Below are 72,089 nucleotides of genomic sequence, written 5' to 3'. Positions count from 1 at the left end.
GTAACATCGGGTGTACCTCAAGGTTCTCACCTTGGCCCTTTACTTTTTAACATTTTTATTAATGACGTAACTAATTGTTTCAAAAATTCTCAAGTTTTATTATACGCTGATGACACTAAAATTTTTAAGATAATAAAAAATAATCAAGACTGTTTTCATTTACAAGAGGATTTAAATAAATTAGGACAATATTGCATTGCTAATAATTTGCAGCTTAATGTTGACAAGTGTTGTGTAATTACATTTTCGAGAAAAAAAGAACAAATAATTTTTGACTATTCCATATTTAATACTAAATTAAAAAGGGTAACCGAGGTGAGAGACCTTGGGGTACAACTAGACAACAAACTCATATTCGATAAGCATATTGAGAAAATAGTGATGAAGTCGTATAAAATGCTTGGATTTATCTTTCGGCAAGGGGCTGATTTTAAAAATATTCATACCTTTGTAATTTTGTACAATGCTTTCGTTAGATCACATTTAGAGTATGCGTCAACTGTTTGGAATCCACAATATGCAAAATATGTCAACTTAATTGAAAATATACAAAACAAATTTATCAGGAGGTTGGGATACAAATTTATTTTTCCTGACTCTGTCTTTTTGCCACTTGAAGAACGTAGAGAACAAAGAGACCAAATGTTTCTTTACAAAATATTAAATAATTTAATTGATTCTCCATATCTACTCAGTAAGATTTTATTTAAATGTCCTCGTTTTAACACTCGCTCTCAGGATACTTTTTCAATACCTATTTGTAAAACTAATTATTTCAAAAAATCTTTTATTCTAAGATCTTGTAATAGTCATAATAGAAAATACAACCACATTGATCTGTTTAAAAATAGTTTAAGTAAATTTCATAATCTTGTGAAAAATACTTATTAGTAATTAACCATAACCATATTACGTTAAAATTTTACTTTGTCGTAATAGTTATATTTTATGTAACATCAAAATTAGTCCACTTCCCTGTTAAAACAGTAGTGGAAACTTAACTGGCATAAGTGTTAAAATATGATTATTATATTAAGTTGTAATATACGATATGCTGTGTTTCCCTAATAAATAAAATAAAAAAATAAAAATAAAAAAATATTTATCGCGCACATACATAATGCACATTTAAGACTTATATCGTTTTCATAGGGATACCATCATCGTAACAGGATAAAATTAAAATGGGGCCCCACGGGAAGCACTACCTTTCAAACAAAAAAAAAATATCAAAATCCAGTGAAAAGTTATGAGGTAACAAACATATAAAAAAAAAATACAGAGGAATTGATAACCTCCTCCTTTTTGAAGTCGGTTGAAAACAAACAATATTAACTTAAACGTAATAAGATAAACAAACCGAACAATAAGAAGTTTAGATTGTTTCTCCTTTGGTGTTATTATTTCATAAGGTGATTATAGTACAACCGTGTTGAATATGCTTGAACGTAATAGAAATTACTTGAAATATTCAACTACTAATTTATTTGTGTAGTCATTTTAAACGATGTTCACCTATTTGCTTATTTGCATAATTTATTTTCTCAGTGATGATTAATCTGCATCGGTGAAAGTATCGCTCGCCATTTTGAACTTTTTTACATGTGTAATGTAATTTTTATACCTTATTTATACCGTGAAACGTTTGAATTGTTTACTTGCAAAGTACGAAGGAATGTTCATTGAAATTTTATCTTATATCGTAAGTTAAAACTACAGCAGATTATGATTTAAATGTAATCGATTTTAAACGATAAAAAATAATGAGCAAATAAGCTGATAACAAAACCTAATTTTGATAAATAATTTAACTATTAAGAATGTTAATTTTTTAAGTCGTTATGTGCATTGCTACTTCGCAGAACTACACCCGCGGGTAAGAGTGGCGAGCGTGGCGGCGGGGCTGACCCGCCTCCCCCTCATCCGCCGCCGCGCCCCGCCTGCTAGCACACTCTTAACAAATAGACATATAGTGTCACGGACTTTTTTTTTATTATTAAGAGGACTACAAGAGCTAAGTGCCCTTGAGAATCGCACGCACACACTTACAAAATCGACAAAAACGGCAAGCCCGTGAACTAAGGGTTAAGCGAGGTAACGAGGTTACGCCCAAATATTCTAATAGATGGCGCCAAACCGAGCGAAGTAAGATCAATCATAAATCTCATAAAAAATAGATAGGACAACAGAATTGTTTTTATTTCTTTCGATGTTAGTTAACAAATGATTATAAAAAAAACTGATTCAATTAAACTTACAATATTTTTATTTTGTACACAATATAATAGACAGTTAGTTTTAACCTTTTTTTTCTTTTATTTATATTATTATACCTACCACAATTAGTTCTTATACTAAATATTAAAACATACCAATTTTTAATATTTTATAAAAGTTTGATAATCAATTTATATAATAAAATCGTAAGTGTTCGAAACCTGTAGTGTAGTAACCGTGGGGTAACATATAGCGTAGTGTTTGTTCGTTTTATTAATATCGGTTCACAAAGAAAAAAAAAAATTCAATTAAAAAAAAAATCTAAATATTTACAAGAAAAAAATGTCGTCAAGTCGATTTGGTTGAATCATTGGTTAACTAGGTTAATCATACTAAGTTTAATTATAAATCTCAAAAAAAAAGATAGGATATTAGAATTATTTGTATTGCTTTGGACTGTTATTCGAAAATGATTAAAAAATAAAACTGATTTAATTAAACTTAAAATATTTGGATTTGGTACTACAAAAAAAAAAACATTTAGTGTTAATTTTTTTATTAAAATACTTTATTTAATTTCACTTGTATGTATGAATGTATGTACGTATGTCCTGAAATCTTGCAATCAATATTACACCTACTTCAATTGAAGCTATGGAGCTGAAAGTTGGCACACATATTTAGTCTCGATGACAATCCACGATTCATGAATTGCTTCCATTTTCAATCCAATATGGCGGACGTTACTAAAAAATACAATTTTTGAATTACGTACAAATGACACTTGTAAATATTCTAGTTCTCTGGTTCACAACAATTACATATTTTTTTTTACGACTTTACGTTTTTTTTATTATTAAAATTAGTTTATACATAACTTTAATTCCTATTATAAACAAAATCGATAAAATTAAACTCTTACGCAATATAAATAGCTTCCGTGTTATTGTTTTCGACTTTCTTTATTCTGTAAAAAATATGTATCTAAATATGCCCCATAGTACTTTTAATGAAAAATATCAAATTGCTTCGAGTTCATGGGGATCGAACGTAGTCACTTTCAATTGATTGTTTCCTTACTTTCACCAAATACTCTATCATAATATTTGAAGAACAGCTCGAAAAATCTGATTCTATGCGAACTGATTGCACATTTTTTTTAATAGATGTTTTCAATATTCATAATTTATAAAAAAAAAATATATTTACTAAAAAAATACCTACCTTTTAATATCGTTCATATGTATGTTCGGCGCTTAATTTATATAAACGTTTTTTAGTTTTCCTCACGCGTTTCACTTCATTTCCCATATTTACACAATTAAAATTTATGACAAATAATATAATAAAAAACAAATGCCTAATTACTACTACATTATTTTAACTTAATATATTTATCTACAAGAAAGAATAATATTTATTATAAGAAAACATAAATTTACAATTAAAATTACAAAAAAATATCTCGTAACGTAATGATGCTCGTAACGAAAAGATCGACACGTCTGTATAGCATCAGGCCTCGGACGGCAATGTGTGTACACGGCGTTTACGCACACATGCGTACGAATTTTGTTCGAAAATAAGAATATCTGATTTAAAAAACATCTATTGATTTTATTAAAAAAGTGACGCAGAGGTTAAGTAATATATTGCTTGTAGAATAATCTGACAAAGAACCAGAATTATTGAATGTATATAAGTATAGTTATTATTTATTAAAAGATTTTTTTAGAGGTAACTTTGTGATTTTTTTCTATCGTACCAAATTAATTACATCATGTTTTCAAATAACTAGCATGTATCCTAAAGATTATCATATATTTTTTTCATTTGGTTTACTGCATTGGATCATATACTTTTTTGCATTATAAAACTTGCATTTAGCTCATGTAGTCCCCTTAAAAGAGGAATATATCTTTCATACACATTTTTTGAGTAACTTAAAACGTTTATGCTGCGCACGCATCGAAAGTCCATAAATGTGAATAATTTTCCCCGTTTTTGCAACATTTCAGCCTAAAGCCTTCCTCTATAAATGGACTATTCAACAAAAAAAGAATTTTTCAAATCGGACCTTTCTGGACCGGAAGTTCCTGAGATTAGCGCGTTTAAACAAACAAACTCTTCCGCTTTATATATTAGTATAGATTATTGCACATGGCTTGTAAGGACTTGACACTTTTTCAAGTTTATTCTTTTCTAGGGACTCAATCAAATCATGAAGATTCACGAATCTTGGTTGAAGAGCAGATGGAGGTTTTGCATTCGGAGCATTTGTCACGTATGGGATCACCAATGACTGTTTCACATACAGAGGTACAAAGAGAATCGCCAATTACAACAGAACAACGAGCGGTAATAGCCGAAATGGAAAATTTAGGCTATATGGGGGATGACTATGATATTCCAATATATGCCAATAAATTACCATTAGTATTTAGTACAAACAAGGATTTAGAACTACTAGAATCGTCGGTTCCATCCATTGAAAAACAACTTACACCGCTTTTTACTCCAATCGCATCCATACACTCAATAGGAAGCCCTAACATTACAGAAACCCAAGAAAACCAAGAAAGGCCCAGTGTTGGTGTAACAAATATGATCGATGATATGTTGATAATATGATGAAAACGTCGGTCGGGGAAAAAGAATTAATTAGTATATTTCGACGACCGCAAACATCGGTTATCTAAAAAATCATGATTTTGTAGGAGAGCATTAATTTTATTTGAATAATTTTAATTACGCTAAGTTATTGATTGTTTTTAAAAAAATATTTCTTAAAGAAGTTCCTTTTTAAATAATAATATTTTAAACTAATTTTGTGTCTTGTTTTATTTTACTACCATTGAAATTAACCCTCTCTACGTCTGTCTTGGAATACAACTAATTATACTTTTTGACAAGCCAGATGGACGTGTAATCTGCTTAAATGGTAGAAATACTGCACTCAATGATATAAAAAGTAGTTATTATTAACATTTCACGATATTAACAGTAAGTTTAGATGATTTTTTAAATATTTATTTGCATATAAAAATTTTGTATTATACGTCTATCTGACAGAAGCTTTTACTTTGAAAAAATTACAAGCGGTTTGTATAAAACTGTCGACCCAAATAGAAGTAAGTGCAATATTGCACGTTTTTATATACTTCCAAAAAAAATTGCATTTCACGTAATTAAGGGAGTAGTTTCATAGACACATACAAATTTTCAGTTAAAGAGATAGATTAAAAAAAAACTTATTCAGTTTTTTTTGTCTCCTGTAAAGTGGAGATATTGCTTATACGCCCCTATGGCTTGAAGCCGTTTTTTCCGGCAACTTGCACGACTTCCCAAGCCTGTTTCTCTGTACTGTTCCAAGACAATAAATACCTTCGTTGGTCAAGTAATGTAACAGAGGAATAATCGTATAAAAATTGTCAAAATAAGTTATATGATTGACGTGCCTTGGTACTGGTCGTAACAATCGAATAACTGTATTCGAAACAGCTCCGAGGTCTGGTTCGCCAGTCAAACGGTCTATGACCTTAGCTCCTGAGTAAATCTCAAAACTGTGGGCATACCCAGACAGAGAACATTAAACGTATAGTTTGAATCCCCACTTATGAGGTTTTTTGGGTAAGTATTGTTTCATAAAATGTTTCATTCTAGTGATAGACGATGCTCAAATGATACAGTAATAAATTTCTTGTTCAAATAGTCTATCACTGGTCTTACTTTATGTAGTCGGTCGTGCTGGGGATGATCAAAGGGCAAATGTTTAGAGTCGTCATTCATGTGAAAAATTTGTCTAATTTTATCAAATCTGTTTCGATTCATTGTTTGTGCTATGGGTTCAAACTTTGTAATGTTTGACCAGTATGACCTGACACTAGGATAATGATATACAAAATAAGAATTCCAATAAATTTACGTAATTCTAAGACAGTTACAGGATCTGTAAAGTCGGGATTCTTTTGGAAGGCATATTTATTTAACTCGTCTTTTTCTTGTGAACACTCAGTATTTCCAGCAAACTGGAAAGCGTTTTGGACTATGTCCATATTTTTTACTCTCCACACTAAGTTTCTAGAGTTGAAGGGTGCAGTTTGCAGTATCTCTTAGTTTTTCAGTACTTAAAGAAGGAAATATTTGTGAAATAAACTGAAAACATTGACCATTTCTGTCGAGAGCCTTAACAAATTGCTTCATCAGCCCTAACTTAATATGCAATGGCGGGAGTATGTTTTTTTCTCTTGAAACTAAGGGTTCATTTATAACATTTCTTTCTCCACGCAAATGTTCAACGCAAAGTTTACATACACTATGAGGTCTTACACTTTATCTTGGTGTCGAATTTCAATACCAAAGTAAACAGAATACAAACGATTTACAGTGTCTGTAATCGATTTTCGCTGATTTTTCAATATGTATTCACCACAAACATAACAAAATATATCAGGATTGTTAACACAACATCTAGACGTACTTAACTTAACTTAGCCATAATTAAATAGTAAACAAAACAAAAATAATAAACTTTATCGATGTTATTGTTATAGTGACTATCTAGGAACAAAACCGGGAAAAAAATAAATGAGGGTAGTAAGTAAACTAGAGGTGATGAGTTAAAATGACGTATGACAATATATTGTACATTACCTACTTTATCAACCACAGGCACAAACAGAGCTGCACCAAAAATTTTTTTGTTTTTTGTAGGCCTGTGTAATAATCGCAATAATATTTTGCGTGAGCAAAATGCTCATAGCGCGCCTTCTCACGGGTTAATGGATACGTTTATGATTATTTTGAATAACAGTGACTTATCTTTATTTTCTCTATAAAGTAATGTTAAGCCTTTTGTGCTACTTATATTTGAGGGGTATAAAAGCAAATCCGCCACAGTCCATAAATTGTATCGAGGTCATTCAAAGAAACTTTAGTAAAGCGATATTATATTCGATTTTCTATAGCAATGCCTGTTTTTAATGCCTGGGAAGCTATTTTAAATTGAAATCAATATGCATTCTTTTGAAAACCAATATTAATTTGATAAAACCCAATAAAATAGAAATGAGAGTGGTGACTTTGCATCTCACATTGGATAGTGGTGGATCTGCTAAGGGAAAGGACAGTAGCGCATATGCTTTTTGGCGTATTCAATTAGACAAAAGTACAGTCAGTGAAACAAGTCAAATGGTTGTAATTTTTTTTTATAAATCCTTTTATTTTATAAAATACAGCAATAACAAATTAAATTGTGGTAAGCAATTAAATTCGTAAGTCCGGTAAAACAAGTTTAATTATATAATTAAATTCTTTAAATTCTTAAGTCCGAATCAGGCATTGCAATTTCACATATTTCTTCATCTTCACGCTCTTCAGTTTCGACTATTCCGTTTTCTGCTCGTAGCAGTACCTGTTTGTAGAAGTCTAAATCATCCCTAGACCTCCAATTCTCGCCAAAGTGTTTTTTTAGTAGAGCGTCAACATCTTATATTTTATCTTTCTTTAATACAACTTTGTCTTTTTCAATCAAATCCGGGTTTAGGTCAATAAATGTTTTACCTCTCTTTAAAACTGACTTGTAACTTCCGAGATCAGCATTGTAGTTGGGCCTTATGTAAACATCATTGCTTCTATTTCGTTTTAAGAAAAATCGTTTACATTGGTTAAATTGGAAATGCCAGTTTCCCGGTGGACGAATTATATTTCCGAGAGCAGTTTTCCAATCTTTAACATTGTTCAGTGACACAACAGTCCCATATTTTTTAAAGAATTCTATGTATTCCACAGGTTTTAAAATGGTCTCCATACGTTTTATTTCTTTCTCAACAAGACCGAAAACCCGATCTGGTGGAATAAACGAGTGACCGGGAATGGGGAAAACTAGCTCGACTGTTTTAATATGCTGCGGTGCCTGAGTTAACCATTTAGCGTACATACCAATCATAATGCTGTTTTTATCCTGGGCGCCGCATCCATCCGCCACCAGTCGAACAGTTTTGACATTTTCATTGTGCACTGTATTTTGAAGCGTGTTATAGACGACCGACGCTATTTCATTTACTCCTTTATGGTGTTCATCTTCAGTCCAAGTATAAAGCGTTACGTTGTCCATGTTCAAGGTATTTTCTGGCACCGACTTTACGACTCCAAAATTATATATATATATATAATTGGCGACTGTAATATGCCGCCTGGTCAGATATTTTAGGCAATACCTGATTCTTTTGGCAATCAAAAGAAAACACAACTAAATCGTCCCTTTTTTCTTTTAGCAGTCGATAAAATGCTCTGGCCTTCAACATATGTACCCTTTTCTCCGTCATTAAATTAACTTTTTCAGTTGGATCTGTTGATTTTTTTATACGTATAGTAGCTCATTGCACTTGGAACAAGTGTCTGTACGAGGGCTTCCAAATCCTAGATTGTAGCACGTGTTGAAAATTGATCTAAAGTAACATTCACGTACTTGGACTTCATTGCTTTGGTTATACATTCTCCACATTTTCCGAATGTTTAGAGTAGATGGCAAATATTTTCTCATAACGGTAGATCTGCAATAATGTGACTCTAAGCACTGAAATGACTTTATAAATCTTTTGTCTTCTCTCAATTTATGGATATTTTTGGCCGATGTATGATCTCCACCCCTTTTTTCTTGAACTATGGATCATGTGCTGGCAAATATTCGAGACACTTTTCTTATTCTGTGCTCAGTAATCCCTAAAATATTTATGAAAGTTTTTTGGCAAACTCGTATTAATTTCACCGAATTTCTCTTTCGAATAAATAATTTTGTTGTATTTTGTGTTGGCTGACGCTGACCGACTCTTGGCCGGCGTCTTTTCACCCTTGACACTCTGCAGTGCTTCAATAAAAATGCATCTTGGTCCTTTTTATTTCTTGTCTTATAAAATTCTCCATGGAAATTTTGTATATCTAGTCAAAGTCAAAGTCAAAAATCTTTATTCAATATAGAAGTGTTTACACTTGCTTATTGGTTGTCAAAAATCTACCACCGGTTCGGAATTTAGCACCTCGGACCTGAGAAGAACCGGCGAAAGAAACTCAGCGGGATATATATATATATTTTTTTAACCATTTTCCATGTACAAAGATAATTATATTTTAGTTATTTGAAGCAGCCTGGAGGCGATCATTTCATTCCCAAGGTGTGCAGTCAACTAAAAAGTCATTAGTGTTGTAATATCCTTTAGCACACAAACGCTCTTTAACGATTCTTTTGAATTTTATAATTGAATAATTTTGAACGTTTTCTGGGATCCTGTTGTAAAAACGTATACCCCAAAAAAGAGTTACTAACCCTGTGTAATCGGGTACTTGGAGTAAAAAGTTTATTCTTGTTCCTAGTGTTAATAGAATGTACGTCACAATTTCTGGGAAAATCGTTTATGTTTTTGCGTACATACATAACATTATCAAAAACAAATTAAGAAGCGACAGTCATTATTTTAATTTCTTAAAATTTATCTCTTAACGAATCTTTTGGGCCCAGGTTATAAATTACACGAATAGCCCTCTTCTGCAGTACAAAAATAGTATTAATGTCAGCTGCATTACCCCAGAGTAGGATGCCATACGACATTATACTGTGGAAATAACTGAAGTACACAAGGCGAGCCGTATCCACATCAGTCTAAAGTCTAATTTTGTTTACCGCATAGGCTGCAGAGCTGAGTCTATTCGCCAATTTATTTATATGGGGGCCCCATTGGAGCTTAGAGTCTATTGTCATACCAAGGAACTCTGTTGATTCTAAAACATCTAATGCTTCCCCGTTTAAGCGTACACTCGTTTTGACACATTTTATATTGGGAGTAGTGAATTTAATACATTTAGTCTTTTTACTATTTAACATTAAATTATTAACACTAAACTAATTTACTATTTCAGAGAGAGTATTGTTCACATCGTCATATATTGAAAGACGTCTTTTTATTTTAAAAATTAAAGAAGTATCATCAGCAAACAATACTATCTCGAGTTTATCACCTAGGAGATGTGGCAGGTCATTTATATAAACAAGGAAGAGGAATGGTCCAAGAATTGATCCTTGAGGGACCCCCACAGTAACTGGAGACCCGGGAGATCTCTTTCCATTTACATCAACCCTCTGAATCCGATTGCTCAGATACGAAATCAGAAGACTGAGTGTGTCCCTAATTCCATAATGACGTAGCTTCCTGACCAAAGTTTCGTGTTGCACACAATCAAAGGCCTTAGATAAATCACAAAATATCCCTAAGGCTTCCTGTGACTCCTCCCAGGCCCTGTAAATATTTTTAACGAGCTCAACACCAGCGTCAGTTGTCGAGCGACCCCTCGTAAATCCAAATTGTTTCTTGTGTAGCAACTTGTTATTGTTAAAATGTACTAGCATTTGATTTAGTAATAACTTTTCAAAGATCTTGCTAAGAGTTGGTAGTACAGAGATGGGCCTATAGTTGTTGGGGTCTGATGTACTACCTGACTTAAATATTGGTAATACTCTACTATGTTTCATGAGGTCAGGAAACACGCCACTAAGGACACATTTATTAAATATAGTGACAAGGTAGGGTGCGATTACATCAATTATTGAATTGACTACCTTGACAGAGATCCCCCACAGCTCGGCCGTTTTCTTAATATCTAGTGATCTGAAGGAACTTATTACATCACTTACACTTACTGTATTAAATTTAAAGCTAATATTACATTTTTCCACATGGTTTTTTAATAATGATTCAGCAACGGTAGGAGAGGAATTTAATGAGTTAGTAGTCGAAAATGGAATGTCAGCAAAAAATTTTTCAAAAACAGTTGCAACATCCCGATCTGAGGAAAATAAATTGTTGTCAATAGATAAGCTAAAGTCGGAGATGTTATTTTTGACTCTTCCAGTTTCACAATTAATAATTTTCCATGTCATTTTAATTTTATCAGGTGCGTCAATATTTTTTTTTTTTATATGAATGATTTAGCTGTATGACATACACGTTTGTATAGTTTAGAGTAGGCACTAACATAACTGACAAATGAAAAAGACCGGTTGTATGATCTTTCACTATAAAGTTCATACAACCACTGCCTACTCTTGTGAATTCCGACAGTCGCCCAATCATTAAATTTAAGAAAATTCCTAGAATAGACTGTCTTGGAAGTAAATATGGCATTAAATTCTGTTTTAATTAATTTAAAAAAATTGTTATAAAGCTCATTAGAATTATCATTTAATTGTAAATATGAGAGCTTTGCCATGATATTACTTCTGAACTTCTCAATTCGATACAAATTGATTGGAACAAATGTCTGTTTTAAATCCTTAGCATTATTTTTTATTTGCGAATTAAATGAAGCCAACTGTCCACAATGATCAGAACTTAACATATTTATAATATGTTCCGAATTACAACGCCGGCAAGTAATTCGTTGCTATTAGTTTTAATCAGGCGATTCATAAATTCATATATAATATTTAAAAGTACCTACATTACTCTCTCACAAAACGTTGCATCTCAGATAGCATTAGCTCGCATCGAAATTATTGTAAAAACTGTAATAAAGCAGTATAAGAAGAAACTATTGGGTTTAATTTAAGCCCCAGGGTGTCGTTGAAGACATTTATTGGTGGCCCATGAGGGGAACAAATATTCAAGGAAAAATTTAAGAAACAAAATTGCCATTGTGTTCGAGGAAGGTCACGTCGAGGTTGTGGATCTAAAACCAGCCCGATACAAGAACCAGAACAAAGGCTTAAGAAATACAACAAATTTGGCAAGTAAAACGAAAGGAACAGTGCAGACAATAAAGCTCACGCCTAATTTCGAAGCCAGGAATAGAAGATAAGTGCCCTCCTTTGTTCCGCAATCATTCAGTTACAACTTATACAAAATTGCCTCTAAATCACATTAAATAAATAAATAAATATTTTTTTAATAATGATTAAATAACGAAATAAGAGTTTCATAAGATAATTTCAGTTTTAAATCTATTTGATTAATATAAGGTCATACATTTTAGTAAATTAATTTTTGTTACCTACATACACATTGGAATAAACAATTTTTATAACAAAGAAAGTGAATGTTAGTGTTTTACAACTCTTTATATTATTTCCTTTAAAACTAATTACCATTTATGCGTTAATATTTAAAAAAAAATTACATATTCGCTTATTTGTTTAAGAATATAACGGTTAGAAGAATATATTTATGGATTGAATAATTGATTAAATTATCTATTGATTATGGTTATTAACTAAAATTAAGAGTAGTTAATAAATGAAAATATTTAACTCGAAATTATTCTTATTTATAAGCGCAATAAAATATTGTGTCTTAGATAACTATAAAGGACTTAGGTACAGCCAAAATTGAAATTATTTGTATCACAGGTTATTTAAAATTGTTTGCCGAACATTTCAGTGACGGGTCGCGGCAGCTACGAAGGTTCGAGACCGAGCTGCGTCATCAGTTGCCTGACCTGCACCTAAATCCTGATTGCACTCCGAGCTGAACAGCGCGCGTGAGCATTATAAGGAATATTTGGTCTTTTGTAAATTTTTATTTATACTGTAAAAGTAACAATCATCGGTTGGCAAAATGACTGAAAAAGGGTTATCATTATCTAACGCTTGTTTGAGGGAATTAATAGTAAAACGTAGTTCTATAAAGGGACAAATCACTAAATTTAAGAATTATTTAGCTCAAATTAACGAAAAGGGGGTATTATCAAATATTGAACTAGTTGAATTAAATTTAAAATTAACAAAATTCGAGTCGTTGTCCGTCAAGTTTGAAAATATACAAAGCAATATTGAAGTGATCAATTCGGAAAGCATTGATGTTGAAGTGGATGAACGCGATAATATTGAACATGAAATTATCTCTTGCATTGCGATGGCTAAAACAATAATAGATGATCACAATATTGATCACAAGGATCAATCTCAATGCTTACATGATCACAGCGAGTTAGGTATAAGGTTACCGCAAATACAAATAGAGAAGTACGGCGGCCAATATTTTCGCTGGCTTCAGTTCCATGACACTTATGAAAGTTTAATTCATAGCAACAATCGCATCACGCCGATACAGAAATTTCACTATCTGTCGTCTTATTTAGAGGGTGATGCTGCTAGGCTAATTTCAAATCTCGAAGTGACATCTGCTAATTATTCCAAAGCATGGAGCCTTATTTGTGAGCGTTACAACAATAAACGGGCACTTATTAATTATCATTTGAAATCTTTATTTTCCATACAGCCAATTATGCGTGAATGTGATAAGTCGCTTCGTTTCTTGGTGGATCAGGTAAATAAAGATTTGCGTGCTCTAGCAAGTCTGGACCAACCGACGGATAAGTAATATATCCCATATTACTAATTTATATGCTTTCATCAAAATTACAGCGAGCCGAGATGGCCCAGTGGTTAGAACGCGTGCATCTTAACCGATGATTTCGGGTTCAAACCCAGGCAGGCACCACTGAGTTTTCATGTGCTTAATTTGTGTTTATAATTCATCTCGTGCTCGGCGGTGAAGGAAAACATCGTGAGGAAACCTACATGTGTCTAATTTCAACGAAATTCTGCCACATGTGTATTCCACCAACCCGCATTGGAGCAGCGTGGTGGAATATGCTCCATACCTTCTCCTCAACGGGAGAGGAGGCCTTAGCCCAGCAGTGGGAAATTTACAGGCTGATTATGTATGTTATATGTATTATGTCATCAAAATTAGACAGTCAAACGTTAATTAAGTGGGAAGAATATAGAAATGGTTTAGATGATATCCCAACGCTAGAGTTATTTAATAAGTTTTTAAACGATCGAGCTGACGTTTTAGAATCTTTATATCGTAATAAAAATGATAATTCTAAGAATAAAGGATTACCTAGTACCTCTTGCAGTTTTGTACCAAACTACAATAATTGTAATAAAAGTATTATAAATAAAAACAAATATAATAATAAAAATAATCAGAATACAAATTACACAAAAACGTTTGCTGTCACAAATCAAAGACCATACGGGTATTATTGTGTTATTTGTAGTGATGATCATAAAATATATGATTGTCCTGTTTTTAAATCAAAAAACATACAAGAAAGATTAAGCGAAGTATCCAAATATAAATTATGCATAAATTGTCTAAGGCAGGGGTATCCCGTCAGTGATTGCCGGATGAAACCCTGTTATTGTAATAAAAAATAAAAAATAAAAAATAACAGCTTACTTCACAATCCAGAAAAGGAAGTAAGTGCAATGCAGTCACTAATGATCCAGATTTTTCCGTGTGCTTTTTTAATAGGTTCTACGGTCAAGCATTATTACCAACTACGCTTATAGAAGTATCTAATCCGATTACCAACAAGGCGACAAGAGTTCGTGCTCTTTTAGACTGCGGAAGCCAGTCTTCATTTATTACTCGCTCTTTGATCAAAAAAATATCTTTAAATACTAATTCCATAGATGCTATAAGGGTCGTTGGCATAGGCAACAATGCTTTAAACAATGTCATCGAAACTTGTACTGTGAAGCTGAGTTCTATAAACAACTCATATAATTTAAATTTAACATGCATGGTACTTGATAAAATAATGGGAGATATTTCTAAGAGTCGCATTAATTTCAAAAATCTGAACTTACCTCAAAGGTTACCTTTGGCTGATCCACAATTTTACTATCCGGGATCCATCGACCTATTAATTGGTTCCGATATGTTTTGGGACATTATCTATACTAATATATAAAGCGGAAGAGTTTGTTTGTTTGTTTGTTTAAACGCGCTAATCTCAGGAACTACTGGTCCGATTTGAAAAATTCTTTTTTTGTTGAATAGTCCATTTATAGAGGAAGGCTTTAGGCTATATAACATTACGCTGCGACCAATAGGAGCGCAGCGACAGTGAGAAATGTTGCAAAAACGGGGAAAATTATTCACATTTATGGACTTTCGATGCGTGCGCAACATAAACGTTTTAAGTTACTCAAAAAATGTGTATGAAAGATATATTCCTCTTTTAATAATAAAAAAAAAGTCCGTGACACTATATGTCTATTTGTTAAGAGTGTGCTAGCAGGCGGGGCGCGGCGGCGGCTGAGGGGGAGGCGGGTCAGCCCCGCCGCCGCGCTCGCCACTCTCACCCGCGGGTGTAGTTCTGCGAAGTAGCAATGCACATAACGACTTAAAAAAATTAACATTCTTAATAGTTAAATTATTTATCAAAATTAGGTTTTGTTATCAGCTTATTTGCTCATTATTTTTTATCGTTTAAAATCGATTACATTTAAATCATAATCTGCTGTAGTTTTAACTTACGATATAAGATAAAATTTCAATGAACATTCCTTCGTACTTTGCAAGTAAACAATTCAAACGTTTCACGGTATAAATAAGGTATAAAAATTACATTACACACGTAAAAAAGTTCAAAATGGCGAGCGATACTTTCACCGATGCAGATTAATCATCACTGAGAAAATAAATTATGCAAATAAGCAAATAGGTGAATATCGATTAAAATGACTACACAAATAAATTAGTAGTTCAATATTTCAAGTAAATTCTATTACGTTCAAGCATATTCAACACGGTTGTACTATAATCACCTTATGGAATAATAACACCAAAGGAGAAACAATCTAAACTTCTTATTGTTCGGTTTGTTTATCTTATTACGTTTAAGTTAATATTGTTTGTTTTCAACCGACTTCAAAAAGGAGGAGGTTATCAATTCGTCTGTATTTTTTTGTTTTTTATATGTTTGTTACCTCATAACTTTTCACTGGATTTTGATAATTTTTTTTTGTTTGAAAGGTAGTGCTTCCCGTGGGGTCCCATTTTAATTTTATCCTGTTACGATGATGGTATCCCTATGAAAACGATATAAGTCTTAAATGTGCATTATGTATGTGCGCGATAAATAGGTGAATAACTCAAAATTGTGCCAACCAATTTTAATGATCCTTTTTTTATTATAAAGGACAATAATTTTATCTATAATATATTATCGTAATAACTTTGCTGACTTTTAAATAGTCTAAATATTTTTAATTTCATTTTACATAGTTTAAATCTAAAAAATATTGTAATCATTGTTTGTTATTCATAGGTTTGTGTTAAGTTAGATTTAAAGTGGGTAGGTACATACTTATCTCCCTGCGTGGAAACACAGAACGTACCTACATATTGGTAAGTAGAATAAGTTACTTGATTATTAAGTTGTAGAATAATAAGCAATTATTTTTTACTTTTTAGAGCATATTATTTTTTTTCTCTTTTGAAGTCGGTTTTTTTTTTTGTCAAAATTTTTGTTTATTAGAAGTGGTTGTCATCTGCATAATTATTCTGATTTGGTTAGGTTTTTGTTTATTAAAACATATATGGTTTTTTTATTACGATAAAATATCGAAATAAAAAAAAAAATTAAATAACCTTTATAATACTTTTTTTTTTCAATACAGATTTCATTATATTATCGGGTACTTAATTATTTACCATATGTTTGTTTTTATTGATTACAAGATACGTTTTGGTTTAAATTTAATACCTACATTTTTTTTATCTTTTTCGTCACTATAATGCCTAGAAAAAGAACTAACCTTTCTCGGCAGACTGCTAATGCAAAGCGTCTGCGGCTTTTGCGTAGCAATGAAACAACTGAAGACAATACGCAGAGGTTAGCTAATCAAAGAACGGTCAGTGAACAACATCGTGCTAGGGAATCGAGCGTTGAACGTTCACAGAGGTTAGCCTTACAAAATTTCCGAACTTCGGTGAATCGACAACGGGAATCAAATCATCCTTATATTTTGCCAGCCATCTTACCCCTTATAGTTATGGAATAAATTTCGCAATGATTTATGTGAAGATATATTAAACAGAATGCGTAATGAAAATCAGGATATAACATTAACCTATACTGATAACGTATACAATGATAGACTTATCTTAATTGAAGATAAAATTCATGAAATTTCAGATAAATCATTGACTGATTTTGGGCTTCCTGCATCAAAAAGGAATAATTCACATAATAATTTAGATCCTTTAGAAGTAGCACTACGGAAGCCGTATGATGTAAATGAATTAAATGAGTATATTACTGAAAATGAACCAAAATTAGTTAATGACCAGGTGACGGCGTACAATCGTGTTATGTGCAGTATTCGTTTTAACGAAGGAAAAATATTTTTTTTGGATGCTCCAGGTGGAACTGGAAAGCCTTTTATTACTAATTTCATATTAGCAAAAGTAAGGTCTCAGGGAAAAATAGCCTTGGCAGTTGCGTCGTCAGGAATTGCGGCAACTTTATTAGCAGGTGGACGCACAGCTCATTCCACTTTTAAACTGCCTCTAACTGTTTCTTTACAAAAAGATAGCGTGTGCTCTATTCGCAAAAATGGCCCTCTGGGTAAAGTTTTACAAGACGTTTCTTTAATTATCTGGGACGAATGTACCATGATCCATAGAGCTCATGTAGAGGCTCTAGATAGAACTCTCAGAGATATTAGAAGTTGTGATAAAATTATGGGTGGGATTACCATTATGTTTTCTGGGGATTTTCGACAAACTTTACCGGTAATTTTAAGAGGAACTAGAGCAGACATTGTAAGGTCTTGCCTTAAAAGTTCACCGTTATGGAAATTTGTCCATACCTTAAAACTATCTACGAATATGAGAGCACATTTGGGGGGAGGAAGTACAAATTTTCCTTCAAAGTTACTTTTAATAGGAGATGGAAAAGTACCTCATTCTGAAAATAAAATTGAAATTGATCGCGATTTAGGAGAAAAAGTGACTAGCATAGAGGATTTAATATCAAAAGTTTACCCTAATATCGTCGAAATAGAAAATAAAGATTACCAATGGATGTGTCAAAGGGCAATATTGGCGGCGAGAAATAGTAGCGTTGACGAAATTAACGACCTAATTTTAACCAAACTTCCAGGCGATATAACTACCTACACATCTATTGATAATGTAATGGATCAAGAAGATGCAGCCATTACCCACAAGAGTTTCTCAATTCTTTAAACCCGAGCGGCCTTCCACCACATTCCCTGAAGTTAAAAATAGGTGCTGCGATAATTTTCCCGCCTTCAAGTAAAATTCCTTCGCAATAACGTGATCGTTGCAACAGTTTTGAATGGTCCGGCAGTTGGTCAAACAGTGCTTATACCTCGCATCCCAATGATTCCGAATGATTTACCTTTTAATTTTAAAAGAATTCAATTTCCCATTAAGTTATCTTTTGCCGTAACCATTAATAAATCACAGGGCCAAACATTTAAACACGTAGGAATCTATTTACGTCAAGACTGCTTTTCACACGGCCAACTATATGTCGCGTTGTCAAGATCGGGTTGCGGGCAAAATCAGTATGTTCTTCTACCACAAGAAAAAAAAACTAAAAATATAATCTACGCTGAAGTACTGTAAAACATATTATTAAATCTTATTGACGATTATAATAACAAAAACCAACGTGAGCAATCAAACGATAATCATGATAGTGTTTCCGACAACTACGCGAACGAAGTCGCGGGCACAGCTAGTAGGTAATAAAACTAGGAACATTGGTGACGGTAAAATAAAGTTGAGAAGTTCAAAATTCGGCTGGATAGTTTGTGGTTCATTGCCTTCATGCCATAATTATAATAAAAATCATAAATCTGCACATTGTAACTTGGTTCTGACCAAAATTGATATAGATGTAATGATTCTACCTAAATTCTGGGAAATTGAAGACCTTCCTAAACGGCCTTTACTCAGTTGGAGTGAAGAAGCTTGCGAGAAGCATTTTGTGGAAAATACATATCGACTTAAGTCAGGTAGGTTTTGTGTTAAACTCCCATTACTTGACACTCCTGACTGTCTAGGTGATACCTACCAAACTGCCAAATTTAGGGTAATGAAGTTAGAAAAGAGATTTAAAAGAAATCCTTCATTAAAATTGGAATACACTAACTTCATTAAAGAGTATGCTGAATTGGGTCATCTTACGGAATCAGAGGTTACTAAACCCTATAATTCTTATTTTTTATGTCATCATACTGTCACGTATGGTACGTCCAGTGCAAGCTTCCTAAGTACTCGTTGTCTTTGGCAATTGGGAGAGGAACAGGAAGATGTACTTATTAAAACAATAATTCAACGGGATTTCTACGTTGATGATCTCATCACAGGTTCTGATGAGGAAGGTCAATTGCGTCATATTAAATCCTCTGTAACAAAGGCTTTAAGTCAAGGTTGTTTTAATCTCAGAAAATTTAAATGTAATCTACCTAGTATATTTGAAGATGATCTTGACAATTCACAAGATAATCTTATTATTAATGAGTCGTCTAGTACTTTAGGGTTGGGTTGGAATCCATTAAATGATACTTTGCACTTTCCATTTGAAAATATTTCAATAAATGATATCATAACTAAGAGATCAATTCTGTCCAATTCATTTAAAATCTTTGATCCACTCGGACTCTTAAGCCCGTGCATCATTCAACCGAAATTAATATTACAACGGTTATGGAAAAATAAGGTACATTGGGATGAACTTGCGCCTATTGATATCCAACGAGATTGGCAAAGGTTTGTTCAAAATTTACGGCATTTAAATAATTTCAAAATACAAAGATTAGTTCTTATTAACTCTCCCGAAATCATTGAACTACATTCGTTCAGTGATGCTTCAGAAGCGGCCTATGGAGCATGTATTTATATGCGATCAATAAATGCCGGTGGACAGATATTTGTACGTTTGCTATGTTCCAAATCGAAGGTAGCCCCACTAAAGTCCATGACGATTCCTCGTCTAGAGTTGTGTGCTGCACTTTTAGCTGCTCGGTTAACCGCAAGTGTTCTAGAATCATTACGTGACAAACCTTCGTCTATATATCATTGGTGTGATTCGAGTGTGGTGATTAGTTGGATTAACAGTGACATTAGCAAACTAAAAACTTTTGTAGCTAATCGTGTTGGTGAAATTCTTGAAAATGCGAAAGCAGTGTCATGGCGTTATGTCAATACGAAATCAAACCCCGCTGATCTAATCTCACGAGGGGTTGATGCTGGTAATCTGTTGAACATGAATTTATGGTGGTCTGGCCCAGATTTTTTGTATAAAAGGGAATCTGAATGGCCAAGGTTAAATAATAAAAATATTGCCGCTTTTGATTTACCAGAAATTAAATCGAATCCTGTAATTCTAACAGCCTTAGATATAAACTTTGAAAGATTTTCAAAATTAGATAAAATTGTAAGATCGTTTGCGTATGTTAATACTAATAGGTTTATCAATAATTTGAGAAAAATGTTAAAATTAAAAATATTTTATCTTTGGAAGAATTAAATAAATCCTTTAGGCTTCTTTGTATTGTGGCTCAATAACAATCATTTCCTATAGAATATGACTTTCTGGTAAAGGCGAAGGATCTCAGTTCTAAGTCCAAATTACTTTCTTTTTCGCCATTTTTAGATGAGGATAAGGTAATAAGGGTTGGCGGTCGACTGGATAATTCTAATTACTCATTCGAAAGGAAACATCCAATTTTATTGCATTCCGCGCACCATTTAACTAAGTTATATTTTGAAAAGGAACATTTAAAAAATATGCACGCTGGCCCTCAGTTATTATTAGCTTGTGTAAGAGAAACTGTATGGGCTATTGGCGGTAGGCAGTGAGCTAGGCGCACTGTTAATAGATGTGTAGTCTGCAGGCGTGTTCGTGGTAGCACGCTCAATCCTAAAATGGGAATATTACCAGTGCAAAGAGTAAATCCTGATTTTCCCTTTTTGTCGGTTGGTATTGACTTTGCAGGTCCATTTTATATAGTTAATAGGAAAGGGCGTGGCAGTAGACTACTTAAATGTTATATGTGCCTTTTTATTTGCTTAAGATATAAATGTATTCACCTAGAAGCTGTTAGCGACTTGTCAAAGGATGCGTTTATTATGACACTGAAAAGATTTATGAGTCGTGGTAGGCCAGCAGAGATATTCTGCGATAACGGACGTAATTTCGTTTCAGCAGCTAAAGAATTAAGTGATTTCTTAAAACGTAATGAGGATTCTTTTAGCCATTTTGCCAATCAAGAAAAAATTAAATTTCATTTTACGCCAACATACGCTCCTCACTTCGGAGGCATTTGGGAGGCCGGTGTAAAGTCTGCCAAATTTCATTTAAGACGTGTAATAGGAAATTGTCACTTAACGTTCGAAGAAATATTAACGTTATTCGCTCAAGTAGAGTAAATTTTGAATAGTCGTCCTCTTTATCCTTTGTCATCCTCCCCTGATGATTTCCTATCTTTGACTCCTGGCCACTTTTTAATTGGAAGAGCCTTAAACGCACTGCCGTCAAAATCTCTAGACAGTATTAAAGAAACAATTTTGCGGAGATACGAAAGGCTTGAAAGGATCCGTCAACACTTTTGGAACAGATGGCAGAAGGAGTATGTGGCTGAATTACAGCAAAGAACCAAATGGAAAACCAATTTGGGCAAACTAAAGATCGGAGATTTAGTCCTTCTCCAAGAGGATCACGCACCTCCATTGAACTGGCGACTTGGTCGGGTTAAAAGATTATTTCCAGGCCCAGATAAAATCTCACGCGTCGCTGATGTCGATACGATAAGAGGATGTGTACGACGTCCATTGGTTCGTCTCTGCCCTATTCTAGCGGACGAAGAATTTCATGGTTGAACGAGCCTTTCAACGAGGCGGGAGGATGTTCCGAATTACAACGCCGGCGAGTAATTCGTTGCTATTAGTTTTAATCAGACGATTCATAAATTCATATATAATATTTAAAAGTACCTACATTACTCTCTCACAAAACGTTGCATCTCAGATAGCATTAGCTCGCATCGAAATTATTGTAAAAACTGTAATAAAGCAGTATAAGAAGAAACTATTGGGTTTAATTTAAGCCCCAGGGTGTCGTTGAAGACATAATACATTTATGATTAGGTACACAGTTGGTAAATATGTTGTCAATACATGTTGCAGTGGATTCAGTGATTCTAGTTGGCTCTAAGAATAAGTTAATGAGGTTATATGAATATAATAATGATCTGAATCTAATACTTGTGCTATAGTTTTCTAATAAATTTATGTTGAAGTCACCACAAATAAAAATATATTTACTTGATCCAGATAATTTCAATAATGCACTTTCCAATATTTTCTCAAATGCTTCATATAACCCGCTAGGAGGTCTGTATACGCATACAACAATGTCTGCTCAATAGAAAGGCTCACAACATCCTTACGTTCTTTAAATTTTAGATTTTTGTTAATAAGTATTAATGAGCCACCACGTATAGCTTTTTTTCTACTGAACATACTAGCCATCTGGTGACCACTGAAATTAAACATAAACTGATAATTTACAAGCCAATGTTCTGTTATACATAAAATATCAATGGCATTACGCTTATGAATAACTCAATTTCTAAATCTTTTCCTGTCATTCCTTGAATGTTTTGGTGCACCAGGTTTACAAGTTTACTATTATTATTGTTTTGATTATTTCTAATTTTAAAATTTAGGAATTTATCCAAAGTTAAATTACTATTAGGTAAATTAATATTAGTATTAATAATACTTGAGCCAGAGACTACCTCTTTTGTCCTAAAATTCAATTTAAATTACTTTTATCAGTGTTAAATATCTAGTATCGTCAATTTGCAACATTTAAACTGTTTATTTTCCGTATCATGATTACAGCGTGGCAAACCTGGTAGCATTTTAGCAGAGTACCTGTAAAAATAAGTAGTCTGTGATAACCATTTTACGAGACCTATTCAATAAATATCCATACGATGGGTTAACAGATCCACGGACAGACAGACGGTCTGAGCAAAAATTATAAAAGTTTTGTTTTGACCATTTATAGTACCGGATTCCTAGAAACAATAATTAGGTAGGTACATATCTATTTAGTACAAAAACAACAACAAAGGTTTTTTTTATGCGTTTTACACTCTAACAGTCAAGGGCTCAGTTTGTAGTAAGCAATAAAAAGAAATATTTATGTTATAAAAAAATCGTGCCATCCCAAACTAAGATTTAATAAATTTACGTGCCGATTGTACAAACACACGCCATTGTAAGGAAAAAAACTTACCTTTCAACCTTTGCTAAAGCTCGTTTCCACGTCGCTGGTGCTCTTTTCTTTTTGCGAGCGCGTTCTGGAGTCACTTCCACTACATTTTCTTAATTTTTTTCTGGTTTTATAACGAAATGTAATTTTAAAACGCAAAATAGTCAACCACAATTTCACAAGGAAATTACAGCCACGAGACCATCTGCGGCCATTTTGAACATTTAAAAATAGCGGCCTGTGATTGGCTAAAATGGACAATGGCGTGTTTGCACGTGATTGGTTTAGGACAGTGGCGTTTTTGCTTCTCACCTTAACTTTTAAACATCATTTACTATGGGACAGTAGGAACTTTGCGTCTAAATTGTTAAATGTACTAAATTAGTTTTAACGAGCTCTACTAGATGGCATTCATAATTTAGTTTTCGTTCAAGATGGACAGTGGCGGATTTGCTTTTAGACCCCTCATTTAGTCGGTATATATATTTTTTGTGAACTATAATTTTTCACTGATTTAATTGAATACAGCAATGTTTTTGTTCCGCTCCTCATTGGCTGTTCTCATATTTTGTATGTTATCTTTATTGTATTGTAATCTGAATTTGATGTTTATGGACTCAGTTTCAATGATGTCGATTAATTCCTTACATCGTTTAAGGTCACCATCGAATTGTACTATATTTTACTGTTACACATTTCCCTAATATTACAGTTTACTTATTGGACTTTGTGCCAGCCCGTCTGGGTAGGTATCACTAACTCATCACATATGCTACGTCCAAACAGCAATACTTAGCGTTGTTCTGTGTCTGATTGAAGGTTGAGTGAGCACTGAGCTAGTGTTACTACAAACGCAACGGGCATAACATCTTATGTTCCCAAGGTTGGCGGCGCATTGGCGATATAAAGAATGGTAAATTTTTCTTACAACGCCAATGTCTATGGGCGGTGGTGAGCATTCTGCCCGTACTAACCTTTTTTCTATAAACTTTAGAGTCGCTTTTGTCTTGAACGGGTTTGCAATAGTTCTGGTGATATAAGCTATTTAAGTCATAGTGGATAGCTTTCTTAATAGCCTTATTAAGAGCGTTAATCTTAATCCCATTTTGTACACTGCACTTCCTCTAGAAGTTCAATAAAAGCGCAAGGCTTTATTATCGACATTAAAAATACGAGTTTCGCAAGAAGTCAAAGCCCTTGTATGGCAGTCGTTTAGCATCCTGAGATTCTTAGCATCATCCATCCCGACCGAACCGAAGCCGGTACCGCAACTGGGGATAGCCGGGCTGCTGGGGACTGAGGGCCGTCGATCTGGTGCGGTATTCAATTTGAGGGCGAGATTTTCGATTATATTGACCTGCTGCACACTTGCCCCGCCCACGAGGAGAGAAACTGGTGAGCAGCACCAGTTACCGGGACGGGATCGCTGGGAGGTGTGACTCGGAATTGAGTTTCTAGCGGTATACATAGTTGAAGTATTGATACTGAAATATGTCGCATCCTTATCTCTCACCCGAATGCCTTCAGAAGCCCCCTTGCTTCTCCTGCCCCACTCGTTCATTGTACTTAAACTTGATTGTATTGTAATCTGAATTCCATGATCTCTTTGGCGTCCAGCCAAATGTTCATTCAAAATTTATATAGGGTAAGCAAAGGTATTTATTTATTTATTTAAAATACTTTATTGCACAACACAGGAATACATAATATAAACTCAAATCATTAAATAAATAGTGCGCAAAGGCGGTCTTATCGCTTATAGCGATCTTTCACAGACAACCTTTGGTGATAGAAGCTTAGAACGAAAACAGGTAAGTGCAGAAATAGATAAAGAGAGGAGATAAAAAACTATAATATAAAAATATTTATACTAATGTATAATAATAAACTACACATCCCAATAATACACACATAATAATATAGTATATAATTATAGACTATCAATATATGTATATATATACATATTTATAAACTACATATTATTACATACATACATACTTGCATACATTATTTAGATATGGATAGACAATAGTTTTTCAAACGATGCTTAAAGATGGACAAGGATTTAGACTGCCGTATATCAGTGGGTAGTGCATTCCAAAGTTTGACGGTTTTCACAGTAAAAGAGTTGCTGTAGGTTTGTGTCCGGCTGCAGGGTGTTACTAGTTTGTTATCCTCACTAGAACGCAGGTTGCTGTCAGACCCAAGAAATTTAAAGCGTTCTTTAAGGTAAGGTGGTGTATGTTCGACATATAGTATCGAGTAGAGAAGAGACAAGGCGTGCAAGTTCCTCCGAAGCCTGATTGGCGGCCTCTTTAACTGAGACCGATACTGCGAAACATGATCAAACTTACTCAGACCAAAGATAAATCTAATGGCCAAATTTTGCAGCCGTTCTAATTTTTTTGGAAGGTCTTCAGTTAAGTCAATGTAGCAGGCGTCAGCAAAATCCAATATTGGAAAAAGAAAAGCATTGGCTAAGCTGATCTTAGCCTTGATGGGCAGTAGGTTTTTCCATCGCCTTAAAAAACCAATGATGGCATACATCTTACGACTCATTTCTGCAACCTGAGGTACCCAGGGAACGAAGTATCCAGAAGTAGTCCAAGATTTTTAACATTGTCTTGTAGCGGTAATATGTGGCCCTCAAACATGATTGGAGATAGATTTTTGTCTTTAACCCTCGACAGAAGCTTAGGACTGCCAAAAACAGCTACTTGCGACTTCCTCGGATTCACTTGGAGACCGTAAGATTTACACCATTCACTGATCATAGCCAAATCATTATTCAAAGTTGCAACAGCCTCGTCAATACCTTCCAAGGGAGCGGTAACATAAATTTGAAGATCATCAGCATATATGTAGATGATAGGATGAAGAGATAAGTGTGGAGAGAGTATTAATAAAAATAGAAAAGAGGAGGGGAGAGAGTACACCACCTTGCGGAACACCGGAAGGAATATCTAAATAAGGTGAAAAACTACTATTTGTCTTTATGCACTGCTGTCGATTAAGTAGGTAAGAGCGAAACCAATGAATAGGAGTAGAACCTATATTTAGAGATTTTAAGATTGCCAATGCATATGTCGTAGTCGATGGTATTAAAGGCATTTGAGCAGTCTAAGAGAGCTAGTATAGTTACGGCTTTGTTATCAATTCCGCAACGTATATCATCACATACTTTAGTGAGAGCTGTAACTGTACTATGATCTTTTCTAAACTCAGATTGGAAAGGGCAGAGGATTTTATTTATTTTATTTTGAGAGGAATTTACTTAGTTGATAATGAACTACACGCTCTAACACCTTTGAGAGAAAAGGAAGAACAGATATCGGTCTAAAATGAGAAGATAGCGAGGGATTAGAAACTTTAGGAACTGGTACCTTCCCTTAGGGAAGGTACCAGTTGACAGGGTATAATTAAATATATGGCATAAACTAGGTAAAATATTGTTAAGGGTAAGGAGAATCAGTTTTCGACTTATTTCATCACAACCAATTGAGTCTGATTTAATGCTATGAATGTGCTTCTTTAATTCGCTAATGGTGACAGAATTGAATTGGAAAGGAGGATTATCAGGGATGGGTAATTTATTAAGATAGTTGATTGTATTAAATTTGTGTTGTATATTTATAGAGGAAGAAATAAAGTGTCTGTTAAGATCATCGAGATTGATATTAAAAGAAATGGCTTCCCGCTGACGTCCAATTCCCAACGATTTTAAAAACCGCCAAAACTTGGATGCACCGCTACTATCAATAGTATTTGCAATAAACCTACGCTGAGCATCACGACAGAGTTTATTGCAACGATTTCGCAGCTGTTTATACTTTTTCAGGTTATCGATAGTCGCATTTCTTTTATATTTAGGCTTCGCAGCATTGCGTTTAGCCATAAGTGCTCTAATATCCTGAGTAAGCCAAGGAGCTGGTAAGTGCTTAAGCTTGATAGGTCTTAACGGGGCATGTACATCCAATAAATCAGTTAGAAAATAATTTAAAATGCTTATTTTTTCATCGATTTAACTGACATTATAAATCGCAGTCCAGCCGATATTATTCAAGTCACTCATGAAATTGGTGTTATTAAGCTTTTGAAAATTACGCCGCATCACTATAGTTGGCTTCGCCCGCGGAGGCCGAATCTTATAGGATAAATAAACTAAATCAGAGTAAGAAAAAGTTTCAGCGGGAAACCATGGAAATCAATATGGCTGCTAATCAGCTGGAACTCCTCTAGGTACCGCAGGAGCTGGCAGATCCTTTGGCTTTGCGTAGAGATGTTGGATCGCTCTGCATCTTCTACAGAATTTATCACGGGGAATGTTCCGAGGAATTGTTCGGATTAATCCCGGCTGCTGAATTTCACCTTCGGACATCTCACCAAAATTCCAAATATCACCCGCACCACCTAGATGTCCGAAAATCCACAACAGCGCGATTTTTAAGACACTTTCTGCCTCGCACAACCACTCTGTGGAACCCGCTTTCGCCGGCGGTTTCTCCGAACCGATGCGACTTGGGAACCTTCTAGAAAAGAGCGTACTCTTTCCTGAAAGGCCGGCAACGCACCTGCAAGCCCCCCGGTGTTGCAGATGACCATGGGCGGTGGTAGTCACTTTCCATCAGATGAGCCTCCTGCTCGTTTGCCACCTATGACATAAAAAAAAAAAGATCGGAAAGGGCTTGATCGTCGATAATTCGAGCCGCTCGTTGGATACGGTCGAATGGAAGGAGCTGGTACTGGGGAGCACCCGCCCAGAGGTGAGAGCAGTACTCCATGTGAAATCTCAAATCCTCGTAAATGGGTTTCAATGCACATCGTTAGGGAGCGCGTCATAATTGTGTTTAAATGACTTTAAACTAATTGCCGCTGCAGCTTTTTGATATTCACACCAGGAGTCCTCGCCGCTCGGGCAATTATTGTGCTGGGGATTATCGTCGGTTGATGAGTAGTGCTCGTACGTTGCCCTAATGGCCTTTTTCATTTTCTCCATTGAATTTTGATTGCGACGAATAGCTAAACCATAATATACAGTTAGCTTATCAATCATTTTAGCCGTAAGTTTTCCTTTACCGGAAAGACTTTTTCTTCGAACTATTTGTCCCGTTTTTGTCTCCGTCTCGAATACACTCGACTTCACTAGGGCTCGCAAGCGCGTCCCCATCCGTTTCTGCATATGCCCTATGCATTCTTTTTTGTTGACCGAAAAATTTTCACCGTAAGGTTTAGAATTTACGATGTCACTGTATGTCTTCGAGTCTCCGTCTCCAATGTAGTTTCGATACCGTACTCCGAAATTGCTTTCGGAACGTTTGAACATTTCGACAATAGCTGCGACTTCCATGTTGCCCGCTGGTCCGACGTGATTAGCCTTGCATTCTCCGCTATTCGTATGTTCCTCAAACCACTCTTCGTATTCTGCGGTGTCTAATTTACTCTTCCAAACTTCGCAACAGTGACAATAACTACTTTTCACAAGAATATCAATAACTTTTCCGGTTTAGTGTCCAATCAACGAAGAAACACCGTACAGCGAAGAGAACCCTCGTTTTTTCCATGTACCGTCTCCTGATACAGTTAGCTCTTCAGTATTATTTTCTTCACTCGCTGCTTCTTTTTCTTCTTTTACGGCGGAGGCAAAAAAGGCATGTGTTACGTTTTTTATACTTGTACTCATTTTGTTTATGTACGAGGTGTAGCTTGATTTGACCATAAACGAACTAGCTAAATCCATCAGGCCGCAAAATTTATCGCATCCAGCTAAGCCTAAACCTAGCACACGCATTGCGAAAGCAAATTTATAATTGATTTCATAGATACGAGATTCGATTCTTTCACTTGACGGAACGTAACGAGGTTGACATTTTTTGCAAGTAACTTTTATATTGAAGCCGAGACCTTCCTTCTTGCAAGATTGGAATGATATTTTTTCCCCACATTCTGCACACTTTACTAACGTAGCAAGAATTTTGACGAGATGTCCGAAGGTGAAATTCAGCAGCCGGGATTAATCCGAACAATTCCTCGGAACATTCCCCGTGATCAATTCTGTAGAAGATGCAGAGCGATCCAACATCTCTACGCAAAGCCAAAGCATCAAGCAGATCGGAGAGGGCTTGATCGTCGATAATTCGAGCCGCTCTACGTTGGATATGGTCAAACGGAAGGAGCTGGTACTGGGGAGCATCCGCCCAGAGGTGAGAGCAGTATTCCATGTGAGGCCGAATTTGCGCCTTGTATAGTCTTAGACGATGAGCCGACGTGAAATACTGTCTTGCCTTGCTGAGCACACCGAGCTTTTTTGATGCCAATTTGGCTTTGCCTTCCAATTGACCGCGGAACTGAACGAGGCTCGAAATATCGACGCCAAGTATTCCTATACTAGCTGTGGCGGCTAATGGAATGTTCTCAAATAGTGAAGATACGACAAATGGTGTTTTTTTAGCAGTTAACGCGCAAACTTGCGTCTTTTTGGGGTTGAAATGGACTAGGTTTAGCCGGCCCCAGTTCGAGACTTTGTTTAACGAAGACTCGATTTCAAACACAAGTTTGTTCCGGTTTTCTTCGACGTTTTCCCGAGAAATATTAGCACGGCCGGTGTATGAGGTGTCTACGGTGCTATCGTCTGCATAGCAGTGAATGTTACTGATTTGCAACATGTCATTGATATGCAGAAGAAACAGAGTGGGTGAAAGAACGCAGCCTTGTGGAACACCAGCATTGACGAATTTTAAGTCGGAGCATGCACCGTCGACAACGACCTTGATGCTCCGATTTGCCAAAAAACTGGTAATCCAGTTGCATAATTTCCCGGGAAGCCCATAGGAAGGAAGCTTCGAAAGAAGCGCTTTGTGCCACACGCGATCGAAGGCCTTCGCTATGTCCAGACTGGCTGCTAATGCCTCCCCCTTGCTCTCAACTGCTTCCGCCCATTTATGAGTCAGGTAAACTAGAAGATCACCGGCTGAGCGACCCCGACGGAAACCGTACTGGCGGTCGCTAATCAGCTGGTACTCCTCTAGGTACCGCAGGAGCTGGCAGTTAATAATGGACTCCATTACCTTGGAGAACAAGGAGGTGATGGCTATAGGCCTATAATTGGACGGGTCTGAGCGGTTGCCCTTTTTAGGGATCGGATGCACCAAAGCAGTCTTCCAGGAGTTCGGGACGACGCCGAATGCATAGGATTGCCGGAAAAGACGCGTTAAGACCGGTGCCAACTCGGGAGCACAAGTCCGTAGCACGATTGGAGGGATGCCATCGGGTCCACTCGACTTATGAATATCCAAGGAAAGAAGTGCTTTACGAACTGCACTTTGCCGGAATGTAACCTCCGGCATCGTGGTATCACACCGCGGGATTGTTGGTGGTGACTTTCCTCGGTCATCTAGAGTCGAGTTCGCCGCGAAGAAAGAGCCTAAAAGATCAGCTTTCTCCTTCGCGGTATGGGCCAATGACTCACCGTCTCTGTGCAAAGATGGAAAAGAGGGCTGACAAAAATTCCCTAAGACAGCCTTAGCAAGAGACCAGAACGCACGTGTTCCTGAAGGGAGGCGCACCAGTCTCTCGCCAATTCTGCCAATGTACTCCGTCTTCGCCTTAGCAATCACGTTTTTGAGGGACCTAGAGGCAGAGTTATATTCCTTTCTGAATGCGCTGATGTTTACATCACGAGACGCAGCTCGTGGTACAAAGGAATGTTCCAATTTGTACCCGGGGTAAGAAAGAAATGTCGTATCGGCAGGAGAGGATATCTGGGTCTCGGTAAGAAAGAGCAAGGCCGGCTTCGCCGTCTCAAGGTGAAAGTGAACGGCGTTCAAGTTGGAGTTGAGTCCCCTTATGTTGCAGAAGTCCACAGTGTGGGTGGTAGGGGTTGCCTTATGATGCCTGCTCCGCTTGCCCCGAACAGTGGCGAGCGCAAAATTGCCCCCCCCCAGAATTCGGAGGGCAGCCTGGGCATCCCTGCTCAGGTGGTGTACGTCCTGAGCATGGATGCCCAGAGAGGGATTCTCCACCGCAGTCGCTGATGGTACCCTCCTGGGGTAATGAAACCAAATTCTGCACAACCATTATGTTTTGGGGGGGAGGGGGATCGGGCCTCCGGGACTCTCACATACCGGACGAAACGCGGTAGCATAGCTACCACTTTACGCCGATTTTGAGTGAGAGAGTGGTACTTCCCCGGGCGTGCCGGCCCATTCGGCTGCAACCCAAAGGTATGCAGTGTGGCACTACCACTAGGGAATTATTACTTATTTATTGAAAAAAAAACATCTAGGAAATATAAATTGACAAAATTCATAGATATTGATAATAAATGACAATTTAATAAACAATGTAGTCAAAGGTAAGTTGGCGACACAGTCCGGTATTTTGGTGATAGTGGGTAGGAAATTTAGTGATATTCTAGAAATTGCAAATATAAGCAGGTAATTTCAAAATTTTATTCTAAACAACGATCACATCGGTAATATAGTTGTTCCTCGAGATCAGTATTATCGATATAAACGCAAATCTCATGATATGGCGTCAAACAGTATGAACACTGAATCCATTTAGCTCCATTTCTTTTTTTAACATCACTTGCGTATAACGCCTCACATAGGCCACACTCCCAATCATCTTCAATTTTACTTTTTTTTGTTTTCTGAGTGCTCGAAGTAGAAGGCTGTTGCTGGCCATCTTCTTGATTGTTATCATCATTTATTGGTGTCAAGCATTTTGCACTGGAATCTCTTTTTCTTGATCTATTTTTGTCGCGTTGGAATGCTTTGGGTGACACTAAAATGTTATCAACTGTGAGTTTTGCATTTGTAGTAGAATTTTCAGGTGCTGTGTCAGTTAAAGTTGAAGAATTGGGAGCATTGTTAGTTGAAGCTGAAGGATTAGGAGTAGAATCGGTTAAAGCAGAAGGTCGTAAAGCTTCTTTTGAAATGGCATCTCCGTTTAAAGGACATGTACCTGTTTTACTAAAAGCATTCTCAATATTATTTTTGATAAAGGCCCTTATAAACGCTAGATTCAGGATTGAGTAGAAGTTACTGCGATTTGGAGCATCGCTTGGGTTATTGCTCATGTACTGATTCATGAGATGTAAGTGGGCGCAAACTACACCTTAGGGCCTCAAGCCAACCTCATCTGCTCGTGGTGCAACCTGCCGACCAACAAACGAGGCTCTGGCGACCGACTGATGGCGGTATAACCATCAAAAATAGGCATAGTTAAATACCACAGGCCGGTGACGGGCAGCAGCGTCACCGATGCGAGAAGTTGCGTCCTGCGATCGCCAACCCGCCTGCCCAGCGTGACGATTATGGGCAATGCCTAAAAATGCTGAAAACACATAAGCCACGGCCCCCAGTTCCCGGCGGTCCCGCTATTCCTCGTCATGGTGGCGACGATGGTAACGGCGGGACGGGGGGTGCTAACAATCACCGGGCTACGGGAGGCCACCACAACCGACTGACCCTGGCGACGTACAACGGACGCACGCTACGGCTTGACTCGCATCTAGCGCAACTCGAGGTGGAACTTGGGAAAATAAGGTGGCACATATTGAGTTATGTGAAGTCCGTAGAGAGGGAGAGGACACCGTAACCCTCGAATCGGGCCACCTAATGTACTTTCGAGAGGGAGACCAACAATCCCAAGGTGGCGTTGGGTTTCTAGTTAATGTTCAAGACGCGGAACTGGAAAGGACGGGGCCTCAACATCAATGGCGAATACATCTCTCACTTGAGATTCGCAGACGACATCGTCATCATGGCAGAAACGCTGCAGGACCTACAACAAATGCTGAATGAGCTGGCTGATTCTTCTATGCGCATCGGCTTACGGATGTACTTGGATAAAACCAAGGTCATGTTCAATGAACATGTTCTACCGGAACCGATTGCGATACACGGTACCGTCCTCGAAGTTGTTCAAAAATATGTCCACCTCGGGCAGACATTGCGATTAGGTAGAAACAACTGTCTCGTCCGGAGTACAGTGCCGGTGACGCGGTACTCACGACCTCAAGTCAGCAGATTGGGATGGGATGCGGTCCTTCTTTGCATCCCACCCATGGGGGCAGGTTTGTTTCTCGCCGGATGATCCGAGCGTTGTTGCTGACTCTGTCGCCGATGTGGTACTTCAGGGCATGGAACTGTTCATTCCGTATTCTGCGGTCCCCATCGGTGGCAAGTCCCAGCCCTGGTTTGGTCGTTTCTGCAAAACGGCTTCACGCCTGTTCGAGCGCCTGATAAGTTTAAAGAGCAACACGAAGCGCTCACTTATAAGTTAATTTTAAGTTATACTTTTATGTACACCGTTCCGATGGTGATTAGCGATCATACCGGCGTTCAGTTAACACGATTTTTAAGTTTTCCAAATTTGCTTGTTTTTATTTCGTCAAGCCAGTTACCCCTTTTATACATGGTCCATTATCGAGCCTGATTATATCTTCTTCGAGAATTAAAGAAGATAATAATTTATGAATCAGAAATATTAATTAACAACGGAGTTAAAAATAACTGCATCTTGAGGAGTTACACGTGAGCAGAGTGAATTTGGTATCAGTACACATATTTCAACGGTGTTAAGTTGTCTAGTGGATAATATCGTCACCCAACACTCGTACAGGTTGTATTTAATTTTAATATTTGCATTTTGAATAGTTCTCATTTTCATATTATTTTCATATGATTAGCAGAAATATGATTATTTAATACTTAAATAGTGTTTTAGAAGTAAATACTTCGATTTATATTTGTATTGATGTGTTTAAGAGACATACATTCAATCATTATAGTTGATGCGTAGGCACTTTTTAATTACAATATTATAAGATATATGTTTAGATTTACTATAAAATGAGCTGCACTACCACCATCGAGGCATTGTGATTTCGGTGGTCGTTGCGGCAAGTAGGAAATGCGTTGATTAATTGTTCGTTCAGTGCTTTATTGTTGTAATTAGTCTTTACGTGATTTGAAGTGTAAATGAAGTGATAATTTAAATGATTAAGTTATTTTGTTTTCAAGAAAGAATAAATAAATTGTAATTACGTAGGGTATTCACATTTTTTTTTTTTTTCTTTATTTTCGTTTCTGAACCTAAATATATATTAATTATACTCCAGCCACATTCGATCTGGAATTTTAGTAAACAAACCATGAGTCATCATAATTAGGGTTGATACACTCTTAATAAAAAATAATAATTATTATAATTACAACTATATTCATTATAACACAATTTCCTGTTTAAACACAAAAAATTTAATTTAATACAGAATCCAAAAATTTTATTTAGCCGGTCAATACAAAGTTTATATGAAAATTAGCTTAAAATAAAAGTTTAAAAATCTTTAATTACCACTATAATATTACTACAAAACTAACAACCCTATATTTTAATACTGACGTAAAGAAATCGCAGGTTTGTAATATTTGGAGTGTTTTTTAAGCAATTGGCAAATTTAGGAAGGTATATAATAGCGATACAGGCTCTTCGTAATTGGTGGTGTATATTTTTAGTCGTATTATAATGGTAGTATAACCAGAACAGGTTAAGAATGTTAACATTACACACAACGTTTCATTACACATAGATTAAAAAAAAGACATCTTGTTTTGGCTAGCATAAATATAGCACTATAATCACTGTTTCAACCACATATATTTAGAATTTCTTCTAATATATATATCAGATAAAATTTAAGAAATTTTATTGCGGTTACATTTTAATTAATTTAAAAAAATATTTTTTTAACGCAAATAAAGTTAAACGAAACGTAACTACGTAATTTTGTTGCATTATACGCCCGCCATAATGTTTGTTTTGTTGTTAGCTTTGCTTACAATTTGCGAGTCTTTGATTCTGGTGTTCTTCCGTTCTGTTATTAATTGTTAGATTTTGTTATCGTTATTTAGTTTTAATTCGTTATTGTTATAAGTTTGTTGTTATCAAATATTGTTTATATTAGATTACGATGAGTAATACTGAATTACCCGGTCCGAGTGGGATTGGATCTGTAGCGAAATTTTCTTCGCCCAAGAAGAAACGCGCAAAGAAATCTGCCATGAGTTCGTTAGAAAAAACTGCCCTCATCAATATTTATAAACTTGTCGAGGAAACTTGGCCCAAAAATGAGTTTATATATCGAAAAGATATTGCCAAAAAGACAGCGGAAACCGCCGGCGTTAGCTTGTCTACTGTTTATAATGTTTTGGCTGAGTATAAAAATGAAAAACATGTGCATTCGCCGACACCAGCACCAAAACGCGTGACAAAAATTGATTTGTTAGACGAAATAGACCTCAGTGGCATAAGAAGAAAGTTCCACGAGTTTTTTTTTCGAAAGGAACCACCGTCATTATCCCAAGTGTTACAGGCTGTTAACGACGATGAAACTCTTCCAAATTTTAAGAGAACAACTTTTCAAAAACTAATTAAAAAATTGGATATTAAATACTTGAAAAGGTCAAGAAAAAGCATGTTAATTGAAAAGTCAGATATTGTCCGATGGAGATTTGAATATTTAACAAAAATCATCAAGTTCAGTGAAGAAAAACGAAAAATATACTATCTCGATGAAACATGGCTTAACGAAGGTATATTATTTGTTGAGACTTTTTTGTAGCCTTTTCCTTTATAATACATTTGTATTTTCATTTAATATTTAACAGCTTTAATCTTGTTTTTTAGGACACACAAAATCAAAAGTATGGCAAGATGTAAGTGTGCAGTCCAGTCGGGAAGCTCATAGAGAAGGCCTGTCTACGGGACTAACAGCCCCAACAGGAAAAGGAAAACGTCTGATAATATTACATATTGGTAAATATTTAACAATGTTAAATGATTTTGTTTTGATTTAAAATATATTATTAAATATATTACTCTATAATAAATGTTTATATTTTTTTTACAGGAAGTGATGATGGATTTTTAAATGGTGGAGAATTAATTTTTGAAAGTAAGAAAGGGGAAGGTGATTATCATCAAGAGATGAATTCAAAAATTTTTGAAGATTGGTTTATGAAAATAATAAATAAAATTGAGCCAAACTCAATTGTTGTGATGGACAATGCACCATACCACTCAAGGCGACTTGAAAGAGTTCCAACAATGGTATGGTTGAAAACAGATATCCAAAAATGGATCAATTAAAAAGAAATTTAATTGATATAGTTAAAAAAGAAAAAAATAAATATATGGCATATGCAATAGACACATATGCAAAAAATAATAATATTGAAATACTAAGATTGCCCCCATATCACTGTGAATTAAATCCGATTGAAATGAAATGTGGGCAAGTAAAAGGCTATGTCGCAGGGAAAAACAAAAGTTTTAAAATGCCAGATGTAAAAATATTGCTTAGAGAGGCAATGGATTTGATTACACCTGTGACATGGCAAAAATGTATCGGGCATGTCATCAAAGAGGAATTAAAAATGGCACAACTTGACCACTTAAGTGATACAGTTGCCGACCAATTTATAATACATGTTACTGAGGATAGCACAACATCAACTTCTACCAGTAGTTCCGATATTGACTAATGTTTCAAAATATAAAGATTTAATAAAAATATTTCTTAAAGCAAATTTAGTTTTATTGTTAATATAAGTTTTGTAATTATTTATACCTTCCATATAAAAATATATAATATATAAATATATTCCATATATAAATAATAATAATAACAATTTATATTTAATAATATATTATCATATCATTTCAATTAAGCATTTAACTACTATGATACGATGAAACTAAGTAATTATGATAGAATTAATGTTAAATGATTTATAAGATGCTATTAATTATAATCATAATAATATTGTATTTGCTTTGTTATTTTTAAAAAGATATATTTGAAAAAAAAGACACTTTTTAATCTTCCAATATATAGTTCTAATAAATAATGTAATTTTTATTTGATTAAATCATAAGATGACTCATTACTTTATAATATATAATTTTAATTTTATATTATAATAAAAATGTATACTTATCGCGCATTCCTAATAAAGTATAAAATATTAATGCTTAAAAAAACATACTAATACACTAGCATACCAACAGACGTTGCTTTTTCCAGTATTAGAGCAATTGTAATCTCAAACCTCCCATTGACCCATTCAAATATACACAAAATTAATCTAAATGAGTCCTGTCGTTTGGGAGGCGATAGATAAAGTTAATAAAGCGAATTATATAACTACGAGGTAATTTCTGATATCATTTTAAAATTGGAGGTATTATTTTTGAGATCTACATTATTCCAGATCATAAGTATTATAATTATAACCAAGAATGCGCTTAGTCCTTTGTCTTAAATATTTTATTATTAATCATCAATTTTAATTTTTATTAACATCAAAAATAATTGTTGTACATATTTCTAAAAATGTTTTGAGCATCTGCCTGACGTTGGTTGCTAAGCAACGCTTTGTTATTAAACATTCCACATCGAATTTGGCTGGAGTATAGTGTTAGATATTGTTACGATTCATTTACTTTATAATATAGTTAATTCAGCCGTAGTGTACTTAAAATAATGATTTATTAACTTATAATAAAGATTACCTACTTACATTGTTAAATATAATAAAATCAATTCCAAAACGTAGTACCTAGTTTATAATTATAATAGTACATCATCTGTTATATAATTTGTCATTATATACATTTCAGGTCGACGACACTCGAATCCCAGTATGTCCGAGGGAGTTAGTAAAAAAGCGTGGAAGTTTCAAAGGTCGCTTAACAGCATTTATTAATTATCTCGATGCGTCGAATGATAAAAAATTAAGCAGTTGTGATGTTACTGAATTGCAATTGCGGAGGGAAGAGATCGAGTAGTTGTACGTACAATATGATGAGGTACAGTTGCGTTTAGAATGTATTGTTTATTGTTTCATTTGGCAATCCAACAGTGTTACAATATCTTATAAAATTTAACAATATAATGCAAAAATTATGACCAAAAAGGATTACACTATTATAACATGAATTCGAAAAGCAGTTACAATATGAAGATTTTATACTAGTTATTTATAAAAGTTAAACAATTTGTGATAGGTAAAGGTACTGTTCATAAACTGTATGTTTGTGTGTGTGTGTGTGTATGTGCGTGCGTGCGTGTGTGTGTGTGTGTGTGTCGCGTATCTCGGACACCATATGCTGCAAGCATATTCGAATAAACTACGTACATAGGAAAAGTAAAGCCTTTTGCTACAATCTATATTGGTGAAATCTTTACAAACACGCTTAATGTAGCCCAGTTGTTTATAAGCTGCATTTTTAACATATTCTATTTGATCTGTCATTAACAATTTAGAGTCTAAATAAACACCTAGATCTTTAACTTTATTGACTTTTTGTAAAGGTATATTATTGAAATTATACGAGTAGTTTATAGTTTTTGTCTTACGTGTAAATGTTATTTGTCGGAATTTTGATATATTTAGGGTTATTTTATTAAGTTTATAATATTTAACTTGGTTATCTAAATCACTTTGCAGTTTATTACGATCATCAATATTTGTAATAGATAAAAATATTTTTTTATCATCTGCAAACATGAGAAATTTCGCGGATTTAAAGCAGTATGACATGTCATATAGGTAGGCGTTATAAAGTAGTGGTCCTAAGATAGAACCTTGAGGTACGCCAGATGTGATTTCTATGTAATTACTTCTCGCACCACTTAACACGACAGCTTGCATTCTTTTAGTTATATACGAATAAAACCATCTATGTAAGTCTCCTCTAATACCCAGTGCTTGTAGTTTTTGCAATAGGATAATGTGATCTACTCGGTCAAATGCCTTTTCAAAATCTGTGTATACCACGTCAACCTGTTGTTTTTGATTCATAGACATACTTACGTAATTAGTGAATGTTGATAAATTACTTATAGTTGATCTGTTATTAACAAACCCATGTTGCTGTGGGGGTATTGACTTGTAAATTAGTGGCGCAATATTTTTATGAATAACTTTTTCAAATACTTTGCTGATTGTATTAATTATTGATATTGGCCGCTAATGTTCTATTTTATTTCTGGGACCGGTTTTGTGTAAAGGTATTATTAATGCTTCTTTCCATTTAGCTGGATAAGTAGCAAAGCCATTTAACGATTTGTTAAATATTATGGAGAGGGGCTTAGAAAGATTTTTCGCACATTTATTATAAAATATTGCAGGAATATTATCACTACCAGCTCCCTTGTTTATATCTAATTTATTTAGTATATCATATACGTCTTTTTCACTAATGATTAATTTGTTTATGTTTTCATCTGATTCTGGTAGATTTAAACTGACATTATTATTAATATTATTTTGTTTCATAAAAATGCTTTCAAAAAATGTGCTGAATCCAGAACACATTTCGTCAATGGTATTGAAACTTTGGTCACCTAATGTTAGACTACTGGGATACCTAGTGTTCTTACTACGCAATGATTTTTGGTACCACCATAGCAGTTTAGGGAATTTTTTGAGTAATATTTGGATATTAAATTTAAATCGAGTATAGCATTTTTCCTGAATATTTTTTTGTCTTTTCCGTAATAATGAAAAATCTCTTGAGTTTTTGTATATTTTCCAACGTGAATGTGCTTTTATTTTATCCTTAATTATGTGTATTAATGACTTACTGTACCATATTGGATATTGTGATGAATTTTTGGTATTTGTAGTAAAACGTGGGACATTTCTTTCAATAATTTCATTTATAATACTATAAAATCTATCAACTATACAGTCTATTGTATTCCCTTGTAGCACAGCGGTCCAATCGATTAGCGTTAGGTTCATATTTATAATATCATAGTCGGCTCTATTAAATTTTAACTTAGCAACAGGTGGGACTTTAAGATCTTTTAATAAAATATCTGACGCATCTATTTAAAGTGTAGGGTGATATTTGTCTTCGGAAACAAGGCGTTCTTTTGATTTATGTACATTCAATAATATATTACTAAAAATTAAATCTAAGATGTTTCCATTTGAATTCGGGATTAAATTGTATTGTGTTAAATGTAATGAACTAGTTGCGTAGATTAGATTTGCAGATGTGCTCTGCGCTATCAATGTCCCACTATAACTGCGAGTTAGTATCAGACCAATCAATATTTGGTAAATTGAAGTCACCTGAAATTATGAAATAATCATTAGATTTGTTTGTAAGTGTGGTAGAAAAGAAATAACACATATCTTCTAATCGCTTGGCTTGAGCGTTATCAGGCGGGATATATATAACTCCAATGTGGAGGTCACGATCGTTGTAGTGTGAATGAGCTGGTATGGTAATCCAGATATTTTCAACTCCTGGGCGGCTCCAATCCGTTCTTTCTTGCGGATGGAGACTATGTTTACAACAGATCATAACTCCACCCCCAATACTTTTATTAGATGTAGTTCTATTCCTATCATAACGAAAAATTTCATACCTGTTATCGCACAGTTCTCCAGAGTAAAATCCGTCAGCTAGCCATGTTTCACTAATAAGAACTATGTCATAGTCGTTCGATAGTACATTAAGGGTTCTTACAGACGAACGGCAAGTTGTGAACGGCAGCCGTCGCCACCTGCCGGCGGCAGGTGGCGACGCTTGCAGTTGTAGCGTGTTACGTCCGCCATTTTGTCAGTCGACGACAAATAAACAAAGAGTGCGTAAGCGTCGTGCGTCTACAAAATGAGCTCCGGAGACGAAATTGATGTCGAATTGTTAATTATGGCAGTAAAAAAAAGGCTTTGTCTTTGGAATTATAAGCTACAAGACTACAGTAACAAGACAATAAAAAACAGAGCATGGGTAGCAGTGTGTGAGGAAATTGTAAATGATTTTAAGGATAAATCCATAATTGAAAAAAACGCAATCGGTAAGTGACTTTTTATTAAATATTTTATTGAATTTTAAGCAGATTATTTCTTACATATAATAATGGAGATACTATCTATTTGTTTTATATGCAATCCAACTGCCACGAAACACTGCCTTCACGACTGCTAAAATAATCTGAAAATTTTTCTCTTATTATCGGACCCGATAACGAGTCCCCTTCATTAGGGATTGTGGCTATATTTTCCAAACCGTTTATAGTTAGTGTATCTTCAAATGTAAAACCATCTCTGTCACGTACAAAATTATGCAATATGCAACATGCTTTAACAACATCTTTACAGAATTCTAAAGATAACTTCATGGGGGTGTGAAAGATTCGCCACTTATTGGTCAAAATGCCAAATGAACATTCTACATATCTCCTTGCACGTGTTAAGCGATAATTAAAAATTCTCATCTTTTCTGTCAATCTCTTGCCTGGATATGGCCGTAACAAATTTTCTGATAAACTGAATGCTTCATCTCCAATTAAAACATAAGGCAAGGTACATCCATCAGTTGAAATCGGTCTGGGCTTTGGAATGTTGAGTGACTTTTCTTGTAGCTTTGTGAAAAAAATTGTATCTTCAAAAATAGTTGAATCAGAGTGTCGTCCGTAACAACCTATGTCACAAAATATAAATTTATAATCACTGTCACAGATAGCTAAAAGTATAATTGAAAAGTAATTCTTGTAATTGTAATGAGATGATCCACTATTTCCGGGCTTAAATATTCTTATATGCTTGCCATCAACTGCGCCTATGCAGTTAGGAAATTGAGCGTGTCTTTCAAATCTATCAGCAATCCTTTTCCAAGTTTCTTCGGTTATATTTTGTCGTAAAATGTCGTCTCTCATATTTAACCATACTTGTTGGCAGACATCTTTTATTATGTTGCTTATTGTGGAAATTCCACATCTATATGCATACTGTAGATCTTCAAATGAACAGCCAGTTGCTAAGAACCTGAAAAAATAAAGGCAGTCTTCTTACATATATTTTACTTATTTATTACATACTATTTTAAAATTATTTTTTAATTTTTTTTAGGTATACAGGTACAGTCTAAATGGAAAACTTTAAGAGACGGCTTCACCAGATATTGCAGAACTTTGAAGAGAAAAAGTGGTTCCGCAGTGTCTAAAGCAAAACAGTATACATTCTATGATCAACTACTATTTTTGAAAGATGTTACCGAAGATAAGGGTCAAAGTACTTCAAACTTTGATGCTCCCTCTCAGACAATTCTACCACCAACAACAACGCCAACGCCAATGCCAAAACGACAACGGATACGCCAAAGTGATGGTGATGATGCTTTGATTGAAAAATTAACTAAGAAATTAAATTATAAACTGGATAAAGCTGAGAGAGACTTTTCTCCTCCTTCAGATGAGGATAAGTTATTTCTGTTGTCCCTAGTAAGTGATTTCAAAAACATAACAGCAGATTGGAAATTAGACGCCAAATTAGAAATTATGCAAGTAATAAAACATTACAAGTCCCTTTCAATGCCTTCAACGAGTCATTCTTCATATAACTACGCGAGTTATTCCACCACAACACATTCTGCATGACCGGAAAGTCAAGTCACAACTAATGAAAGCTTGTCGTCTCAGAATTCCATGCAAAACACAATTCCTTCAACGAGTCATTCTTCTCATAACTATTTGGCGTACTCCACTACAACACATCCTGAAAGACCGAAAAGTCAACTCACAAATATTGAAAGCTTATCCTCTGAGGATTCTGTTTCAAATACCATAATAACTGAACTCTTCTCAGAATAATTTACTTTTTGTCTAAATTATTGTTATATTGTTTGTTTTTATGTTTTGTATGGTTTTACTACAAGTTGATTATGAGAAAAAAAATTGCAAAGATTGATCAGAAAAATTAAAAAATCTTGTAGCGGCGCCACTTGTGATTTTATAATCAGTATTATGGAGAATTTGTTGTTAAAAGTTTTATAGTATAATATAAATGTTAATTAATGTTAAGTAAAGTTCCTATTTTAACTTAAATTAAAAATGTTGCCAAAGTTATATTGATTTGATCTCATTAAAGTTATGTCCAGTATATACCATTTTTTGATAAAATTAAACCCTCTTACCTTAATGTCATAGCGAGTCTTTGCTCAGCTGGTATACTTTTTCCCATCACAGTGTCTTGGCGAGATATTGAAAGTTTCAAAATAGATGTCAACTCATCAAAAGAAGCGATTGACATTCGAAAGTAATTGAAAAATTTTTTTTCGGACCTTCGCAAACGTGGATACAGTGTATAAAAATCTCCCTCTTGTTCTCTATACATTAATATTTCTTCAACCCACACTGAACGTGTCTTTCTTTTTCGTTGTCGTCGGCGATGGCGGAGTAAAAGCAATAACAATGTTTCTTCATCGGACGCCATTTTGCAACTGGCTCCTGTACAAGCCGACCAAGACTGCTAGCATGCGGCACTCGCGGCAAGCGTTGTCGCCTGTCGACGGCAGCCGTGGTCGCCTGCCGGCGGCAGCCGTCGACGTATTGACTGCTGCCGCCGACGCGTTGACGACTGTCGTCGATAGGTGGCGACGGCTGCCGTTCACAACTTGCCGTTCGTCTGTAAGAACGCTAAGTATTAGTTGTTCAGTTTTTGTTTGCAGTCCACGGACATTTTGATAAATTATTTTTAATGATCTAGTCATGACGCAGATTTATGCAGTGTACCAAAATGTAGTTTAATTATTATTTTATATGAATATTTAATATATAGTATTGAACGAATTATATTAGCAGCATATTTGACTATAATAAGTTTATTTTTATTTTTATATGTAATTTTTTTATTTACTGTATGTTTTTTTATAATTTTTAGCGGTAGGTGGGTTATTGTGTTAAATGTGGTTAGTGTGATTATGAAGTTGTCATGTTTTAGTGAACAGTATCCTATATACAATTTTCAATTAAAATTATAATAAACTGTAGTATCAAAAAGCGGTAGAAATATGTTATTTACTATCTTATAGTTATAAAATGTTATTTTATTTTGTTCAAGTCGTTTTCGGAACTTATTGTTAAGGCCGGTGATTCCTCTTTTTTTTTTTTATGGCATTTATTGGCGGACGAGCATATGGGCCACCTGATGGTAAGTGGTCATCACCGCCCATAGACAAAGGCGCTGTAAGAAATATTAACCATTCCTTACTTCACCTATGCGCCACCAACATTGGGAACTAAGATGTTATGTCCCTTGTGCCTGTGATTACACTGGTTCACTCACCCTTCTAACCGGAACACAACAATACAGAGTACTGTTATTTGGCGATTCTTCGTTTCTTCTTTAAAAAATTGAACAATTTCTGACCCAGATGAACTTGTAAGATTTATCAGAAGCGATAGACTTTGCCTTATTAAACAACTGCTTGTTCTTTGGGGTTAAATGTTCATTGACGTAGAATCTGCGACGATTCCCTCCTATCCCTATATCTGTTGTACTAATGCCTCTAATTTTTCTTAAGCCGGATAAAATTACATCCTTAAGCTCACGATTTTTTAATTTTGCAACAAGTGTTTTCGGTCTACCTGGCTTACTTTGCATTGGCTGTACTCGTGAGGCAAATTCAATCTGTTCATGTTTGAGGGTGACCCCTGCATGCTTTGCTATTTCGATGACTAAATTAATTGGTGATTCTTTGAGCAATTCAGGCAATCCTACTATTTCTAAGTTCGACATTCTTGCCCATTGTTGTTGGTTATTAATTTGTTTTTGTAGTTCTGAAACTTCTGTATCTGTTTGTGTTATTCTTGCTTCTAACATTTTTCATCCAAGTTCTCATATTCAATACGTAACTGTGCATTTTCTTCCTCCAGTCTTTTAATTTCTTTGGCCATTTCCTTCCTTATTTCCGCGATAAGAGATACCTTTAGTTCATTAAATATAGATTTCACCATAGGCTTTACTTTGTTATCAAAGATGGATTCAAATTGCTCTAAAATTTCCGGAGAATTAAATAAAGTACCCTCCAAGTTTTTATTTTTTTGTTTCGTTATTAGATCATGGTTTAAGTTCGGCGTGCTAGTAGTTGAAGAAGAAGTAGAATATTTATCAGATTCACTTTCTGTTGGGGTTTGTGATTTATGTGCTTTCTTCTTCTTGTCTACCTCCGAAGTGGCCAATTTACTGTTTTTAATTTTGCAATTATGTCATTTCCACTGGGCTCTTATACCAACTGAATCTTTATCGATTTTAACACATTCGGTATGGTAGTATAAAAGGTAGTGACTGCACTTAATTCGCTTCTGTGTTACTGCAATATTAACAGTACAAATTTTGCAAGTAAAGATCATATTGTTTTACTTTTCACAGTAATTTCTCCACGGTAGAATGTGTAACAAATAAGCAAAAACAATTCTCAGGAATAAAAAAGGAACAAAAAAAATAATAAAAAAAATTAAATTTGTTCGGGATCGATCGTTGATTCTTCGATGAATTGCGAGTTCTCGCACCGATAGACCACAACACTGTTAACGGGCGCGTCGAATGTTCTTTACAGTTTCATCGCGAAGTGCTGATCGTAATTTATTTTATTAATGTTAGGTAGGAAGACAAAACGATTTGCACTGTTTATTATAATATGTGTATTTCAATCACTTCAATTTTAATTATTGCGGTAATTTACTTGTATTTACACTGTTCGTTCTATAAAAAACTTTTAGTTCTTTAGATTACTAACAAAAGCACAGTTAAGTTTACACTTTTAAAACTGTTTTCGAATTTTTTATACGGAGCACAGTAAAGACAACTAGCACTCACGAGCGTCCTAATGTTATGATATGTATAGTCGAAGATGTAAAATTACAGTTGTCTGAGCGTTCAGAGTTCGAATCATTATATTATAAAGCTTTGTCTAGGTCTCAAGAATTGTTAAAATTATACAATAAAGATAATGAGTCTATATGTACTGATCGGAATACAGGTGTCAGCATTCATAAGCCTATTAAGTTGCCTACAATACAGCTACATAATAATAAAAACATATAATCAGCCTGTAAATTTCCCACTGCTGGGCTAAGGCCTCCTCTCCCGTTGAGGAGAAGGTATGGAGCATATTCCACCACGCTGCTCCAATGCGGGTTGGTGGAATACACATGTGGCAGAATTTCGTTGAAATTAGACACATGCAGGTTTCCTCACGATGTTTTCCTTCACCGCCGAGCACGAGATGAATTATAAACACAAATTAAGCACATGAAAACTCAGTGGTGCCTGCCTGGGTTTGAACCCGAAATCATCGGTTAAGATGCACGCGTTCTAACCACTGGGCCATCTCGGCTCAATACAGTACAGCTACAATACAGCTACCACGGTTTAATGGGTGTTATAGTAATTGGCTAGAATTTCGTGACACTTTTACTAGCCTCATCCATGATAATGATGAAATTGACCAAATAAATAAATTCCATTATTTGCGTGCTTCTCTTGAGGGATCTGCTGCTTTAGTTATTCAATCGATTGAGTTTTCCGCTAGCAACTACACCGTTGCTTGGGATTTTATATGTGATCGTTATGATAACAAACGATTATTAGTGCAGAATCATGTGTCAGCTTTATTTAACATTGAAGCTGTTGCTAAGGAATCCTCTATGGCGTTAAAAGGTTTGATAGACCAATTAAATAAAAAATTGCGTTCATTAGAATCCTTAGATGAGCCAGTTAAACAATGGTATACTTTATTAATATATTTAGTTACTCGCAAGTTAGATCAGAAGTCTTATCGTGAGTGGGAGGAGTTTAAGGGCCGTATAGACAAGAATAGCAAAATCACATTCGATGCTTTCCTTCAATTCCATCATACGCGCGCTGACTTAGTTGAAACTTTAGAGTTATCACGAAATAATACTCCAGAAATAGACTTGAATGCCAATAATTATTTCATACCGCATCACGGAGTACTACGTGAATGTAGCAGCACAACAAAACTTCGTGTAGTATTCAACGCAAGTTGCCCTACTTCATCAGGAGTGTCCTTCAATGATTTACAGATGGTAGGTCCTACGGTTCAGGATGAACTTCTGTCCATACTTCTACGGTTTCGTCAGTATAAGTATGTGTTATCCGCAGATGTCGAAAAAATGTATCGACAAATTGTAGTCCATCCATCGGACAGGCACTTGCAGCAGGTAATTTGGCGTGAAGTAAATTCAACCAATCCAGTGAAGGTTTTTTAATTAAACACTGTCACATACGGTACAGCTAGTGCACCCTTTCTTGCGACACGATGCCTTAAGCAATTAGGCTTGGAGTGCACTAACGACGAGATTGCTACTATTATAAAGCACGATTTTTATGTTGATGATTTGCTTACCGGTAGTGATGATTTAAACAAATTAATTTTTATTCGTAATGAAATCACCAACATACTTGCGTCAGCTTGCATGTCCCTTAGGAAGTGGAAATCTAATTCCCCTCAAGTAGTTTCTGGTGATTCTCAATCATTAGACTTAAATATGGGATCCGGTGAACATAATAAATTATTAGGACTTGACTGGTTTGCTAATTCCGATGAATTAGGTTTCATAATTGGCTCTAAGATTCCCTCCCATAATAGTACAAAACGTGAGTTGCTGTCAGTAATTGCACGTATTTTTGACCCTTTAGGTCTTTTATCGCCCTTTGTAGTATAAATGAAGATGTTATTGCAAAGGATGTGGTTAGATAAAATCTCATGGGACGAACCATTACCTTCGGAACTCAACTCCAGTTGGACAGCTATTATCAAGGCCCTGCCCCTATTAAATAATTATCGGATTCCACGCGTTGTGATATGCGATTCATGTGAAATGTTAGAACTCCATGTATTCACAGATGCATATGAGCGTGCGTACGGTGCATGTGCCTATATCCGCAGTATTAATCATGACGGGCAGGGTATGATACGGTTATTGATGGCGAAGAGTCGTGTGGCACCGATCAAACCTACTACGATTCCACGATTGGAATTGTGCGGTGCCGTAGTAGGAGCTCGGATTTATGAGAAGGTTGTAAACTCACTTCGAGTAAATTTCCGTCGAGTTTATTGTTGGACTGACTCAACCATCGTTCTGGGATGGTTACAAATGTTGCCTTCTAAGTTTCAACCATTTGTTCGCAACCGCGTCGCTGAAATTTTAGACAAAGCAGGTAACTGTAACTGGCGGCATGTCCCAACTAATAAAAACCCAGCAGATCTTATATCTCGTGGCGTGGATATTAGTACCTTACAGGGGTATGGTATGTGACACGGTCCTGATTTTTTAAAAGATAAATCTAATTGGCCTACTTAAATTAATTTAGAATTTGTAACTTTACCTGAAACTCGTTCACATAATTCACTGACTGCGGTCGCGGATAATGTTAAAGATAACACATTAATTGATTTTAAACGTTTTTCCAATTATTTAAGACTCGTTCGATGCGGTGCATACATGCTGCGATTTATTAGAAATTGTAGAAAACTTCCTGTTTCACAAAAATTCTTAACACAAGATGAATTACAAGAAGCATTAAATATTATTATTGTAAGAAGTCAAATTGAGTCTTTCCCCGAGAATAAATTACTTATAAATAAACAAAATTTACTTGTGAAAAGTACTCTTCTTAAATTTAATATTTACTTAGATTCTAATAATATAATGCGAGTTGGAGGACGCTTAGAGAACTCGACATTCTCTTATGATAAAAGGCATCCTATTCTTTTACAGTCCACTCATATCTTTACGAAATTATTATTTAGTTACGAACACAATAAATTAATGCACGCTGGGCCACAGCTATTATTAGCTTCCATAAGGGAATTGTATTGGCCTATAGGTGGCCGAAATTTAGCGAAAGCTTGCTATCGTAAATGTGTACGTTGCTGTCGAATGAATGATAATGTGATTACTCCTTTAATGGGAAACTTGCCAAAGCAACGTCTTCTTCCGGGTTACCCTTTTGAAAGTGTTGGCGTTGATTACGCCGGCCCTATCATGTGCGCTAGTCGACAAGGTCGTGGTTGTAGGTTAGTAAAAGTGTACATCGCGATATTTATTTGTTTTACTACCAAGGCAATTCACTTGGAGCTAGTAGGTGACTTAAGCACAAATAAGTATTTACTAGCACTATTTAGATTTATTTCGCGCAGGGGGAAACCCTTAGATATATATTCCGACAATGGTACCTCATTTGTTGGTGCGTACAACAAAATTTCTAAATTATTAAAATCTAATTGCGATTCTCTGAGCGAGAGTTTAGCTAACGATGGAATAAAAATGCATTTTATTCCCGCGTACACTCTTCTAATCGGCGGACTCTGGGAAGCGGGTGTTAAGTCGACAAAATATCATCTCAAACGAGTGTTGGGAAATTGTAATTTGACTTTTGAAGAACTTAACACCACTTTAATTCAAATTGAGGTGATACTGAATTCTCGCCCATTAACGCCGCTGTCGTCTGATCCTGAAGATTTTTCACTTCTGACACCAGGTCATTTTATTATTGGTCGGCCACTAACTTCACTTCCTCAACGAGATAACCGAAACGATCCTATCAAATATTTAACTCGTTTCCAAAGAATCGAGCGACTACGCCAGCACTTTTGGACTCGGTGGAGTAAGGAGTATGTTTCAGAATTTCAACAAAGAACCAAATGGCGTTCATCCAAAGAGGAATTGAAGCTGGGTTCCATGGTGGTAGTGAAGGAAGACAATCTTCCACCGCTAAAATGGAAAATAGGACGAATTGTTGGTGTCCATCCAGGATCTGATGGTGTTGTACGTGTGGTTGACATCCGAACGTCTGCTGGAGTAATCCGTCGAGCATTCAATAAAATTTGCCCACTACCAGTTTCTTATGATTCTTGTTGAAAGAGGAGCTTTTAGCGTCCGAGGGCATGTTCGAGCGCCTGATAAGTTTAAAGAGCAACACGAAGCGCTCACTTATAAGTTAATTTTAAGTTATACTTTTATGTACACCGTTTCGACGGTGATTAGCGATCATACCGGCGTTCAGTTAACACGATTTTTAAGTTCTCCAAATTCGCCTGTTTTTATTTCGTCAAGCCAGTTATCCCTTTTATATAACGCCGAAAATGAGAACGCTACCACGACTGGGCTAACGCATCGGCGTCTCGTGATGTAAATACCAGCGCATTCAGAAAGGAATATAACTCTGCCTCTAGGTCCTTCAAAAACGTGATTGCTAAGGCGAAGACGGAGTACATTGGCAGAATTGGCGATAGACTGGTGCGCCTCCCTTCAGGAACTCGTGCGTTCTGGTCTCTCGCTAAGGCTGTCTTAGGGAATTTCTTTCAGCCCTCTTTTCCATCTTTGCACAGATACAGTGAGTCATTGGCCCATACCGCGAAGGAGAAAGCTGATCTTTTAGGCTCTCTCTTCGCGGCGAACTCGACTCTAGATGACCGAGGAAAGTCACCACCAACAATCCCGCGGTGTGATACCACGATGCCGGAGGTTACATTCCGGCAAAGTGCAGTTAGTAAAGCAATTATTTCCTTGGATATTCATAATTCGAGTGGACCCGATGGCATCCCTCCAATCATGCTACGGACTTGTGCTCCCGAGTTGGCACCGGTCATAACGCGTCTTTTCCGGCAATCCTATGCATTTATAGCTTGCTACAGCGACTTTTTATTCAAATAAAATACGGCAAACTATATAACAATTTTTATTGCGTTTGTTAAACTTTAATTCTACAATGCGGATGGTAAGGCAGACAAGAAAGGCGAAGAAATTTATATAACGATTGAAAATAACGAAATCGGTAAGCGCGGTCAAAACTAGCATAGGTCCGGCGTAGAAAGCGGTTAGCGGGGCACTGCGGCGGCCGGCGGTCGACTGATGCTCCTCGGCTCCTCGGCTCCGCCCACTTGTGACGTCACGCGCTAATGGATAACGCGCCGCGCTGCGCTAGCGCCGCTCGCGGCTTGCGGCCGCTGAGATACAACTTCGTGTGCACTACACCACCCCCTTCGGAGACTTATTGTTCAACTGTAAAATAATCAGGGAACCGGATTTTACGTCCGTATGATGAAATTTTAGCAGGGAAAGGAGTTTGAGGAGGGGGTTTGGTTGTCGGTTCCTGATCCGACAATATGTAGGCAGGTTTAACACGGTCAATGGATACTGTGACCGGTCCTCTAGCAGTATGTACTGTAATTGTTTTGTCAGACTGTTCCAAAACTTTTAAAGGGCCTGTGTATGGTGCTTCTAAGGCGCCTCTTAATGTATCCTTCCTTAGAAAAATATACTCAGAATTTTTCAGGTCTTTATGTATAAAAATGTTTTTAGTACCATGCCTCGATGCGGGCACTGGTTTAATTTTTGAAATATGTTCTCTAAGTTGAGTAATAAATTCTGATGACTGATTAATATCTTTAGAAACTGAGTGAAAAAACTCACCAGGCATTCTCAAAGGCTCACCATATACCATTTCCGCAGGCGAGCACTGAAGATCCTCCTTGCATGCCGATCTTACTCCCAGCAGTACAGACGCGAGCACATCTGTCCAGCTTGTGGTTTCATGAGCCATAATGGCTGCCTTCAACGTGCGATGCAGTCGCTCTATCATACCATTAGCTGCTGGGTGGTACGCGGTTGTATGCTTCAGCTGGATGCCGCACAAATCTGTTAAAGACTTAAATAATTGTGAGTTGAATTGTCGACCTTGGTCTGTGGTTACAGTCTGAGGGCAACCGAATCTAGAAATCCACGTATTGTAAAACGCTTTTGCGACTGTTTCTGCAGTTATATTGTACAGAGGCACGACCTCCGGCCAACGGGTAAATCGGTCAATGGCTGTGAGGCAATATTTAAAATCCGATGATGGTGGGAGTGGTCCAATCAAGTCTATATGAACATGAGAAAATCTGGAACCAGTCAGTTTAAAAGTGCCTAGTGGTGACGATGTATGTCTTTGTATCTTTGAACGTTGACATTTTTCACAAATTTGAACCCAGGTACGACAGTCTTTCCGTACAGAAGGCCAAACAAACCTCTCAGTAATCATTTTTGTGGTAGCTTTGACACCAGGATGACTAAGTCCATGCATACTGAGAAAAATATCTCGGCGGAATGCCTTTGAAACATAAGGACGGGGTTTCTGTTGAGACACATCACAGAACAGTAATAAATCTGTACCTGGAATAGGGACTTGCTCCAATTTTAGCGATGAATTTTCGTTGAGAACTTGTTTTAACTCTGCGTCATTTTCCTGCGCCCGTGCAAGTGACACGGGATCCGGTGGACTTGAGAGGCTTTCAATTCGTGACAAGGTATCGGCAGTCAGGTTATCCTTACCTGAGATGTACCGGATATCTGTTGTAAACTGCGAAATATAGTCCAAATAGTTAAATTGACGTGGAGAGCATTTGCGGTCTTTTTGTTGGAAAGCAAATGTTATTGGTTTATGGTCCGTAAATATGACAAAATGATGACCTTCGACCATGTGCCTGAAGTGTTTTACACTTTCGTAAATTGCCAACAGTTCGCGATCGTATGCGCTATAAAGGCATTGAGTTTCTGTAAGCTTATGTGAAAAGAAACCAAGAGGCTGCCAATGACGTCCAACTAGCTGTTGCAAAACTGCGCCAATAGCTATATTTGAAGCATCGGTGACGAGAGCGAGCGGTGCATCTGGAATGGGGTGTGCTAACAAACTTACATTAGAAAGGTTCATTTTACATTTTTCAAAAACTTGCAACAGTTCTGGTGTCCAGGTCAGGGCCGTTGAACCCTTGACTTTTGGACCTGCCAGCATAGCATGGAGTGGTGCTTGATCCTCTGCAGCATTGCGTAAAAATCTTCGGTAGAAATTTATCATTCCCAGAAATCGTCTGAGGCCTCTAGCAGTAGCGGGAGGAGGGTACTCCTTTATAGCGGATATTCTGTCATCCAGGGGGCGGGTACCTTCTGAAGAAATAGTGTAACCAAGAAAAACAACCTCATCTTTCCCGAATACGCATTTCTGTGCATTTAATAAAAGACCGTACTCACTAAGGCGCTCAAAGAGTTGTTTTAGATGTTCCTGGTGCTCAGCATGAGAATGAGAGTAAACCAGAATATCGTCGATGTAGGAATAACAAAAATCCAAACCACGCAGTACCTCGTCTAAAAAACGCTGGAAAGTTTGTGCAGCATTCCTTAGTCCAAAGGACATATAGGGGAATTCGAAAAGTCCGAAAGGAGTCGTAATTGCTGTCTTCTGGACGTCTTCTTTATAAACCGGTATTTGGTTATAAGCCTTTACTAGGTCTAGCTTAGAGAAAACGTTACAACCTGCAAGCCTATTCGAATAATCCTCAATATGGCGGATTGGGTACCTGTCTGGTATAGTTCGGGCGTTTAACGCCCGGTAATCGCCGCAGGGTCTCCAACCGTCCTGTTTTGGTGCAAGGTGTAATGCAGATGCCCACGGTGAGTCTGACCGACGAGCAGTACCATCACGTAGCATCTCCTCGAATTGCTCCTTGGCGATCTTCAGGCGTGCCGGTGCTAACCGTCGAGGTTTACAAAACACTGGTGGTCCAGGTGTTGTTCGGATATAATGCACTGTAGAATGTCTTACCTCTCGATCAATGCCGCATGGTCTCGTCAATGTGGGGTACTTCGATAAAAGTGTGTGGTACTCGCTGTGTCCCGATATGGCCTTGACGCTGTGGTGTTGGCATGCCTTCAGCTCTGCTGGACACGTAAGAGAAGTCACGCCGTCGAGCAAACGCTTATGTCTGCAATCGACTAAGAGGTTATAGTGAGAAATAAAATCGACACCTATAATAGGTCTGTCAACTTCAGCCACTACAAAATTCCAGACAAAATCACGCCTCAGTCCAAAATTTAAATGCAACTTTAGAGTACCGTAGGTGCGTATTATTGATCCATTCGCTGCCGTAAGGAAATAATCTGTGGGATTCCTACGGTCCTTCAAAAATCTACGGGGCAGTACGCACAAATCGGATCCGGTATCAATTAAAAATTGCGTCTTGGCAACCCGGTCCGTAACAAAGAGGCGGCGAGGTGAGGGTGAACAGTCGGTTGCCGCCATTACTGACTGTCGCGGCAGTTTTCCGAGGCAAATTTGCAAGGCCTTGTACACTTATTTGCCCCCTCGCCAAATCTCGAATGATACCAACAAATACCTGGATCTCGGTTTCTGCTTGCTGATCGTCGCCGATGCCTGGAACCACTGCGTCGACTTCCGGATTGTCTATGTGGGTAGTTGGCGCGACCACGCCCTAAGTTCATTTGCGCCACCTGATGGTTGAGCTCCGTCCGAATGCGGGTAGAAATGAAATCTTCCATCTTCTTGAAGAGCTCATCGAAACCTGGAGTAGAAGCACTAGAAACTTGATTAGAAAATGGCGTTACTTCGATTATTTTATCTGCTAATTCAGCAACTTCATCTAATCTTAGACTTGTTTGAGACGCTATAATTGCCTGAATATGCGTTGGTAGGCGGCTAGCCCATAGGCTTCTTAAAAAATCGTCGTTCACCTGGTCACCGGCTAACGAACGTAAGTGACGCAAAAATTGCGTTGGCTTTCGGTCGCCTAACTCCTCGTGGGTCAAAAGCTGTCGCATTCGGTGATCACGAGATGTGGACAGACGTTTAATCAGCTCGTTTTTCAGCTTATCGTACTTCCCAGTTGCGGGAGGGTTGGTTATTACATCCCTAACTTCACGGGCTATCCTCTGGTCTAGCTGTTGCACGACGGTATAAAATTTAGTAGAATCGATTTTCGTACCTGATGTCTCAAACTGTGCTTCAACCTGGGCAAACCAAATATCGGGGTCTTCCGGCCAAAAGGGGGGTAGACGCACGGCCACGCGGTCAATTGTCGCGGAGCATTCTTCAAACTTGTTGTCAGTGGTAGCCATCTTAACGGTCGACGAACGTTACAACGCGATCACGTCGGGGTCACCAATATATAGCTTGCTACAGCGACTTTTTATTCAAATAAAATACGGCAAACTATATAACAATTTTTATTGCGTTTGTTAAACTTTAATTCTACAATGCGGATGGTAAGGCAGACAAGAAAGGCGAAGAAATTTATATAACGATTGAAAATAACGAAATCGGTAAGCGCGGTCAAAACTAGCATAGGTCCGGCGTAGAAAGCGGTTAGCGGGGCACTGCGGCGGCCGGCGGTCGACTGATGCTCCTCGGCTCCTCGGCTCCGCCCACTTGTGACGTCACGCGCTAATGGATAACGCGCCGCGCTGCGCTAGCGCCGCTCGCGGCTTGCGGCCGCTGAGATACAACTTCGTGTGCACTACACATTCAGCGTCGTCCCAAACTCCTGGAAGAATACTTTGGTGCATCCGATCCCTAAAAAGGGCAACCGCTCAGACCCGACCAATTATAGGCCTATAGCCATCACCTCCTTGTTCTCCAAGGTAATGGAGTCCATTATTAACTGCCAGCTCCTGCGGTACCTAGAGGAGTACCAGCTGATTAGCGACCGCCAGTACGGTTTCCGTCGGGGTCGCTCAGCCGGTGATCTTCTAGTTTACCTGACTCATAAATGGGCGGAAGCAGTTGAGAGCAAGGGGGAGGCATTAGCAGCCAGTCTGGACATAGGGAAGGCCTTCAATCGCGTGTGGCACAAAGCGCTTCTTTCGAAGCTTCCTGCCTATGGGCTTCCCGGGAAATTATGCACTTGGATTACCAGTTTTTTGGCAGATCGGAGCATCAAAGTCGTTGTCGACGGTGCATGCTCCGACTTAAAATTCGTCAATGCTGGTGTTCCACAAGGCTGCGTTCTGTTACCCACTCTGTTTCTTCTGCATATCAATGACTTGTTGCAAATCAGTAACATTCACTGCTATGCAGACGATAGCACCGTAGACACCTCATACACCGGCCGTGCTAATATTTCTCGGGAAAACGTCGAAGAAAACCGGAACAAACTTGTGTTTGAAATCGAGTCTTCGTTAAACAAAGTCTCGAACTGGGGCCGGCTAAACCTAGTCCATTTCAACCCCAAAAAGACGCAAGTTTGCGCGTTAACTGCTAAAAAAACACCATTTGTCGTATCTTCACTATTTGAGAACATTCCATTAGCCGCCACAGCTAGTATAGGAATACTTGGCGTCGATATTTCAAGCCTCGTTCAGTTCCGCGGTCAATTGGAAGGCAAAGCCAAATTGGCATCAAAAAAGCTCGGTGTGCTCAGCAAGGCAAGACAGTATTTCACGTCGGCCCATCGTCTAAGATTATACAAGGCGCAAATTCGGCCTCACATGGAATACTGCTCTCACCTCTGGGCGGGTGCTCCCCAGTACCAGCTCCTTCTATTTGACCGTATCCAACGTAGAGCGGCTCGAATTATCGACGATCAAGCCCTTTCCGATCTGCTTGATCCTTTGGCTTTGCGTAGAGATGTTGGATTGCTCTGCATCTTCTACAAAATTTATCACGGGGAATGTTCCGATGAATTGTTCGGATTAATCCCGGCTGCTGAATTTTACCTTCGGACATATCGCCAAAATTCAAAATATCACCCACACCACCTAGATGTCCGAAAATCCACAACAGCGCGATTTTTAAGACATTTTCTGCCTCGCACAACCACTCTGTGGAACCAGCTTTCGCCGGCGGTTTTTCCGTACCGATACGACTTGGAAACCTTCAAGAAAAGAGCGTACACTTTCCTGAAAGGCCGGCAACGCACCTGCAACCCTCCCCGGTGTTGCAGATGTCCATGGGCGGTGGTAGTCACTTTCCATCAGGTGAGCCTCCTGCTCGTTTGCCACCTCTAACATAAAAAAAAAACTTTGAGGACGAGGTGAATAGAAGAATTCGGCTAGGTTGCATTTGGGAAGTTACGTCAAATCTTTACATCGTCGATCCCACAGTGCCTTAAGACGAAAGTCTTCAACCAGTGCGCCCTACCCGTCATGACATACGGAGCCGAAACGTGGACACTTACGACAAAGCTGGTCCACCGGGTTAAAGTCGCTCAGCGTGCTATGGAAAGGGCTATGCTCGGATTCTCTCTGAGGGATCGCATCAGAAATGAGGTGAACCAAAGTCATCGACATATTCCACCGGATTAGTAAGCTGAAGTGGCAATGGGCCGGCCATATTTGTCGTAGAACCGATAACCGTTGGGGAAAATGTGTTCTAGAGTGGAGACCGCGTCTCGGCAAACGTAGTGTAGGACGTCCTCAGGCACGGTGGAGTAACGATTTGCGCAAGACGGCTGGCAGGAGCTGGATGCGAGTTGCCAAAGAAAGACCACAGTGGCGTGCATTTGGAGAGGCCTATGTCCAGAAGTGGACGAATGTGGGCTGATGATGATGACTGATTCATGCTATCGCGCCAGTAAGTCTTAAGTAGCTTGAAAAGACCCACGTCAAGTGGCTGCCACAGATGTGTGCAATGAGCTGGGAAAGTAAATAAATAAATTTGGTTTTCTTTCGCCACCTTCAGAACTTCTGCTCCAATATTTGCAGAATGTGAGTCCATTAATAGGATGAGGGGACTTATGTTATTGAAACGAGTGTATTTGGTAGAAGATGATTTATTAGTGACTAATTAGTGCAACGATCTTAATATTTATACGCCATCTGACTTACATACTACTTATTACACTACACCTCGGGGGGTGAATTTAAAAAAAAAAATGTTTTGATACATTTTTTTTTTTTTGGAATAGGTACATAATAATTGAATTTAGGCTTTAAATGATTTAGTTCTATTTTTATGGACAATATAAGGCTTATTACATTTTAAAATTTTTACATTTAGTCCTAAATCTTCTAAAATTACAAATGGTCCAAGCCACTGTGTGTCCAGTTTATTTGCCGTTTCATTTTTAATTAAAATTAGTTGTCCATTTGTATAAGTTACATTATTTGTATATTTATCGTAATTACATTTACGATTTTGTTTGCTTAAAATTAAATTTTCACGAGCATCTTGCTGCGCTACTTGTAACTTAAACTTAAGATCTAAAGCATAATTATTTGGGTTATATAATGGTTCAATATATTGACTTACTCTACAAGGTATTACACTAGGTCTACCAAAAACTAGCTCGAATGGTGTGTATTTCGTTTCTGTGTGAACAGTATTATTAAAACTAAAACACCAAAAAGATAACCATTGACTCCAGGTGTCTTTCTGACCATCACACTGAATGCGTAAGAAAGCACCTAAATTTTTATGCGAATTTTCAAGTGCACCGATAGATTGGTGGTGATAAGCTGTAGAAGTAAATTTTTGTATATTTAAAATTTTACATACCTGTTCCATTACAGTAGATACAAACTCTGTCCCACGATCTGTAGCTATGGTGTTTGGTATCCCGAACCTTAATATAAAATTGTTAACTAATGCTTTTGCTATACTTACCGTGTCCTTATTTTTTAGAGGATAGGCCTCTACGAACTTAGTCAATTCACATTGAAGTGTTAAAATGTAGCAATTGTCTTCAATGTCCTTTTGCAAAGGTCCTACGACGTCAAAATAGATCTTTTCAAAAACATGTGAAGCCGTTGTAGTTATGTCCATGGGCGCCTTGACATACCTACAATGTTTCATTTTTCGACACTGAACGCACTTGCTAACAAATGTTTTAACATCTTTATCCAAGCCTGGCCAGTAAAATTTTCTTTTAATATTATATGTCATTCTACGCACACCTGCATGACCTGCGGTGGGTAGTAAATGAAAGTCATGTAATATGTATTTTCTTTCTTCCCCATCATATATTCTTTTAACTACTCTTAGAACATAGATACGTGGACCACTCCAGTCCTTACGTTCTTTTATTTCTTTTAACAATTCTTTTATGAAATTTTCAATTTCATTATTCTTTACTTTGCATAGTTCATTTATTTTTCTAGTTTTACAAAATTCTCCTAACTTAGTCACAAATTCGGCTCGCGTAAATTGTGCCCTAAAGTTAAGATTAATATATAATATTTTTCTACGTAGACTATAAATAAAACATTCTTTCTCTTCGTATAAATTATCATTATTTTTCAATTTATTTAACTCCTCATTATTTATAAAAGTCATTTCCACTGAATCATTTGGTATCTTTAGTACCTCAACTACTCGTGGTTGATCAGGCCACGATTCGTTAGGTTTACTAATTTTAATTGTATTATCCTGCTCTACTTTATTTTCTAAACGCCTCTTTTGGCCTCTAGTCATAACTAACAATATTTCTTCGTTCATTTGTTTTAAAGTGTCCGATGTTATGCTAATTCTAGACAAAGCGTCCGCTACGCTATTATCCTTACCTTTTACATATATAATTTTAAAGTCGTATTCTTCTAGTGCTAACCTAAACTTAAGAAGTCTACTTGAGGGGTCTTTCATTGAGAATAGATATAATAAAGGTCTATGGTCTGTCATAATCGTAAAAGATCTACCGTATACATATGGTCTAAAGTATTTTACTGCCCACACTATAGCAATTAACTCTTTTTGAATAGTGGGGTAGTTTGTTTCGGCTTTATTAAGAGGTCTGCTTGCAAAAGCTACCGGTTTCATATTTTGATTACACAAAACAGCGCCAATTGCTGTACCTGAAGCGTCAGTTTGAATGACGAATTCATTATTTTCTGAAAAATCGGGAAATTCTAATACTGGGGGAATTGTCAAAGCCTGTTTTAATGTTTCGAAACTTTTTTGACACTCTTCAGTCCAAACAAATCGTTCATATTTTCTCGTTAATTTATTTAAGGGATATGTTATTTCGGCAAAATTTTTGATGAATTTTCGATAATAATTACAAAACGCTACGAACCTTTTAACTTCGTCAGTATTAGTAGGTATGGGATATTTTTGTAGGATTTCGTTTTTTGCAGGGTCAGGTAAAACTCCATCTTTTGAAACTAAATGTCCTAAATAAAGAATTTCTTTCTTCAAAAAATTACATTTCTTGGGATTTAATTTTAAATTAACTTTTCTTAGCCTTTCCATAACGTCAATCAAATTTTTATTATGTACGCTCAAATTTCTTCCAAATACAACTAAATCATCTAAATAAACAAAACACTTATCAAATGTTAACCCTGACATTGCAACTGACATGGCTCTGCTAAAAGCGCTAGGACTAGTCTTAAGACCCATTGGTAATCTTTTCATTTGGTATTAACCAGTGTTTGTCGTAAAAGCCGTGTATTCCCTACTTCGTTTATCTAACTCTACCGGATAGTAACTTTGATTAAGATCTAAGTGTGAGAAATAGATAGAACCACAGAGAGAGTCTAAAATTTCATTTATATTTGGCAAAGGGAACTTATCGTCCACAATGCAGTCATTAAGTTTCCGATAGTCGATATCAAGTCTCCACTTTTTATCACTATCACTTTTTTTCGGTACTAACAAAATTGGACTTGACCACTCGCTCTTAGCTTCTTCTATAATGTCATTCTTAAGCATTTCTGTAATTTGATTATTAACTTCATTTTTTAAAGAATGGGGTAATCTATACTGCTTAACATATACCGGACTCGTATTTGGTTTCAAAGTTATTGATTGTTGATAAATATTGGTAGTATTTAATTTATCGCCTGGCAGAAAGAAAACGTCTGAATACTTTGCAGATATATCCTGAATGGATTTGCGCTCCTCTGTATTGAGGTGATTTAAATTTAAAATGTTTAATAAAGCTTTAGCCCTATTTAAGTCATTAGCAGTTGATCTAAAGTCGCATAACTCATAATCTTGAATCGAATATATTTCCGGTTGAAACATTGGCAAAGTAACATCATGTTCGTTGGTATTTAAAATTTTAACAAGTAATCTGTTATTTCGTATCCTACTGATACAACCTGCAAGGAAAACGTTATCAGCTAATTGCTGACTGTGGATAACACAGTCATTTTCCGAATCATTATCCAAAATTAAGTAATGAAATGATTCACAACGCGCAGGTATAAGTAAACTTTCATTAGAATAATTCAACGAATCATAAAGTGGTAAGGAACATTCCATTCCATATTTGTTTAAGGTAATGGAATTGTTTTCAAAGTTGATACTTGATACGTAGCGACAAAGAAAATCTAAACCTAAAATACCGTCAGCCTTTAAAGGTAAGTTATTGAAAACATGTAGCCTTATATTAAAGTCAACATGAAACTGTTGATCACGATGAAATAAGATGACATCAGTGTAACCTATGGACTGAATTTTACCTCCAATACCATTTATGATAGTTTCGTCTCTAATTACTTTACTGTTACTGGGTAATGCCTGTTTCTTTATTACAGATAATGATGCTCCTGTATCTACTAATCAAAAATATTTCCTATTGTTAATAAAAAATTATAAATATTTGGCTTTGCCATTTAATGCCAAAATGTTATGTTTCAACACGAAAAAACTGCATTTCACTATTATTATCTGCGTTTACGGATTGATTTTGTTCAAGTTTTTCTGAATAAAATACTCTGTTTCTATTGCCACTACCACGAGATATCGAACTCGATGGATTCTCGTTCGAATCTCGTCCGCGATTCAATTTATGAAATTTAGGTCTACCATGATAATATGTTTGGCCGCGTGGATAATTATTAAAATTTCTTCGATTATTAAAATAATTGGAATTATTTGGCTTACCTGTGTTATTTTGTGGGAAATATGATCTTTAGCCGCGAATCTGTGGTCTAGTATGGGAATTAAAATGAGAATATGACTTACCTCTTCCACGAGTGGAGAAATGCATGACATCCTCACCTCGCGACGAAGATGCAGCTGACAGCTCTTCATCTTTCGCAGCTTGAATCGCCTCGTTTAGGTGTTTGTAGTTGCGTGCTGCAATAATCGTACTTAGTCTTGAATTTCTTAGACCGTCAGAAAAACGTATTGCGAATTGCTCATTAATAGGTTTTAAAATTACGTATTTTTCAGCATCGCCGTCTGCCTGAGCTATCGTTAAATCTGCAAATAAGTTCTCTATCTCGGTTCCAAACTGTTCTATAGTGCGATATCCTTGAGATACAGTTTGTAGCCGTGATTGTATTGCGGTAGGACTTTTCTTTACCAATAATTTGTTTTTTAAATCCTTAATTAAGTCTTTTGTAGACCTGTATTCGGGTAACATTCGTAATTTAGCATTCTGTGACAGCCTACTTTTTAAAACAAATGTAACTAGTAATATTTGATATGATGATGACAACATATCCGAATACATTTCTATAGAGTCAATGATACCTTTAATGCTGTTTTCGTTATTATTCATAACAGGAATTAAACAACATGCTGTTTTCAAATCGAACTCCATTTGTAGTTCAGGATTCGAACACGTTTCACTAGAATCACTATCACTACTACTCATATGACATATGGCTTAGAACATAAATTGATAATTTGTGAGTAGTATGACTTTATTTCATCGCTTATTGAAGTAATGAATGTAAGAGACTTAGGCTTTATTTCTTTAGGCTTTATTTCTTTATTGGATTATATTCGAACTTTTCTCAAATATTTTCTCAGTTTCCGCTAACTTATTTTTTATAACATTACCTTGATATCTTAACTTTCCCTTCTTAATTAAATATTTTCTTATCAATTTAAGTTCATCTAAACATTTAACTAAATCATCTTCCATTCCCTTATAACAACATATTAATAAAATAAATACATACCAAGTATATTAACTCACTTACGAGTAGTTACCATGGTAGGGGCTACGACCTGATACATTGCAATATAAAACTCTTTGTTTACACTATACATACTTAATCGATTAAATAATATTAATAGGATACATTTATTTTACTAGATTCTACACTAATTCGTTAAAAGAAAAAAACACCTTAAAGTTTATAAATAGTCATTTTAACAGTTCAAAGTTTATTTCTGAAATTTTATTGGATCACTTTACAAAACACTCACGCACTTTTTATTAATATTTAATTTAATTTATTTAATTATTAGGTTTGCTAGCAGTTGTTACATTTTGATGATACAATTTATTAATTTACATACTAATTACTTTCTAAATGTACAACTATATTAAAGCAAACACGACATGTACGATTAATATATACATCCTGTTTAAGTGGTTCTAATTTGACAAAAATGTAAAAAATGATCACATGGTAGGAAAAATTAATAATATTACAATTATAACAATTAGAATAAGTTAAAACGATTTCTTACAACTTAAAATTTAAAATAAATTGGTTATTTAGATTACAATATCATCAATTTAATAATGGGTTAACAGTATTCAACAATCAATCTAGTCAACACTTAGTCTAATCAAAAAATACAACAATAAAAATTTATAATATCTTAAAATTAAATTATATTATGGCATGCATTGATAACGAAAACAATTAAAATAATTTATCATTCAATTATAATTATACAATTCATCATTTATAATAAGTTATAGAATTAAAATAATATTGTTCCATAAATCGAATAAAAAATTTAGATTATTATAACGTAAAATTTTGTATAAATTAAAAATTTGTAATTTGGACATCAATAAAGAATTAGACGTTTTTAATTCTGTCTATAACTAGATATCGGAACTTTGGGAGGCTTACAATGTATAAATCTATTGAATCGCTGAAGTCATTGAGCAATTTGGACATTCGAGCAACTGCTGAGTGATTACCAAAAACTGTTTTCCGCCGTGGTGCGGAGAGAGGTTTTACTGGGTTACGAGGGTATCTGGATGGTACTCTAAAGTTAAATTTGGATAGTAAATGGGGACAGTCAAGTTTGTTTCTAAAGATTTTATATAGTATTATATTAAATATAAACACCTGGTGGTTGGTTCTTCGTAATTCTAATGCCGTCACTTCTCTACTGGTTGGGTATGTCTCTCGCGCGGGTGAATGACCGTCTTAAGTTGTTTTGCGTGATCTCATCCGATATCCAATTTTTATGGCATTTTTTGTACTTTTTATAAATAAAGTACAGTGCTGCAATGCCCAGTAGCACACAAATAACCAATAAAACTATGCTGATTGTAGACAGATGCATTCGTATTTCTTCAACTTGTGCCTGGTTCGAGCCTGCGACGTTTTGATTTACAAATACTGTTTCTTTCTCGACACTGGATCGGCACATAGTTAGATTTTTTTTTTTTTTTAGTAAAACAGTAACGAAGAATAAACTTAAATTTCTACATATTGCTTTAATTTGAACTTATATCCAATTCTTCAACTCATCGTCCGATTTTGGAGCTGCAACACTATACTGCGATCAAATTCGCGTCGCGCGCCCCAAATATGGCAGGGTCGCCATGAGGGGACTTATATTATTGAAACGAGTGTATTTGATAGAAGATGATTTATTAGTGACTAATTAGTGCAACGATCTTAATATTTATACGCCATCTGACTTACATACTACTTATTACACTATAAGGTCCACGGGACGTTAAGGGAGTATGGCACTGATAAAAAAATGTATCCATTTTAAAAATAAGTCAGAATTGATCCATCCCTTCGGAGACAATTTAATTAAGGCGTTTGGAAGAGCATCATTTTTTATTGTGTCGTTCCACCTGACACTTTTAAATATAATCATAGGAGGAAACCATGTTCCATCTGCACATATGCATGCCAGTATTGTTTGAGTTTGCCCTCGTTCAGCATAAGCTCTTTTGTAAACGTACTTTTTACCAATGCCAGTTACAACTTTGGACGGTTTAACTATGTATGATAATCCTGTCTCATCGCAATTCCAAATTAAATTTGGTTTATTTTTAATATTTAGTTTCGTAAGAGTTTCATCTAGTTTTGAAAATAAATCTTTAATCATCGATACATTTTTTTTTATGATATCGGTAGGCGGACGAGCAAATGGGCCACCTGATGGTAAGTGGTCACCACTGCCCATAGACAATGGCGTTGTAAGAAATATTAACCATTCCTTACATCACCAATGCGCCACCAACCTTGGGAACTAAGATGTTACGTCCCATGTGCCTGTAGTTACACTGGCTCACTCACCCTTCAAACCGGAACACAATAATACTGAGTACTGCTGTTTGGCGGTAGAATATCTGATGAGTGGGTGGCACCTACCCAGACGGGCTTGCACAAAGCCCTACCACCAAGTGAATTTGCCATTTCATTTGCCATTGAAGCTCTGTAGGTTGAAAGATTTTCTGGCATGCGAAGGCACAAGTTGTACCTGCTCTTAAAGCTATTCCACCACCATTTGCTAGCAATGCGATTTGTTGATGACAAAAAATTCTCACGACCTGCCACTTCAGCAAGATCATACGCATATTTTCTAATTTGATAAACTGTTAGTCCGAAACCCAAATCTTGCATTTCTACTATATAATTATAAAGCCTTAACTCAATATCACAAGGTAATGCAAAAGGCCTCCCCATTTTTCTTACAGATTCCTCTTCATTGCACAGGTAACGTGTCAAAGCGCTCCAAGGGACTTCTGCTTCTTTTGCAGCTTTATATATTATAGTTTTTCCTTCTTCTCTTACTAACCTGACAGCTTTTTGAAGTTGCTGCTGATTATATTTTCTATATATACCCTCTTTCTCCATCGCAGACTAAAAGTGAAAATAAAATAGGTTATTTGGTGATAAAAAAATTGAGTAGGTAATTTGGCGATAAAAAAAAATACGAAATTTTAAGGAATGAAATACCACCAGCAAAAAATATCACCAACATACATCCCCTTACCTTACATACACATTCACACACAAAGACATTAACAAATAAAAATAAAAAATAATTCAAATTAAAGTATTATATTCACCCGATTTAAATATCGGATTAACGGCGGAACAGATGATCGCATTCAGTACAATGGATATAATATCTTATTTCTTGTGACGTCAATTTGGGTTCGATCCCTCGACGGTCGCGCCTACCTGCGAGCGCATCGTCCATCAGTCGATCAGTCGGTCAGTCGAGAATCTATTACCGACGTAAAACCCGTGCCCCATTACACTTACTCGCTGTTAAGGCTCAATTTATATAGATACATATCTGTATCTACATATGTGTTTAATTTTGTCATTCGTGCTTGTGCTTATTTTCTTTATAAAGGTCAGTATGGGTTTCGTGCTAAATCAAATACTCTTGCAGCTACAATTGATCTAATTTCTAAAATAAAATTTAATATAGATCAGAAAAGGATAGCTTTAGGTATATTTATTGACTTGAAAAAGGCGTTTGATACCGTCTCACATAATATCTTGCTTCATAAATTGCAAAAAATAGGTGTATCTGGATCAGCTTTTAGCGTCCTTAAGTCATACTTAACGAACAGACAACAAATAGTAAAAATCGAAAATTTCAAAAGCAGTTCATGTAATATCAATTACGGTATACCTCAGGGGTCTATCCTAGGCCCTCTATTATTCTTAATCTACATTAACGATATTGGTAATTTAGGATTACACGGAGAAGTGTCATTATACGCAGATGACACATGTCTGTTCTTTTTTGGAGACTCAATACATGAGATAATATCGAACGCACAAACAGATTTAAATATACTAAATGAATGGTTCCAATACAATTTGCTGAGTATAAATGTTACGAAAACCTCCTATATGCTTTTTACTGCTAAAAATAAAAAAATCCCTAACTACGAATTCCTAACCATAAATAATATTAAACTTAAAAAATCAGAAACTGAAAAGTATCTTGGTTTACTCTTAGATTCCAAACTATCATGGCAACCTCATTTAGATTATTTGCAAACTAAAATAACATCACTGACTGGAGCTTTACGCAGGTGTGTCCGATGTATTCCATATAAAGTTCGAACTATTATTTATAACTCATTAGCTAAATCCTCACTTGAATATTTAATAGAAGTATGGGGATCTGCACACAAAACTAATTTAAAAGATTTACAAATATCACAAAACAAACTATTAAAAACACTATACCAAATGGACTACCGCTTTCCAACCAATGAACTTTACAAGAAAACTGATACACTATCTATAGCACAATTATACAAATACAAAACATGCATACTTATAAGAAAAATTCTCTCAGGATCTATACACACACAAACTACTTTTAAGACTAAATCACATAAATACTATACACGAAATATACATAAATTACAAATACCTAAGTCTAGAACTAAACATTATGGTAACAAAACTATACAATTTGAGGGAGCGCTAATGTACAATAATCTACCGAAAGAAATATTTAACGAAAAATCTTTTTCGAAATTTAAGGCTAAATTAAAAACATACTGTCAAACTTTATAATTATATTTGAATGTTTGTATAAATAAGGTCACCATTAACTATATATATGTTTATTATTATGTTGTTACTAGTTTAAGTTTCCTATGTAAGTGAACTCTGTTCTTAATGGGAAATAAAATCATCTCTCTCTAAAATGGAGAAGATTAACATCTGACATCTTATTTGTTCTTTCTGAATATGTATGAATTACGTAGGGCTGACGTTGAGGATGCAGAATGAAACCGAACGAATTTACTAAAATGTTTAATTGAGTAATTATATATAACAATTACTTCTAATTTGTAATATGTGACAATCTGTTCGATGTCAGAACAAAGAGTAAAGATCTGTATATACCACAATCCCTCCCCATGGTATGGTAATTCTTGGTAGCGCTCGGTGTTCGGGAGGTCTTGCGAAACAAAGCAGCGACGATGGCCACAGGTGTTAGCTTCAAGGAACGGCCGTGAATCATGCATGGTGTGATTATTTCTTAACAACTCCCTCCGAAGGATCAGTAGCTATTTAGAGACTTTTGTCGAAAATAGTGCTGATAGAGACATAGGATCTCTGGGGCTGTCCTGGACTTCTTGTGTTTTGGTTGCCTCACCTTCCTTCTGGTTGATATCCTTTGAATGCATACATTTGCGACGAATGAGGACGATGCTAATAGTGAGTACTGATACACCGACAAGCAGGAAGACAGGTATAGTCGTGTGATAGAGCGTGTCTAAGTTCGATGATTCCAAAGTCACTGGTTCTTGAGAAGCAATCCTGATATTCGTCGAGTGTAAGTGAGTCAAATCTATACTATTCAATTTCAAGATGTTCTTCGCTGTCGCTTTGTATGGATCTACATTACTATATTCTATGTTCAACATTTTCAAAACTTGTCCTTTTACTTGATCATGGTGGTTAGTGGTGGTGAAAATGGACGTTTGTAGAGCACACCCTTTTGGTATTTCAGCTAGATAGCTTCCGTGAAGGTTTCTGTATTGATCTTTGAGAACAGGTTAAGTGAACTTTCGTTATGTTGGGAAAGCTCAGAACGTAGTGACGATCCAATTGTTCCATGGCTTGATAAGATCAGACTACTGGGGTAACTCGACAGGTTTCATGGATATGTTGCTGGAGTATAAGATGTTGAATGCAGCTCGTTTGCTCTCCATAGTGCCGGTTTAAGTTGTCCTCGCAAAGGTAACCGTGATTGTACTTCGGACATTCTGTCTCTATATACAGTAGATCTTTCTCTTGAGTTGCTACGTATGGATAGGTAGGGATTATAATTTTATTATTACTATTAGAGGCTAAGGACAATTTGTAAAGGATGTAGTTATTAGGATTCACGATTGGAAACTTAATTACCAAGATTATATCATTATCTTTATAATAATATCCTAATCTTAATATATCTAAATTTTCTCTAAAATTAATATCTAGCACTACATCTGAATTATATAAACCTTTTAGTTTATTTAACATAATTATGTAAGTATCGTAATCGAGAACGGAATAATGGATGCTTTTAGCTCTTTGAATGCCAATAGATTCTGTAGTTGTGACAATTCCTGTGATAAATTGTCTATGTCATCACCTAGTATTGTAAGTAGCTGGGCTAAATGAGAATTTTTATTTTTTTTTTATTTTTATTTTATTAAGATCCTCCAGGAGTAAATACATCAACACAATATTAGTAACAATAACAACATATAGCTTAAAACTAAATGCATTACCTATAAAAGAGAATACCTCATGCAATGATATAAAAGGATAAAAAAGGAGCTTACACGATAAAAATATGTACATTTACAAGTTTAAACATATTATGCTAATTGAAAAGTTACAAAAAAAAAAATATATACTTAATAAAAAACAATAAGAGTTAAATAAAAAAACAAAAATAGATAACGAAATAATAACAATCAAATGGCTAATAATTCTGACATTTTCTTACGGAACTTAGATAAAGAGTCACCAAATGGATCTAGAGAGGCACTGTACTCGTTTAAGATTTTACAAAAACGTGCCACAGGTGAGTTGCTTCCTAAAACGGTTTTACGAAAAGGTCTTACTAATGGCGCAATCGGTTTTCGTGGGTATCTAGCAGGAACATTTAAATTTATTCTAGAAACTAGAAAAGAAGTATCGTATAAACTACTTATAGCTTTATATAAAAACGTTAAATCTAGCATGTCACGCCGTTTACTTAAGGAAATAATTTTGAAGTAAAGTCTTTCTTTGTAGGTAGGAAGTAATTTGGCTTTACCTAAAGAAAATGTAAGATGGTAAAGAAAACGTTTTTGAATTCTCTCTAGTCTTAAACAGTGAGTCGCGTAATGTGGCCTCCAAACAACACTTGCATATTCCAAAATGCTCCTGACAAAACTGTTGAACAATATGATCTTAGTTTTTGGATTTCGAAACAGTTTACCGTTTCTGATAACGAAACCTAACATTTTAGATGCCCTACTAATTATGTTGTCCATGTGTGATATAAAAGTTAATTTTTTATCAAAGATCACCCCAAGATCCCTAATCGTATCCACGGAGTTGATATGATTGCCAGCTATATTATAATGCGTACTAATCTCATTATAATTTCTAGTGAAAGATATCCATGAACATTTATCTGGGTTGAGTTTCATACCATTATTTTGACACCAGTTATACAATTGTGTTAAATCATCTTGTAAAAGGATTGTATCATTTGAATTCCCAATGATTTTTAGAAGTTTTACATCATCAGCATACAAATATGGGGTAGAATATTTAAGAGAACTAGTTAGGTCGTTTATGAATATATTGAATAATAACGAGCCTAAGTGTGAGCCCTGTGGAACTCCAGATATTACTTTGCATTTACTAGATTGAAAACCGCTGGCAACAACATAAAAATGTCTGCTAGTAAGATAAGACTCGAGCAATCCTAACAGTGGCCCTGTGAGACCGCAAACGGACAGTTTTAAAATAAGAGCAGAAAATGGCACAGGGTCAAAAGCCTTACTTAGGTCAGTATAAATAACATCTACTCTTTTATTTCTATCGACAGATTCAAATAAAATTTCTGAGAAATTTACTAAGTTCGTACATGTAGACCGTCCAGCAACAAAGCCATACTGATGATTACTGAACAAGCATCTAACATGGTTGTAAATATGTGGGTAAATTAATGACTCAAACACTTTTCCAAATATCGAGAGAATTGAAATGGGCCTGTAGTTTTTCACATTATTTTTCTCACCACTTTTGAAAATGGGAACTACTTTTGCAGTCTTCCATTTTGAAGGAAATATCCCCAATCGTAGCGAAGTGTTGAATATAATTGTGAGGGGCAGAGCAAGATTTGATGAACATTTTACTATGTAAATTGGGGGAATGTTATCAGGTCCAGAACCTTTATTGCTATCCAAGCACTTTAATTTTTCTAGAACGTCGGATTCTTTCAATTGAATTATCGCTAAACTGCTATTGATTCTACTGTCCAAGGTTTTAAGAATATTATCAATATTATAGGAAGGTACTTTATTTTCTTCATAAACTGATGAGAATTGTGATGCAAATAAATCACAAATACTTGGGCCATCACTCACTATAACTTCATTTCGCCTCATAGTTGCTGGATAAGTGCTAGCTTTGTTGTTTTTCTTTTTTTTTATATACGACCAAAAATACTTAGTATCTTAAATCTTATTCTTATCTTTTCTTTTTCTTTTATTCTTTAAATGAGAGTTTTGTTGAACCCTTGGGGGTACTTAAAAGTGTTTTTAACAGTTATGTTAGGCGTATGAAGTTCTATGGAATTTTGTATAATAGCGTAGAAGCAGTTAACCATTTCATCTACATCATTAATCTCTGCAAACGTTTCGACCCAATTTACGTTGCTAAGGAATTCATTTATTGCATTGAAATTTGATTTAAAATAATTATATTTCTTTGTGTTAATATTTTTATTCAGGTTTTTCTGCGAATTATGTTCTAGATCAATATTGATGTTAAGAGGTGGATGTAGTGGATCTACTCGACTAACTAAACTAATTCTTTTGTTGAAGGGTCAACTGTGAGAGTTATTAATTCATCATTAAAGAGAACTAAGTCCAAGATTTTATTCATATGGTTTTTTACACGATTAAATTGACGGAAACAGTTTGTGTGACAGAAATCTATTAAAGATTGAGCTAAGATGGTAGTGTGGTATCCACCGAGGGGACTTTCAGCCAAGTTCTAATCGATACAACTTAAGTTAAAATCTCCTATAATAAGTGTTCTATAGTCAATTAATTCAGAGATACAATTATAATTATCCATAAAATTATCTAAGACCAATTTATTGACAGGTGGAGGAATGTAGGCTGCACAAATTGCTAATTTAATAGATTTGCTTATATCAAGAACAATCCATAAGTCTTCACATGTACTTTCCCAAAGGCCCATTCTGCGAGAGTTTAGTCTATTTGATACAGCAACCAATACCCCTCCTCCGTCTTTTTTCTTAGAGTTAAACTTATCTCTATCTCTTCTGTAAACATTATAATCAGCGCTAAACATTTCAGAGTCCAAAATACTATTACTTAACCACGATTCAGTCAATACAATGATGTCATATTTATTGCAACAAACATTTCTATACAGATCATGAGTTTTTGTCCGCAAACCTTTAACATTTTGGTAATATATATTTAGT

At 35.9% G+C, this 72,089-nt stretch overlaps 1 protein-coding gene and 1 long non-coding RNA gene across 2 annotated transcripts; one reads left to right on the top strand and one right to left on the bottom strand.

The window, feature by feature from the left end:
- The first annotated feature begins 37,904 nt into the window (after positions 1-37,904).
- LOC135194628 (uncharacterized) lies at positions 37,905-47,097 on the top strand. The gene is made up of 3 exons (XR_010309864.1): positions 37,905-38,236; positions 46,048-46,201; positions 46,543-47,097. It is a non-coding gene; the product is annotated as an uncharacterized LOC135194628 (long non-coding RNA).
- On the bottom strand, positions 41,209-43,824 carry LOC135194625 (uncharacterized). The gene is made up of 2 exons (XM_064220232.1): positions 43,330-43,824; positions 41,209-42,182 (listed from the first exon to the last, which is right to left on the bottom strand). The coding sequence occupies exons 1-2, from the start codon at positions 43,626-43,628 to the stop codon at positions 41,297-41,299; spliced, it is 1,185 nt and encodes a 394-aa protein (XP_064076302.1). The 5' UTR covers positions 43,629-43,824; the 3' UTR covers positions 41,209-41,296.
- Positions 47,098-72,089: the final 24,992 nt, after the last annotated feature.

This window comes from Vanessa tameamea, chromosome W, assembly GCF_037043105.1.
Source record: "Vanessa tameamea isolate UH-Manoa-2023 chromosome W, ilVanTame1 primary haplotype, whole genome shotgun sequence".
Lineage (NCBI taxonomy): Eukaryota > Metazoa > Arthropoda > Insecta > Lepidoptera > Nymphalidae > Vanessa > Vanessa tameamea.
The sequence above is the reverse complement of the archived record's forward strand: the minus strand, read 5'-3'. Positions and strand labels throughout refer to the sequence as shown.

Excerpts from the sequence above, each read along its gene's own strand:
- LOC135194625 (XM_064220232.1), bottom strand. The coding sequence starts at position 43,628 with ATGGCGTCCGATGAAGAAACATTGTTATTGCTTTTACTCCGCCATCGC. Across the intron at positions 42,183-43,329 it reads AGACTCGCTATGACATTAAG|GTTCTTAGCAACTGGCTGTT; the intron begins GTAAGAGGGTTT and ends TTATTTTTTCAG.